At 38.5% G+C, this 65379-nt stretch overlaps 1 protein-coding gene across 1 annotated transcript; it reads right to left on the bottom strand.

Annotated features, from left to right (window-relative positions):
• Positions 1-9719: 9719 nt before the first annotated feature.
• Positions 9720-47194, bottom strand: LOC123774704 (doublesex and mab-3 related transcription factor 3, truncated). The gene is made up of 4 exons (XM_069311018.1): positions 46864-47194; positions 46348-46355; positions 21082-21217; positions 9720-10895 (listed from the first exon to the last, which is right to left on the bottom strand). The coding sequence occupies exons 1-4, from the start codon at positions 47063-47065 to the stop codon at positions 9874-9876; spliced, it is 1368 nt and encodes a 455-aa protein (XP_069167119.1). The 5' UTR covers positions 47066-47194; the 3' UTR covers positions 9720-9873.
• Between the last annotated feature and the right edge of the window lie 18185 nt (positions 47195-65379).

Here is a 65379-nt window from a genome sequence, read left to right as displayed (position 1 = left end):
AACAGTATAGGAAAGGAATGGAGGCTTTCAACTGCAATCTATACTCAGGAAACGAACATAGAAATGTGCCTTAATGCTAATAGTGACTTCTCAGACAGGTACAAGTGAAATGTTGTCAACGCCTACGTCAACCGAGCTCTAATTCACAGCTCTGGTTGGAAGCATGTCGATGAGGAACTCTGTAGAGTAAGGCAGGTCCTAGTCAATAATGTCTTCTCTAACGGTTATGTTGAAGACGTTATTAAAAGAAAGGTAACACATCATGCAAATTCTGAAGAATCAACCAACACAACACCTGTACCTCCTATTAGATTGTTTTACAGGAACTTCTTTTCCACGGCATATAAAACGGAGGAAAGAGTTCTGAAAGATATTAGTGATAGGAACGTTATCCCCACACACCAATCAGAAGATACAGTTAACAATTTACTACAAAAACAGGAAGACCGCCAACCTACTCACGAAGAACTCTCTAAACACCAAACAGATCGCCTTAAAAGAGACCAACGTCGTTTATGCCTTCACATTCCCACTTGGGGATTGTAAGCCCCAAGGATCTCAATATGTAGGCAAGAAAACAACGTCTCTTTCTCTAGGCGATTAACAGTGCACAAGCAACAGGGCTCCATCAAGGAGCATATAATCTCCTCACACAATCCAGACCATCACCAGACTGAAAGGAAAGAGTGATAACGTTCTCTTGGACATTAAATACGCTTTGTGATATAATCTAGTGGGGAGTGGGGAGATTGAAACAGTTGTTAAACTCGATTTCAAGAGGACGCTATAGGGAACTTATATTTTTTTTCATGGGTATAATTGGATAGACTTTTGCTAGGCAAGGAAGTAAATGAGATGTATGCCATATTTTGCAAAATATACGATGAAGGCACACAAACATTCATACCAAAACGGAGATGCAAACATAGGAAACGGGGTTGGTTCAACAGAAAATGCGAGAGGGCCAGAGATCAAAAGACACAAGCATGGAATCATTATAGGAAGAGGCAGCAGGAAACATACCAGCGATACAAAGTTGCGAGAAACAACTACACGTCAGAAAGGAGAGAGGCAGAGAGGAACTTTGAGAACGGTATAGCAAACAAATGTAAATCAGATCCAGGCCTTCTCTATAAATTCATTAAATGCAAGCTGCAGGTAAAGGATACTATTCAGAGGTTGAAAATGGGGGGACAGATACACGGACAATGAAAAGGATATGTGTGACACATTAAACGAAAAGTTCCAAAGTGTGTTTGTACAAAATGAGATGTTCAGGGAACCAGACATAATAAGAATTCCAGAGAACAACATAGAGCACATAGAGATGTCTAGAGACGAAGTGAAACAAATGCTCTTGGAGCTAAGTAAGAACACAGCAGTTGGCCCAGATGGAGTTTCACCATGGGTTCTGAGAGAATGTGCACCTGAGCTCAGCATACCACTTCAGCTGATTTTTCAGACTATCCCTGTGTACAGGAGTCGTAGCAGATGTGTAGAAAAAGGCTAACATAGTTCCAATCTACAAAAGTGGTAGCAGGGATGACCCCCTCAATTATAGACCTGTATCAATGACAAGTGTAATAGTCAAAATATTGGGAAAAATAATTAAAACTAAATGGGTAGAACACCTGGAGAGAAACGATATAATATCAGACAGACAGTATGGTTTTCGATCTGGAAGATCCTGTGTATCGAATTTACTCAGTTTCTATGATCGAGCCACTGAGATTTTACAGGAAAGGGATGGTTGAGTTGACTGCATCTATCTGGACCTAAAAAAGGCTTTCCACAGAGGCCACGTCTGTGGTAGAAAAATAATAATAAAAAAAGTTCCACATAAGACGTTGTTCTGGAAACGAACACATTGGAGGGGTGACAGGTAAGCTGCTTAACATGGATGAAAATTTTTCTGACTGATAGAAAAATGAGGGCAGTAATAAGAGGAAGTGTATCAGACTGGAGAAATGTTGTTACATGTTGTTATTTATAACCATATGTGTTACATATGGTTATTTCAAAGTTCCTTCATCAAATTCAGCAGTTTCCTGTTATCTAATCAGTCTGTAACTTGTAAGTATATTTCAGAAACAGTGCTTGTTACATCTTGGACTGGACGAATTAATCCCCAAAACGATTCTAAATTAAAGACTTTTAGAGCCTAGGCAAATGGTGTTGGGTGGTATTTTCGACCCTCAAATTGTTATATGATGTTTAAAAGTTATAGTAGATTTGTAAACTAGGATTTCTTTATGTTTAAAATCTTATTAGGTGTCTGCTTGAAAGTCTTTTGTCTTCAAATAAATTTATTATGCCGTTATGTTTCCCATAATATTTCCCAAGTGCAAATTACTGATCTACAGTAATACTGCTTTTAAGCTTCTCATGGGTATTTTTGTATTACAGACTAAAACAATAATAACAAGTATAGGTTAGATTAGATAAGGTTAGTTATGTTAGGCAAAGCATAAGCGCAATATTACCGACATTTTCATCGCTTACTAGTTTTACTATATATTGGGGTCAACATTTTTAATAATTATTATATTATTTGCAATACTAAAAAACCCAAGACACTATAGTTTTTTCTGCTTAAATTATGACTAATAACTATGCAGAGCTTAAATGCGTTTTTATGCTATCTTCATTGTGTGAACTGGTGAGATCTATGAGCATAGATTTTTATCTACGATAATTCATTATTTGTAAATCTAAAATTCCTCACATTAATCGTTAATGGCGCTTCATTTCAATATACGATTAATGGTTTTAATACACTCCGGTTTTCAATCTGAATCATTTAATATTCAATAAAAGATAAAAAAATAAGAACCATTTTTAAATTTATTAATATATCAACTAAATTTACGAAATTACAAAGACTACTCAGTCACCATTATTTTAGTTTAAACCTGGATTTAACTACCCGTAGACTGTTCCAGATTATGAAGTATTCTAAAATCTGGGTAGCTGCACTAATGCAGATGTACCTCATAACTTAATAAAAAAAAAAAAAAAAAAAAATCTAAAGGCAGATGTACCTTATGTATTAATAAAAAATAATAAAACTAAAATCTAAAAGATGAAGTTGAATTAGACCTAGGTATCCCCATCTCTGTTGTCAAAACTGTAGTGTTTCAAACACTCAGGTCTGATAGGAGAGAAATTACTGACCCCCAACGACATGAAAACATCAATATAAAAAACTATGAGTTGTTCCAGATCTGAAACCTATATATATTATGGGCAGCACAAAACGTCCACCAGATTGTAATTACCTAAGTGTAGTTACAGGATGAGAGCTACGCTCGTGGTGTCCCGTCTTCCCAGCACTTTTTGTCATATAACGCTTTGAAATTACTGACGGTTTTGGCCTCCACCATCTTCTCACGTAACTACTGTGCGACACAATGGTTGCTAAGATCAGGTTGGGTTATCGTTACCTGTGGCAGGTGGCTACAGGTGACGGATCTCCCAATCCTGAGCACTCCAGGTGCAAACTCTGTGAGCAGGAACTGCGGCTTGATCTTACACACTACATCACCGAATGCCCAGTTATTAGACCATTCAAACCCGTTGGCATGAGGTACCTGGAGCTTTGCAATTACTTTATTCACTCGCGCGTTCTTGAGGATATTCTCATAATGCACTCAAAATTTGCTAGTGCAGGCTACTGAACAAGTGGACCTGTATTACTAACTATCCTGCGAGATGGGGATTCTCAGTATCATTGCTACCTTATTCACTCTTGGCTTCATGATATCCTCATATTGCACCCAAAGTTTGTCAGTGCAGACTACTTATCACATGCCTCTGTATGACTAACCATCGTGTGTGATGAGGATTTTTAGCATCATGTAGCTAGTTTTTTGGACACACTGTACTTTCCTGCATATAGTCTAGGGTAGCTGCACAAATTCAGATGTACCTAAATGTATTAATAAAAAAAAATGCGTACACCCTTTATATACTCTAGAGTAGCTGCATAAATGTAGATATACAGTACCTAAATGTGTTAATACAAAACTGCGTAGATGCTGATGCATATAAGTATGTTATGTTGGTTGTTAACTTTATGTGAGCTTAAAACTCTCCCATCAATGTTTCTACGTTCGCCAGTAACTTGGTTTCGTTTTTTCTTGCCTATTGTTCAGCATTAGGTTTAGATATGTTAGGCTAGGTTCACTTAGGATAGTTTAAGATAAATTTAGTGTAGTAAACTATAATTACGTTGGGAAATTCAATTTACAATTATATTCAGAACCGGGTTTCGAATACACAGGCTGCGTTATGTTGTGTGACCATGCCTCAGAGGTATCATCTGTCTTATGATATATCTTCCCATAGGCCTGCACAGTAATATAAGATGAATTACAATCGATCATGCTGTGACTTAGCCAGTGTTTCATATTTTATCATATTTTAAACTAACACAATATTGGCCATATTAAGTTTATGTTATGTTCTAATTATAACAGCATTCCCTTCATAATGCTGTCTTAAAAAGTTGAATTGTTTTGCCGGATATTGTAGGTATCTATTGATATAAAAAGTCGTCACGTTAACTTGAGAAGCCTAGTAAGGAGCAAAAATAGCTAAACTGAAATCTCTTCACTGCCTGTTTTGCTAATGTTCGCGTCGATCCAATAGAATCACAAAACAAAAAAATACGAAGCCGAAAATGCCAAGACATTATTTCAATTCAAAATCCGGCGGCTGGTACTTTTGACAAACTGCCGGCTTCATATCCCCGTCGAGGCCACTAGAGAGATTGTGACCCTTAGGTAAATTAAGATAAATATTAGTCCTTTAGACTGGACAATTAATCAAGCTTATTTCCTTTAGGCTATAGCATGAAATATTGTGAACTTCAAATTTGGATTTACTTGTATTTTACATTTTAATCAACGCATTTCATCTTATTTAATTTTATACATAACCTCATTGAGGCAGTTATGAACCTTATTCACCCAGTTGTCAACTTCATACAACCATTTGAACCTAATGCATCCAGTTAACAACCTCATATGACCAGTTATAAACCAACATACATGCAGATGTCAACCTCACTCTACCAGGTATCAGCTGCATAACCAGTATATACCTCATACGTCCAGTTTAGTTATTAACCTTGATAAATTGGTGCATAAGGTATAAAATTTACCAACCTATTTACTAACCTCATACAACCAGCTATGAAACTCATGCACACATTTATCAACCTCATAAAACTAGTTATGAAACTTACTCATTTGTCAACCTCATACAACCAGCTATGAAACTTATGCACCCAGTTATCAACCTCATACAATCAGTTATGAAACAAAGGCATCTTGCATATGTTTGGTATTGAAACTCTTGAAGAAGTAACTCATATTTTATTGTTGATCTCTGTCACATTGCCCATCTTTGATACACACAATTGTGCTGGAAATAGGACCTTATATTTATTAAATCACATATACCGAAAAACAGTAAATTATGAATTGCAGTATTCTTAAATCTACACACCTAAGGTTGTCTGTTAATATCATGTAACTTAAAATGAATACCCTGTATAGAATTAATAATGGTTCACTTACTACAGAAAATTAAATATAATCATAATAATTTTTAATTAAATTGAATAAATATTTTCTTGCTCACCACTTTATATACTCATTAGATATGTCATTACCGACTAACAATTCATCCCGTGCAAACGCCAAGCTCATCAACCCGGCGGCCGTCCCCATACACGGCTGTTAATATTAGTCATCGTGTAATAAAAAATATTAAACAATTTAATATTATTATATATGATTCTCGAGCGTCTTGATAAGCATGTTAATGCTAAATTTGGAGGAATTTTATACTTTGGCAACTGCAAAAATCAGGAAAAGTCAAATTGACTAAATAAACTGTCTTTATTTTTGCCCGTTATGAGTTCAAGTGTATTCAGCACCTACAACTTTAGGCGCTAAAGCTATATATATTGGACAAATGCAGAGTTAAAAAAATCGATTCTAATTTTGCAATAATATTAACAAGTAGTTTTATAAAAATAACAAAACCATACATGATTTGTGAAATTACCGCTTATGATATATATTAACACTAGCTAGCATTTCTGTGTGGAACATCACACTATACCAATACTTCTTTTATTGCATTGTGAAGTAAATATAATAAAATATAAATAACAAATCAACTATCACTTAAGTGTTACTCAAGGGGATTCTAAAGATAGACCAGAGTCTTAACCTATAAGAAAAAGCAGCTATAGTAACATCATCTGGTGGCCACCTTGATTTTATTTTTAATTAATTTATTATAATATTATTTTCGAATTTCGAAGAATCGATGACGGAGTTCAGGAATATTAACCTAACTTCAGGCAACAATTTGTTTCAGTTGTAAAGAAACAAAAATTATTATTTACAAGATGTTTCTGAGAGTGACCCATAGTTTTTATTTTCCGTTTAACAGGTCGAATGCTAGTTTGATATCTGCTCCTGTGATCGAGTCTTCACATTTGCAATTCTCTCAAAAATTATTTCTGTTTTTATAAATTAAACAAAATCAATAATGTACTTGTATATTCGTAATAAATACAAAGTACTTAAACTGATAATTTGACGGCTGTGATGTTTTCCAGAGCCAAGAATTCATTTTCTTACATTTGAGTACATCACATATAATCTTTTATTTACGATTAATTGACAAATTGAAAGTAAAACATTTTAAGCAGATGGATGGAGTTTCACATAGGTGATATACAAGAGAAATCAACCCATCAAACTATCCTAGTCTAAGGTGCGACCATCTTCAAGGGCTCATACATATATTTTTCCATCCTATATAACTAGAAAGGTATTTTTCTCATATTTAAATTGATATTATAATACAATAGTTTGGTGTATAATTATATATACGGCAAATTAGGTTACGTGCTTTGATTCTTTTGTAAATTATCTGTATTTACAATAATTGTGTGAAATATTTAAAAGAAATGCACTTGGAACTAAAAAGTAAGTGAATCACTATCTAGAAAAGTTTTAACGTAATCAATTGCAAGAAGTTTGTAAAGTGTTTTTCATTCTTAAATAATGGAGCTGCTGCTGGATTAAAACAAGTGGTCAATGTTTTGAAGATGGGCTAAGATAGATTCTGTGTCGATTCAAAACAGGGAATAAAAGCAGGTTAATAATCTTCGATCATTAAGCAATCAAGATCATTTAGGAAGTTTGATACAAAATAATAAAATATAATAGTTATCGTCTCGTAAAGTTATTACTAAATATACTGTACGGATCTATTTTTTTTATTAACAAAATCTAAAATAATGATCTTGATAACATCAAAGATTTGAACACTACTTATTAGAAAGTTCCTTCATGAACAGGTGATAACTATTCGCCGCAGATGACAATATGTAACACTGAGGTGCAACTTTTAGAATGGTGTTGAGCTTAAAGCCTATCAACCGTGGGATAAGGTCACCACAAGAGCTTACTGACCAACCAGCAAGTGTTCTTTATTTCTGAACATAGTTCAGAACTATCAGTTTATATACACTGAGAGGATGGATACACCTCTCGGCATATATATATATATATATATATATATATATATATATATATATATATATATATATATATATATATATATATATATATATATATATATATATATATATATATATATATATATGTCGTACCCAGTAGCCAGAACGCACTTCTCGGCCTACTATGCAAGGCCCGATTTGACTTATAGGTCGAGTGATTTTCTTTATTTTCAATAAATTGTTTATAGTTAGTTTATTTGAATTATTATTACTATATTATATTAAGAACATAAATTACTGACTAAGTTGAGTTTGTTTAGGTTAGGTAGGGTTGGTTAGGTTCGGTCATATATCTACGTTAGTTAAAACTCAAATATAAATAAATTAACTCATACCAAATGAAATGGATAGCTTTATCATTTCATACGAAAAAAATATAAATTCAGGAAAACTTGGCTTATTAGGCAAATCGGACCTTGCATAATAGGCCGAGTTCTGCGTTCTGGCTACTAGGTACAATATATATATATATATATATATATATATATATATATATATATATATATATATATATATATATATATATATATATTTATATATATATATATATATATATATATATATATATATATATATTTATATATATATATATATATATATATATATATATATATATATTTATATATATATATATATATATATATATATATATATATATATATATATATATATATATATATATATCCATGTGAGTAGTGTTGGACGCTGACAAGCGCCTTACAGTGCATTTGCAGTTTATTATTATACAATAAATGGAACATTACTGGTGGTATGTGTGTGTTGTGACGGTGTGTGTAGCAACAGCGTGCTGCCAGATAAGTTTTGCTTTCTTTACTTTGATCTACAAATATTGTGAGGTGAGACATGCTTAAGATGTGGTTCACAAAGTTTCATATGATTATCAATACAATAAATAATTGATGTACGTAACAATAACATATAAAGAAGTAGCATTACATATTATTTTGGCCTGTGAGATATGCATTTTCCAATGTTTTTATTGTTCATGCTTTTTCTAGAATACGGTGTGCATCAAAATATTTGGTTCAATCGTGACCATTTTGTGAAAATATATTGGAAACGTCTAATCAAAACATTATCAGACATCATTTCTAACGGGATTTTTTTTGTATATATATATTGATAATTTAGCTAAAGCGAACATATAACAAAATGAGACTATTTGCTAAGAAACTTAAAATCGAAGTGGATTTTTCAGTGATGTTGAACAATTGTTACGTCATCCACCAACACTATTACGTCGCTGATGGCATACGAGGCGCCGGCACCACTTGTTTACTGGTATTTGGGGCGACAGTACCACTTGTTCTCTGGCGCTATTGGTATGTGAGGCGTTGAGACCTCTTGTTTTCTGATGCAGGTGGTGTGTTGGGCGTCAATATCACTTGTTTATTGTCGTTGGTGGTGTGTGAGGCGTCAACACCACCTGTTTATTGGTGCTGGTGGTGTGTGAGGCGTCAGTACAACTGGGTATCTACAGCTGGTGGTGAGTGAGGCGCCAGTACCACTTGTTTGCTGTTGCTGGTGGAGGGTGAGGCACCAGCATAACTTGTTTATTTGCGTTGGTGGTGTGAGGGGTGAGTACAACTTGTTTGCCGCTGCTGGTGGTGTGTGAGTCCCCACCACCACTTTTTTATTATTTGCACTGATAGTGTATTATAATACGCCATGATGACTTGTTTACCATGGGCTGGTGCATACCGCCCATGGCAGACGACTATGGTTATAATTTTATATCATACAAAATTATACCATATGCTCCTGTACCCTTTAAAATGTAAAAACTTCTGCTTATTACTGGGAGATTATTTATTATTTTGGTCTGTACTGATTTCTGATGAATTCCTCGGTGTTGTTATTCGATTGGAAGGATAAATAGTTCCACGCCTTTATATCCCTGAGGCAGGAGTGTCCACAGCCTCGCCTCCACAACACAACAGCTACCCACAAAAGACATTTTCATTTGTATAGTTTGTTGCTTTTACATACAATTTTAAAGGATTCTTTATTGATGGCCCCACTTTTTCATTGGCATATATATATATACATATATATATATATATATATATATATATATATATATATATATATATATATATATATATATATATATATATATAAAATGGTTAAAGTATACTTACAATATAAATAAATATTCATATTAAGGTGTTACTCTGCCAAAGTTTAAGGTATTTTATATTACGTAACCAGTAATAAATACGAGTGTTACAGCGAGCAGCATTGCCTCAGGCGCTGTCCTCGGCGGCAGGAGAGCGCAGCCGGAGGTCAGGCCGCAAGTCCAGGTTGAGGCGGAGGTCGGGACGTCCTAGCAGGTCATGTCGGAGTGGGTACTCCGACAGGTGGTCCCTGGCGCGTGTGAGTTCGTTATCACGCAGATCAGCGGGGTCTGGGGAAGAGTCGTGGTGGTAGTGGCGGTGAAGTGGCAGAGGGGGTAGTACCGGTAGTAGTGGAGGCAGAAGGTGCGGGTAGGAGAGGGGTAGAAGCGGAGGGGCGAAGCGAGAGTCCCCATACAAGGGAACGCGGGGCAGGCCCCCACCAAAATATGAGCTTTGGTGAGCGGGTGGCGGCACTCCACTGCTGGTTAAGGGCGTAAAGGCGGACTTGGCGCTCCCAAGACTCGGTTTGGGCGGCGAGAGGGGACGGGGAGGGTGTTCTGAAGGGCGGGGCACGGTGATGCCGGCAGTTGGGCGGCGCAACGCTTCACCAACAGAGAGAAAGTGCTCGATGGCTCGCAAGAGATCCCCTCCGCATCCTGTTAACACCAGCTCTAGCACTCCGCGACGTTCACTAGGGAAGATCCTCATTAATATATCTATACCATCCAGGGTACCTGGATCCTCCTTCCGCGACTCCACCGGACTCTGGCACACCATGGTTGTATCCCTGCTTGGCTGCGCCTCGCCGGGACCTTCATTGGCACTCTGGCTCTCCGCGGTCGCAGGTCGAACCTCTCCTTGGGACACTGTCGGAGGGGGTGAGACCTGCTGAGACTCACTGCTGGACTGTGAAGATCCGCTGTGTGAGGTGATGAGAGGAGAGGTGTGTGTTGACATGTGGGGCGAGGTGTGGGCTGACATGTGAGGAGATGAGTGGGAAGACACATGTGGCGGAGTGTGAGCAGGATCATCGTCGATAGGTGTGACCCCGGAAGTGGAGGTAGGAGACATGGCAGGTGAAGTGACCACTGTGCCAGGGGATGCCACGCTCACCTCACTCCTCGATTCGTCTTCATGACCAATCTCACCATCTGCGGAGGAAATAGTGTCAAAAATGAACCGCAACCAAGTGGAAACTTTAATATGTAAACACTGCTGATAAATATAAACAATTACCTATCGATTAAAAGGTTCCGAAAAATCAACATACATTATATGCTTTGAAAATTCACCTGTCACTAGAGATCATGAAGAAACACAGTAAAACCAACCCACCCACACACACACACACACACACACACACACACACAGTTGAGAGGCGGGACCAAAGAGCCAGAGCTCAACCCCCGCAAACACAACTAGGTGAGTACACACACACACACACACACACACATATCATGGAACCCCCCACCTAAAGAAACACATTAGTAAACTGGAAAGGGTTCAGAAATTTGCAACGAGGCTCGTCCCAGAGTTGCGAGGGATGGGATATGAAGAACGACTGAAGGAACTGAACCTGACTACACTAGAAAAAAAAGAAGGGAGCGCGGAGATATGATAGCAACATATAAAATACTTAGGAGGATTGACCGAGTGGAAATAGACGAAATGTTCACACGGAATACCAAGAAAACAAAGGAACATGGGTGGGACCTGGAAACTCGGATTAGTCATAGAAATGTTAGAAACTTTTCTTTTAGCGTGAGAGTAGTGGGAAAATGGTATGAACTAAAGGAGCACGTTGTGGAAACAAACACCATTCATAGGTTTAAAACTAGGTATGATAGGAAAGTAAGACTGGAGTCATGATTCTAAGCAACCGGCGGCTAGAAAGACGGGATCTAAGCTCTTATCCTGTAACTACACTTAGGTAATTATTCTCTCTCTCTCTCTTTACAACACTGATGACTTAACCAGCACATGCCTTCAAATATATTCCTTAACCTTAGATTGACTATAAGCAACCTGAAAACAATAAAACAGACTTTCAACCAAACTTCATAAACCCCAGATAATACTTAACAAGCATATATCGTAACACATGATCCCTCATGTGTTGCATTATATGGATAACGTCTCCGATCTCTCCCTATCTTCTCCATCACATGAATGACTCCTCTACGTTCCATTAATAAGCACCTACAGCCGAAACATTATTTGCAAATAGTCTACTCTCATCTTGGTGTATTTCTACATCAGATGTTACTACCATTCAGTGAGTGCACCTCCTGTTGATGTAGATTTGACTATATGTAAACTCCGTCAGCGAAACTATTAATATAAGAACATAAGAACGAAAGAAACTACAGAACGTCTACTGGTCGGCTGTTCGGTCAAGCGAATTGTATCGTCAGTTCGGCCATTTGGTTAAATGAGTTGTGTTTGACGGGCGTACCTTGTTAATGCTGTTCACTACCGGGTATTTATTATCCAGGTTTTTTATGTATTAAAACATCCAGTTTGTAAACAAAAAATCGTGTTCCATTAATTTGATGTATTTAACACCATTAATAAGGGACCTCCTAATTAATATTCAACACCTTCATAAGGGACGTTTATAATTCTTGGGATTGACTTTATCTTTCTTCTCTACATACGTTCAAGTGAATTATATCCATTTTATAGTACGGTGACCAAATCTAAACTGCGTAATTAAAATAGTTGTTTGGTTATAAGCTTTAGACTTTGGTTGCATTCATTTTAGAGTAAGTACGATAATAACAATAAGAAATTGGTTTTTGAATGACGTGGACAATGAGAAGAAAATTCACATATTTTAATGGATATTATATTACAGTATTTTTTAATTATCTTAGTATTTTTCCGATATCTAGATATTCGCTTGAGCGGTTATCTCATCTCTCACGAATTAATATTGTATCGTATTTATTAAGTGGAATGATTTTTTCTTCATTAATGGAAAATAATAATAATAGTAATAATATTATTATTATTATTATTATTATTATAAATTGATATAAATCTAGTTTAGTATACACTCCCTATATAGGATATATCTCCATATCACAACCACATGCACTTAACATTCTCTAAAATAAACAAGCCTTTTATAAGCGTTGGCGTGTGCTTTGTTCCATTCAGCAGTCTTGTGGATATGTGTAAACTCTTCTGTTTGTGCCCACAACTCTCGTCTTGACTTAACAATTCACACTGTATCATCTGCATATCCTAATATTCCAGCTTTTGTTGCCATCCGCTACTTTTACTTAACTACGGTTCGAGCACTGACAGATTTCTCTCACAAGCAAACTTATTATACCGAAAAGCCCTCTCACGCTGACAGTATTTCACCCGCTTGACATTCACATTAAAATAATAAAGAAGCGTGTTGACTGCGGAGCCTCGCGCAGGCCCTTGCCGGAGTCGTCAGCATGTCTCTGGATCCACCTGCTTTTACACAAGCTTTTGGTGGCCTCAATAAATCCTTCAGCTAGACGTGGGTCATTGATCCAGTCAACGTGTTTAATGTTTAATGGTGTTGACCAGACCACACACTAGAAAATGAAGGGACAACGACGTTTCGGTCCGTCCTGGGCCATTCCCAATCGACTTGAGAATTGTCCAGGACGGACCGAAACGTCGTCGTCCCTTCATTTTCTAATGTGTGGTCTGATCAACATATTTCAGCCACGTTATTGTGACTCATCATCTGCAATGTTTAATGGTCCTCCCCGCAGCCCTCTTTTTATATACGAAGTAATGTACGTCACACGCAACAAGTTTTCCGCATGTTATGTGACTAATGCTCAGAAGAGAATTAGATATTAATTTTAAAACTTGATTACAATATATAATTCACTTATTTCCACTCCTCCTCATTAGAGGAGAATTTATCTTTGCTGACATAACAAATTCTTTACACAATAATATTTCGTATTTATTTCTTCATACTTTACTTTTCTTGAAGTCGTATCAAGTATAAAACAACCCATCAGCCTGTTCAGATAGTACTTTTTATAACTATGTAGACCATAATACATACATAATGGTAATGGACAATTAGAATTTGGTACTGTTCACTTTATAGTCCGAAAAAATAAAGCTAAAAACTAAACTTAAATATTCCTAGGCCTAGTATAGCACATATATGTACTATATACATCAGATAGCGGGTATTAGGCCTAGGAAGGTTAGGTTTGGTTTTCTTTGCAACTTCAGTACAAAAACGTTTCCGGTTTGTCCAAATTCAATAGTACCGATGTCTACTTTCTAAATGCCTTTTACGTCAATATATGTACGATGATCATCATAGTTACTATAAGTACTACCTAAACAGGAGGATGGGCTGGCATAAAAACAAGGTTGTGTCACATTATTGTCTGGCTTACTGCACCTTACATGATAAACACTCCTCTGCTGAGCTGATAAAATGAACGCCCTCATACATTCGTTATATTAGTTAACAAGAATTTGTTTGCCTGATTTAAATTTTATTGATTCATTTAAGGGAAAAAATGTATCATTGTAAGTCTTCAAGTATCAAGTTTAAATATTTAGGTGAATAAGCTTTAGAGTAATAGAATGTAGTTACAGGATGAGAGCTACGCTCGTGGTGTCTCGTCGTTCCTTTGTCATATGACGCTTTGAAGCTATTGACGGTTTTGGCCTCCACCAACTTCTCACTTAACTTGTTCCAACCATCTCTTTCTTTATCAGAATTCATTTAAAGATTTTCCACATAATGTGTAGGTTGTATGTGTGGTCTATTATTTTCTATTCCACATTTTAAAACGTGGCATTTATTCACATTAAATAATATTTGCACCATACACTTATTTTGTACATGTCTTCTTGGAGGGCATGACCAATCGTCTAAGATTCTTATCTTCCATAATAGCTTGGTATATCAGCAAACATGTTCATATAATTTTAGATTCTTTCATGTAGATCATTTACATAGATAATAAGCATTGCTAGTGCTAAAACTGAACCCTGTGGTGCTTGCGGGGATTGAGCTTCGGCTCTTTGGTCCTGCCTCTCAACTGTCAATCAACTGGTGTACAGATTCCTGAGCCTACTGGGCTCTATCATATCTACATTTGAAACTGTGTATGGAGTCTGCCTCCACCACATCACTGCCTAATGCATTCCATCTGCTAACTACTCTGACACTGAAAAAAAAATTCTAACGTCCCTGTGGCTTATTTGGGTACTCAGTTTCCACCTGTGTCCCCTTGTTCGAGTACCCCCTGTGTTAATAAATTTATCTTTGTCTACTCTATCGATTCCTCTTATAATTTTGTAGGTAGTAATCATGTCTCCCCGAGCTCTCCTGTCTTCAAAGCGACGTTAGGTGCATTTTATGCAGCCTTTCCTTGTAACTCATGCCTCTTATTTCTGGGACGAGCCTAGTGCATACCTCTGAACTTTTTCCAGCTTAGTCCTGTGCTTGACAAGATACGGGCTCCATTATGGGGCCGCATACTCCAGAATTGGTGTGTGTGTGTGTAATTACCTAAGTGTAGTTACAGGATGAGAGAGAGCTACGCTCGTGGTGTCCCGTCTTCCCAGCACTCTTTGTCATATAACGCTTTTAAACTACTGACGGTCTTGGCCTCCACCACCTTCTCACCTAACTTGTTCCAACCGTCTACCACTCTGTTTGCGGAAGTGAATTTTCTTATATTTCTTCGGCATCTGTGTTTAGCTAGTTTAAATCTATGACCTCTTGTTCTTAAAGTTCCAGGTCTCAGGAAATCTTTCCTATCGATTTTATCAATTCCTGTTACTATTTTGTATGTAGTGATCATATCACCTCTTTTTCTTGGTGTGTGTGTGTGTGTGTGTGTGTGTGTGTGTGTGTGTGTGTGTGTGTGTGTGTGTGTGTGTGTGTGTGTGTGTGTGTGTGTGTGTGTGTGTGTGTGTGTGAGAGATACAAAAAAATGACACCGGGCACATATGAGTAAACAATAGACTGTATGAATATACGGTAGTGTGAAGTAGTAAGAAGTTACACATCGTATTTAGATATGCTCGACGTATGGTTTAATAGAACAATACGGTGGAGATGTGCTGGGGTGACGGCGCAGGCGCGCTTACATGTGGGTGTTTGGCGTGCGGACCCTCAGGTTGCGTGAGTATGGTGTGCGTGCGAAACTAAGTGAGGGGGACCACCATGGTAGGCGCCCAGCCAGCTGATCGGTGTAAACTCCGGCCGGACCATCTCGGGGCAACAAGACCCAGCTGCCGTACACAAACACCCTCCCGCCTCCCGTCTGGCTCACCTTACACTACCTCCTGAAGGCGTTTTTACCCGTCAACTTAGTAGGATTTCCTTCCCTAGACGAGTGTGGGGTTAGGCTTGTGTTACCCCCACAGGCCTCCATTAGCGGCTGGCGAAGTGTAAGTGGCGAACACTTAAGAAAAACATCCTCGCGCTACAGTAACTACCACGGAGACAAGAGAAGGAGGATGGATGGGGAAGAAAGTAGAGGAAGAATAATAAGGAGGACGAAAGGGAAGTGAGCGAAAAATACTGTATAAGAAATATAGAAGAAGCAAGTAACAGTTTAAGAAAGCAGGCTGCAGGAGGCTTGTATGTCACTTTTCTTTTGTGTGTAGTAGTAGAAGGTAATTAGTCGCAAATACAAAACAGACTTTCATGTGTAGCCACCACTGGGCGTGCCAGTCAGATTAAATATGGGTTTAATAACGGTGATATTGGATACAAAAACTTGTGTATTATCAAATTGCCCTTTAAATATTGTAATAACGTAAATAAATCTTAACTATCTCGTAACTATTAATACACACGCAAGGCTCGTGTAGTGCAACTCCCATAAGAGATCTTCACTCATTCTCAACATTATACCCAATCGAGTGAATGAGTAATGAGGCTCATCTTTATTCACTCTCACTTACGTATGAATAAGCACTCTCCTTTTTTCACTGTGCATTATAAGTAATAGTAATTTAAGTAGTTGTTGTAGTAGCAGATTTCGCCGACCCCAAGACAGCTTTCCTTTGTTTTATATCTTATAACACGGCCGACATACCTAGCTGGACCTCGACAACTCCATGACTGAAGCATTTTAGTCTTCCACTAATGCCTTCCATCCTGCTCCTGTACGATGTTCTCACCAGCTGCCAGCCATGGCATGTCTGTATGCTGCTTTCACCAGCTGCCTGCCATGGCATGTTTGCCTGCTGCTTTCACCAGCTGCCAGCCATGGCATGTTTGCCTGCTGCTTACACCAGCTGCCAACTGTTCTTTGTAACTTTACCATCTTCGGAGTCTTATCCCTGATCTTCCTCATATTGTTCGACTTAAGCATGTCATATCGTTTTTGTGTATCATACCAGCGTTGTTGAGCTATTTAACATTATTCATATTGAGTTATTTAGCGCTATTTACCGTCGTCAGCTCGCGCACTGGACATATGGCGACCTTGGAAGACACGCTTCACATCTAATGTGAACAAATATTTAACAACAATCGACTTAAGAATGGTCCAGGACGGACCGAAACGTCGTCGTCCCGTCACTTTCTAGTGTAAAAAAAAAGTGGGTGGTTTGGTCAAAATATTTAACAAGTATTCTTTCATGTTCACCGGTTAATTCTTACACTTAAATGCGTAAAAAATCAATCGAGATTTTAAAATCTCCGACTGTTCCACCTCTTGCTATTTTACCCCATGCATAAACCCTCCTTTTTTATACCCATATATCATAAACTTTCAAGCAACGATCTTGCATATTTCTCAGGTCACACTGAACTTTATATTACACTTTCAGAAACTTGATATTCGTTGTGTTCTCGACAACTTTATCTTAACCATTCAGCTAAGCTAATTCTTCGAGTAGGGTAACATTTCACCATCTATTTACAGCAGGCTAGTAATACAGCATCATCATACTGTAGGCTAGCACTACAGTATCTGCATTCAGTATGCTAATACTACATCATCTATATACAAAAGCCCAGTACTGCAGCATCTATATACAATAGTTGTATAGTGGGTATTGTATGTATGCAGACGAATTCCTACATCCACCAACACTCACACAGACACACTAAACTATTCATCATTCTTCTACCAGGCTGTAATATTTAATTCCTCAGATCGAGGTCTGTTTCCACCCCTGCTTACATTCTTATCATGCTGTATAGTGCCTTATGTCCCAGTAACACCCCAGCTTATATTGTCAACACCCCAGCTCTCCCTGTCAACACCCCAGCTCTTCCTGTCAACACCCTAGCTCTCCCTGTCAACACCCCAGCTCTCCCCGTCAACACCCCAGCTCTCCGTCAACACCCCATCTCTCCCCTCTCCCCGACACCCCAGCTCTGCCCGTTCCCCCCTCCCGGTGATACAAACAGAGTCAGCGGGCGCACAACGGGAAGGTGTCACTTAGCCGTATTATTGGCCGAGACGCTCCCTCACCCTCCGAGACGACCCGTGTTGCTGGGAGCTTACCCCACAACAAGGTCGCAGTGGTGTGACCTTACCGTGTAATATTTCCTCAGTAGGCTCGGCTTATATAGTAGCAAGACATGCCTCACAAACCCTTTTGAGTTCTATGACAGGTAGCCCGAGATCACACAGGAAAGAGTGAGGTGGACAGACTATTATTCAACTGCTAGAAAGCCTTTACCATTTTTCCCCTCACGAGAGACTACTGAATATAGTAGAAAAACAAGCTGGCATAAACAACGGAATGCTAAAATAAATCGGAGAATAAACAACAAACAAAATAGACAAAATAACAGTTTAATAGGTAAAATGGACATACAGTATTTATCATGCGTCAAAAAAGGATCAGTTCTATAAACCTTCTTGCTAAAAGTTTATGTAAATGATCTACGCAAAAACATTTAATCCCTCTTGTCGATGTTTAAGGATGTTGAATGGAAACCTCAAGACGAATCTAGAATATCTATAGGGCCTGTCTTTCAAATATCAATTAGATTTCAGCCCCCTAATGTGCAAGGTAAAAGATGAATATACAGTTGAGAGGCACCTTCAACTACAGACTTGGGAGTTGACATAGAGCCAATCCCATAACCAGAGACACACATAAATTAAATAACTGCAGTAGCAAATGCAAGCTTTCAGGAACTTTGATAAAATATTTTTCAAAATATACTGTATAGTACATCACTCACATGATACAAGTACTAGATTATAGTACTAGCTTTGATTATCTTTACCAGATAATCAAAAGAAAATTTACAAAATTCAAGAAATGTGCAACAGACTACAAGGACAGACTCAGTGAAATGCGCCTTATGGTGCTTGCGTGTAAAATGCTGGAAAAAGTAATCAAGTTGAGAACAGTAGAACATTTATAGAGAATACACTGTACTTTGTAGTGGAATGTCAGCATGAATGTAGTGGAAAAGTCATACCTAGCCAACTTGATTGAGGTCTATGGCAAGGTTAACAAAATACGACGGAAAAAACAGATTGGGTAAACTGAACATGTTAAAAAGCATTTGATACTGTTTATTAAAAGCTGGTGTACAAGAAAGTATTTGGGAATAGGCATAATCTTAACACTAACACCAGAGGCACGCATTTACAGCATAATATCTGTAGCATTTTGGAAGTCGACAAACATCAGAACACCTTAATCAAACTAAATCATTACTCCTTAAAGACATTCTTTACAACCCCATGTAGGATCGATACTAGAATACGCAGTACCGGCCTGAAATCCGCACCTCGTAAAACTCAAAACCAATATTTAAAATTTACAGATGTCTGTAATAGGGTTAGTGCCAGAGTTGAGAGGGTTAAAATACGAGGATAGGTCAAGGGAATTAAATTTCACAAGAAAGTGGAGTGGATACGATCACAACACAGAAGATACTGTGGGAAAATACAAAAGGTGGACTTTCACAGCCACTTTAAACAGAGAAAAAGTAATAGGTGGAAGCTACAAATGAAAATCAATCGAAGGAAGAAATGTTCAGTAAGAAATGTACTGATAGTCAACAAGTGGAATGCACTGAAAAAAGGAAGTTGTGGAAGTCACCTCCATTCACAACTTTAAGGTCAGATTTAACATCGAATTGAACGTTAGAAAAGGTTAAATTAAATCGGCACCAATACAAGAATGTTAGCAGGCGGGGCATAAAGAGCTAGATCTCACTTCCCTGCAGCCCTGTGTCAGGTAAGCACTACCATCAACGCTCTAAAACGCACTGCCTCGCCCAGTCTGGCAAGTCTGCTGACAAGGCACATCTGGGGCAAGGTGACAGAGGAAACATGTCTTGTGCGTCAACATCTTTAAGTAGCTTATTTGTGATGGAGTTGAGGGCGGTCTGGGTGACACTTAGAGCTAAGAGTCGACCTCAACGACGCAGACGCGAAGCGGGAATTGTTAGAGGCTTCTCTTGTAATTGTTTAATGTATAATACCAATCTCATTATCTCCATGGTTATGTTCATCACCGCCATTGTTAGGCATGCTCTTCATCTCCAGCGTTAGGTATACTCATCAGCATCATTAGGCATCCTCATCACCTCCATGCTCTTCAGCATGCATGCTCATCATTCATCTTCATCTTCAGCATTCATGCATGCTTAAGCATGCTCTTCATCTCCGGTGTTGGGCGTTTTCATTGCCAACAACCAGTGCCAACTATCATCTTCATTATCATTCTTAACACATGTCCCTTACTTAATCATCTATATTTACTTCATGATTCTTTATTATATACTTTTATTTTCAATATAAATATTGTGCCATCACCAGTAACATCAATTTCATCATTATCAAAGCAAATTAGAACCCGAAACGTAAGCTGTTTCGGTGTTTCTTTTCTGCATCTTTATTATCTTATTTATCTGTTCATATAACAGAAGATAATGGAGCTGCAGAAGGCTTATTTATCTGGTGGTTTCCCGTGTACTCCTCCTGATTGGTCTGAGTTTTCTTTTCCTTCTTTTTTTTATTTTCGTGGTTTCTATGTCGACTTTCTAAAGTATTTTACATTGAAACCATGTTTTGACGCGAGTCATATTTTGTAGGAAAGTCAACTTTTCCCCATATGTATTACGGAATCACATTTTTGTGTTCCATTCATCTCACAACAAACATTGGAAAATTTACTGTGTTAAAGAACAGGTGACGTTTAGACAGATATTGTAATCTTAGAACTAATAATAACAAATTACATTCGTGGTTAAGTTTACCGAGCAAGCGCAGAGAGCTGTGGAACAAGCAATTCATTTGGCCATGTATTTGTTGCATGAGTTACCTTAGCTGCAGAGCAGGTGCTTGGGGGGGGGATATAAATAATTAGGTTTACCTTTGACCAGTGGTTCAGTGACTGGGAGTCCGAAGATGGGTCCCTGTGGAAGGAAGGGGCAGGTGGTGCCCGTGGCCGCCACTCTGAATGTCATAGCGATGGCGTCTTCCGCTGCCTGTTGCCTCTTCAGCGCCACCTGTACGAGAACAACAATACCATTATTTATCCACTATATAGAGAATTGTAACGTAGAATCGGGCAGAGTTTGGATACCATAAGCATACATAAGCAAGACCGAGAAGTCAAATATAGAAAAGGAATACAGACGCTTAAACATTTGTGAGAAGAGTGACAAGAAAATGAAACAGCCGCAAATTTCCAACTATGGAAACTGAATCTACATAAAAAAAATCGGAAGAAAACAGAAACTAAAGCGCTTATATAAAACGGAAAAATTAGCAATTCAAGTAAATCAAAAACATTGTATATGCAAATCCAAAAATCATAGGCGTTAACAAATTTAGCTAAACCCTGAAAACACCCAGTAAGAATTCATGTTTAACTATTCGACAGGGACTGTAAAGCAGACGATGCTGTATGATTTTCATGAGCTCTTCATTACTACTAATCATAAGTCTGATACCAACAGAAATCTTTGAGATTTAGGCAAAGCTAGTACCGGGTTGCCCGTGCACTCGGCTGAGGTCTGACTCCTGGAACTATACTTATAGAGCAATGCAGGCTACAACACATCTGGATACTGAATGTAATATGGAGGAGCTTACACAGGCGAGATCCCTGAAGCTCTAAAAACTGCGGAGGTAACAACGATAAGTAACTACAGAGGAAAAAGATATTTTAAGAAAATGAGCACATCTGCAGCTATTTAACACTACAGCACAATCGATCAGAAATAAGCTTAATTCAGTGAGCCAGACCTACTTGCGAAATCAATATAAGAAAAATACTAATTGTGGCAATCTTCCATCGTTCTGACCTCACCTCTCACTTTATCCTTTTATAAGCACCTAGGTACCCCGTGATTCTATTAGATTTAAAATTGTATTTGATAAAAATAAAATACCTTTCATTCATATTATTTTAAAGGAATTATATCCTCAAGAAGGTTCCATCAGAAGCTGGGATTTGTGGGCATTTATCAGCCGTACAACAGTGGCAACAACCTCCCCTTTGGAATAGTCACTGGTGGTTATCTTGAGGTTATCTTGAGATGATTTCGGGACTTTTAGTGTTCCCGCGGCCCGGTCCTTGACCAGGCCTCCACCCCCAGGTACCTATTTACTGCTAGGTAACAGGGGCATCAGGGTGAAAGAAACTCTGCCACCAAAGGACCACGCGTCCAGTGTTCTGTTCTCCCTCAAAATTTGTGAATTTGAGGGAGCCGGTGGCTCAAAATTTGGGCCACTGGTTACCCAAAATTTATATTTATATTTAGATTTAGTACCCGAATTGCCAGATGATTTATACAGATCATCACAGTTGTGGCTGGAATGAACAAATGTACAGCCAACAACTTATTGTGTACAATTAAGAGTGATGCGACTACTAGCGGCGACCTGGGGCCAAATTCACGAAGCAGTTACGCAAGTATTTACGAACGTGTACATCTTTCCTCAATCTTTGACGCATTTGGTTACATTTATCAAACTGTTTACAAGCATGAAAACGTTCCAATTAACTATTGTTATTGTTATAAACAGCCTCCTGGTGCTTCGGAGCTCATTAACTGTTTAATAATTGTAAACAAAGCCGCTAAAGATTGAGAAAAGATGTACAGGTTCGTAAGTGCTGGCGTAACTACTTCGTGAATTTAGCCCCTGGTCTCTTTATTATTGTAGTCTCCTACACTGACAGCTGGGTGGACAGCGCTTCGGATTCGTAGTCCTGAGATTCCGGGTTCGATCCCCCGGTGGATGCGGAGACAAATGGGCAAAATGTTTCTTTCACACTGATGCCCCTTGTTACCAAGCAGTAAATAGGTACCTGGGAGTTAGACAGCTGCTACGGGCTGCTTCCTGGGGGGGGGGTGTAACAAAAAGGAGGCCTGGTCGAGGACCGGGCCGCGGGAACGCTAAGCCCCGAAATCATCTCAAGATAGGGCCTACACAAAATTATAATGCAGCCCAGTCGTACTGCCGCTTGTTATAAAGACGAAGAGCAAACAAATAATTTGTCGGTGACACATTTGAATTCGGAAGGTAAGATAACTATCAGGAGAAAATGCTAAGCCATTACGACTATATAGCACTAAGAAGAGATGAGGATTACGATTTGGGATGGGACGGGGGGAAGGGAATGGTGTTCAATGCCTTTTATTATTATTATTATTATTATTATTATTTTCTACCACAGACGTGGCCACACATTTACAATGCTAACTAGCGTATATACACTTTCTTCTGTCCTCCATGGACAGGGTGAAAGATTTGTCGAACATACAGTTCAGAGATTTATTGAACAACCACAGAAGGTGATCGTAGTGCTTTTACAATGTTAGGCTAAGCTACATACGTAAATATATAGATACATAGGTTTATTAATGCATTAATGTGAATTTATTCAATGCCTTGGACGGTCGGGGTTTTTAAATGCACGTTAATCATATTACATATAAAAGAAATTACCTTGAACACTGTTTACGTAAGACAGACGTAAATGTATGTATTTATGTATGTAGGTTACATTACCTTTTTAAAAAGCACTACAATCATCTTCTGTTGTTGACTGTTCAAATAAATCACTGAACTATATGTATAACAGATCTCGTACCCTGTCCATGGAGGATACAAGAAAATGTATATATGCTAATTAGCATTGTAAATGTATGGCCACGTCTGTGGTGAAAACAAATACAAAAGACTTCAGAGTTTATTGCGGTGTCGGGAAGAGCTCATCGATCCCGGGCGCCGCGCCAGCCATCTTGTGGGTTGCTGCTGCCTCTACCCATCCCTTCTAACCAATTTTTTTTTATATTACTTCTAAGCTGCATCACTTATGAACCCATCCCTGCCCTTGTGTTGCAGTGCACAATAGAAAGTTGTTTTTACATATCCATACATTAAAACATTGATTGTAACCATAATATATATGTGCTTCAGTTTACACCTTAAATCTATTGTCTTATGTATGACCCTCTGTCCTACGTGACAGTGAATACCAGCATTATCCTCACTTTAATAAGGCATAATTGAAATCCTCAGATTAGGCAAAATTGTAATTAATTTTGTCAATAAAGATGTTAATAATAATAATTCTAACCAATACTTTACATAGCGCTTATTTCCATTATGCATCAGCACCGGTTCCTTTATGACGCACCAAATTACCTTATGCTTCATACGTTTTTCTACTAATAGATTATTTTTTATGGACTACATACCTCAGCAAAGGCAGGAAGACAAACTATAACTCTTGATTTGAATGGATATTTATAAATTAGTGGTTACAATATTAACAAGGTCCTGTCAGTACACAATATATGCTACATATATATATATATAATATGATATATACTGTACGTAGCATATATTCTGCTCCTTACAGCTTCCTATCATGCATACAATTATCATACATTCCTACATACATAAGAATTTGCATCCCTCTTAGATAGTATTTATTCTCTTGTTGCAAGTAGCCTGCTTCATGCAGAGGCACTGAGCAAACCTGTATGTGCTTGCTTGCTTACCCACCTCTTCCTTCAGTTTATTCACCTTGATCACAGTTCGTACTCTGTTCAGATGTCAACAGGTCATACTGTAGCAGCCTGTAAGTCTTACATAAGTATTTGATATATATATACAGTACAACTAGTAAGCAACTGGCTAAGCTCAACAGAAACAGATTTAGCTGCACTAAAACTACCTACTAATACACTGAAAAACATAGAAGAGATAATTTTATGTGACTCAAAGCCAGCCCAACACATACTTGAAAACTCAATTTACAAATTAGATAGAATCTCATATTACAACTATACTTAATATAATAGATGCACAGTGCAAGGGAAACCTTTACATGTCGTGCTGTCCTCAACATCCATTTTTATTACTGGAGTTAAATGCAGACAATAATTATATAATTAATTTCAATTTGTCAAAAGTTCCTTGCATGATTCATTGGTGTGCATCCTCCTCAAAATTGTTTAAGGCATCAGTACTGTGACAGCAATGAGTCTATCCTCTATAAATCAGTTACAAACATCAGGAAAGGCTAGGCCCTCATACTGACAACTGTGGGACCCTCACCGAGAATTTTTCCTTAAGCACTCACTTATCGACTGTAATACCTTGACTATCTCTCTCTCTCTCTCTGCTTGTGTCTCCAACATGTACACTGTGTCATGTAAAGTACCGCATCAAAGATTTTCAAACAGTCCGACTATGTTCAGTGTGCCCCATCCTTCACTGTCCTGTCTGAATTATGCCGCTCTGTCATACAATTTTATCAGATTTCTGAGGAAAGATTTGCAGTTCCCGAACCCATGCTCGTTTTTTGTGTTGATTTTGCGAGTGCTCTGGATAAGTTATTATGTTTATGTGTACTTAAGGTTCACGTGAGACTTGATCTGATATCGACTACTAATTCTGACTCTTTATTATCCTAATCAGTTTGGCATAATCAGCAAAAAATGACATGAATGAATCTACTTTCTCAGATCGTTTATATAAGACCCCACTTACATAACCTATCGAAGTTGATGATCATTAGGCCCATGAAACGTCAGTATTGCAATATAGAGTGTAGTGTCTTCAGTAAGAGAACAGGTCGGACTCAGTCTTCTCCTTATATGATTGCAGCCTTTCTTAACTAGTTTTTGGCCTTCGCTGCTTTCCATTTACGAACTTTTGTGTACTCACCTATTTGTGCCTGCAGGATCGAGCTACTAACTCTTGGACCCCGCCTTTCTAACCGTCGGTTGTCAAATATACTGACTCCCGACTCATTTTCCCCTATCATATCTACTACATATATTTATCTTAACACACATCCCCAGGATGGAGCCCGTAGCACCGGTCTAAATCCCAGCTACCTGTTTACTTATTTTTTTATTTTATTATTATTTTCTACTACAGACGTGGCCACACGACCTGTTTACTGCTAGGTCAACAGGCGTATCAGCTGAGAGAAACTCCCTATTTGTTTCTACCACGGCCGGGAATCGAATTCGAGCCCTTGGGACTACTACCCCCCGCCCCCCTGAGCGCTGTCTATTCGTCTACCAGGCTGTGTACGTGCGAACGTATGTACTCACCTATTTGTGCTTGAGGGAGTTGAGCTTTGTCTCTTTGGTCCCGCCTCTCAACTGTCAATCAACTGGTGTACAGATTCCCGAGCCTACTGGACTCTATCATATCTACATTTGAAACTGTGTATGGAGTCAGCCTCCACCACAGTTTCACCACCACCTCCACATCACTTCCTAATGCATTCCATTTACTAACTACTCTGACACTGAAAAAATTCTTTCTAATGTCTCTGTGGCTCATTTGGGTACTAAGTTTCCACCTGTGTCCCCGTGTTCGTGTTCCACCCGTGCTGAAAAGTTTGTCTTTGTCCACCCTGTCAATTCCCCTGAAAATTTTGTAGGTGGTTATCATATCTCCTCTTACTCTTCTGCTTTCCAGGGACGTGAGGTTCAGCTCCTTCAGCCTTTCCTCGTAGCTCATACCTCTCAGTTCTGGGACAAGTCTGGTGGCATACCGCTCAATCTACTCGAACTTTGTCTTGTGTTTAACTAGATATGGACTCCAGGCAGGAGCTGCATATTCCAGGATTGATCTGACATAAGTGGTATACAGGGTTCCTGAACGATTCCTTACACAAGTTTCTAAAGGCAGTTCATATGTTGGCCAACCTAGCACGATTGTGTGTGTGTGTGTGTGTGTGTGTGTGTGTGTGTGTGTGTGTGTGTGTGTGTGTGTGTGTGTGTGTGTGTGTGTGTGTGTGTGTTTGTCTCACAGATATTAGTTGCTTTTAGAACATTAAATATCTACAATAACATAAATTAATATACTTTTCAGTATAAAAAATATATAATTGTTGCATATAAAAGCTCCAACAAGACATAGGTCACTTTGGTTGGTGCATGGTCCATTTCGATCAATGTTGACATTGGGTAATCGTGAAACACAATATTACTGATAGTGTCTCCACTATACCTACGCCTTTGATGTGATCTAATTGATGCATAAATGATCGATACAATCAAAGTATTTGGGTTTTTGCGTCAGCATCACGAAGAGGAGGACTGGGTACGATAATCTTTGTCCGGTAGTATTGGCAAAGTCTGGATATCGTCCGCGTTTAGTATTTTAATAATAAATCAGTTTCCGTTTAATAATGAATAATGACAAACCCAATATAATGAAGTTACGTCCTGTGGATCATAAATTCATGAAAAGGCAAATGAAACTGGAGTAATTGTGGCGTACCAGAATTATAGCAACAAAACCCGCAGCCTAGCCATGATGCAAAGCAAATACGGGCTCTCGACTAGTACAGCAGTCTGCCACACTACACAAGTCTATAAAGAAAGAACACTTATTATGCGCACTTACACAACACCACTTCTGGGGTATTTTTCATATATATAACTAATTATTAAATCCTATCACATATCCAACACATTCTCCAAAAATGATAGAAGCTATAGCCTCTCTGACTGGAATGTGTACCTGAGAAAGTTATCGTTTTGTACAAATGGAAATCTAAAGGGCAGATAAAAATAAAACAAACTTAACCTAATCTGTGCTAGGGCCTAAATAAGTAATTTTAGACTTAACATATACAATCTTAGGCCTAATTTAGTACATATATGTATTGTACCAAGGGGCCTGACAGCTGAGTGGACAGCGCTTCAGATTCGTAGTCCTGAGGTCCCTGGTTCGATCCCCGGTGGGGGCGGAAACAAATGGGCAGAGTTTCTTTCACCCTTTTGCACATTCTTTCACCCTGATGCCCCTGTTACCTAACAGTAAATAGGTACCAGGGAGTTAGACAGCTGCTACGGACTGCTTCCTGGGGATGTGTAACAAAAAGGAGGCCTGGTCGAGGACCGGGCAGCGGGGACGCTAAGCCCCGAAATCATCTCAAGATAACCTCAAGATACTATGCTTAGGAAGAGAATACTTAAAGAAGTTTAGGTATTTCCTTCTTTCTATTATTCTCTATGAAATTAATAGTACACAACGTAGATTTTTTTTACTGCAATAGTCTACATTTTGTACTTCAGTCTATAGTAAATTAATTGTCATAATTTTGTACGACAGCTTGAACATATGAGCCATAACTAGGAGACGGCAAAATATATGTGAATAAGTTTTCTTGTAATTGATTTGGTGCTAGATTTGAAATCAGTAAATTACACAACATTTTATCACCCCAAATATTTCGCAAGGGAATGTTGCCAATAAAAAACACGACAGTAAGCTTAATCTCAGTAATGCAAATCTTAATTACAATTATCAAGTAAAATATAAGAAAGTAAATATAACGCATTTCGTTAAGCAAAATTTGTATGATGTACAGTATCATGTACAATATTAGACGAGTCAGCGCCGGGAACCCACTACACTAAGCTAATCAGGTCCACTTCACCCTCCCCCCCCACTAGTATGTTAAATAAGGCAGTCACCGTCGCTTCCCTCAAAGTCTGGACACACTGCACTGCTACCCTTAATATCACCACCGCCATAAGCCAGCCAGAATACCTACTACATTGCAACTGATCATATCAATAATTTCTCACATATGAATCACAATAGAATGTCAGAGAAGACCGTCGTTTTAAACGCCTCGGTGTTCACAGTCACCAATGTTAGTGGTATTTACACCATGACTGTGCCAATAGTGAAAACTGGTAGCATTATCCAGTAGCAGCAACCTGATACCCTTAGCCCCACCGCCAGTAAGGTATCTATTACCGGTGGTATTCTTCCTCCCCTCTCTCTCTCTCTCTCTCTCTGGGGTCTGCGCTCTCTTCAGTTATAAATTAGCAGCTATTCGCCACGAAATTTAGTCATCCTCTTCCTACGTGGGACGCAGCGTAGTATTTATCACATCCCCTTCAGTGCTTCATTTATCATATCCCATTGACTGCTCCATTTATCACATCCCCTTTGCTGTGCTATTTGTCATATTCCTTCACTGCTCTATTTATCACATCCCCTTCACTGCTCCATTTATCACATCCCCATCACCGCTCCATTTATTACATCCCCTTCACTGCTCCATTTATCACATCCCTTCACTGCGCTATTTGTCACATCCCTTCACTGCGCTATTTGTCACATCCCTTCACTGCGCCAATTATCACATCACTTATCAGCGCCATTTATCACATCACCTTATCAGACGAGTCAAGCTCGTAGCCATGCTGTCTTGTAGTAAAAACATCCCATTAATTTTTCTTGCGTAAAATAATAATAATAATAATAATAATAATAATAATAATAATAATAATAATAATAATAATAATGCAAAAAGAAATTCCATTAACGTGATGTAACAATGAAAAAATAAGTTGGAGCCATGAGTACCCAGAGTTCAGATTCGAATCCTCCTCATAGATTCAACTGATTTTCTTAATAATAATAATAATAATAATAATAATAATAATAATAATAATAATAATAGTAATAATAATAATAATAGAAGAGGTAGAAGTCAATCAGTTTAAATTCCTAAGATGTGCGATTAATAAAATTTGATATTTGAAATCGAAATAGAGTGAACCATTCAGTTAACGGAATTTGCTGGCACAATGAAAGCCCTAATTACATAAAACAAAGATCTATAGTAAAGTGGGAAGCAAAAGCGTTATTTGGAACTTGCAAAGCGATCGACATTACCACTAAAGAAGGTCAGAAGACGGGCTGATCCTCTTCAGTATTAAAATGCAAGACTGCGGGTAGAACTTAACAATACAATTCATAACTACCATATCAAAAGCACGACCCTGCTACAGATTGAAAAATGTAAAGGACCTCAGAGAAATGATTCACCAGGTGTTGAAATTTGTTCAGCTAGTAGGAGCTGCCTGAGAAAAAGAGTCAACCAAACCTTAATATACAAAAGAATCTCAAACTTCAAGGAAAATAGAGATTGTTCGCTTGTACAACTCCCTATTGTGCCCTCGTGTGGATTACTGTCTGAAAACCTCACCTTCTGAATAGCAACTGATTTGGAAAAGGTTCATCGAGAGCAACAAAAATCATCTCGGATCTAAGTTAGTTCTCATACCAGGAAAGATTGAGGGCCTCAGGGATAACAACACTACAAAAAGAACATGACAGGAGATCACATTGAACCTTAAAATACCGAACAAGCTGAAAAGTTCTAATGAAGCTCGTAAAAGAGGAAACAATTTGCAGGCGATGAGTCACAATAACGTGGCTGAAGTATGTTGACCAGACCACACACTAGAAGTTGAAGGGACGACGACGTTTCGGTCCGTCCTGGACCATTCTCAAGTCTCAATAGACTTGAGAATGGTCCAGGACGGACCGAAACGTCGTCGTCCCTTCAACTTCTAGTGTGTGGTCTGGTCAACAGGCAACAATTTCATGTTCAACATTCGTAATTACCTATTGGGTAATAAATCTATGATACTACCTTCCCGCCGATATCGTAAATGCCAAGACTCGTTCAAAATACAACTGACAAAAGCCTTTGGAATAATAGGGTACCTTAAAAATTACGCCGGCTTCATGTCCCCGTTGGGCCAATATATATGAGCAGAAAGTTGCTTGAAGGAGTGCTTTACCGACCCCTTTGCATAATTCAGATGAGGGTGTGACATGGACGCGCCAAATCAAGAGCTAGAACTATACAAATTAATAGTTTAATAATATAATTATGAATGAAAATGATACGGAGATCCGTGAGGTTCAAAAAACTAAAAGTTTAAAGATTTATGAGAGCGTAAATAGATGGTTTGGATATGTTGAACGTATATTATAATAGACTGGCGGAGAGATTGTATAAAAGTGACTATGATGGTAGGAGAAGGTGAGGAACATCGGGAAGAGGGCGAGTGTGTGAGGACGCGAGGAGTGAGTGTGGGCAACTCACGGGGTATAGAATGCAAGACTCTGTGGAAGCCGTTTATAAGGAGTGAATATATTTGTACATACTTTATACGACAATTTACGAAGATCATTGTACATCTAGTCTTATGAAGCGGTGAGTTGCTGCTGTGGATGACTGCTGGAGTGTGGAGGTGCTTATTTTAAAGATTACAAGAAGGGTGTCAGAATATTATCATTCAAGAACGGATAGGGTCACACTGAAGTACTCAATATTTAGCAACAGCTGCGTAACCTCCCGGACACCATTAAACTTTCAGTTTCACTCTTTGTATACAAGTCTCTAAACAACCTAATATACTCGTCAATCACAACTAAGAGGAAAGAAAATGATCAGCTGGAACTAGGATTCAGATCGAACATGACACACCCACTGGTCTCTTCCACAGCTGAAACTGTCCGTCTCCTTCAGGGATTGTCACGTGGGACGAACCGCTTCTCATCTTTTGAAATACACCAACATTTTCGTTGGTCATACTCACACTCAAACTATTTTATATGTTTTATTAATAATAATACTGTACTCAACTGATAATAATACCTGACCCAAATTATAATAGTTTACCTAACTAATAATAGTCCCTTACCCAACATAAAAATACCTGACCCAACTGATAATAATTCTGTACAGTACTTGACCTAATCGACGATAATAATAATACTCGACTCAAATGACAACGCTATACTGAAGTAAGGTTGCCATCTGTTGTATCTAGGAGGGGGGGAGGGGGTGAGAGTGAGGTTAAGAGGGGGGAAGGTGAAGGTGAAGAGAGAAGTGCCGTCACCCCAACAGACAGCTACATTACCACTGACGTATGCACCACTTAAATATAAATATATATTGGTGGCAAAAACTGACACCTAGCAGATGGCGAAATGTGTACACACAATGGGGAAGAGTGAAAATAGACCTCCTCAAGAATATAGATTTAATGATGAATTTTTCAAGAAAATATGAAATGTAAAAGGCTCATGAGTTGGTTATAAATGTCAAATTATCACCAGAAACGTTTATATATGATATACTGTATTGAGAAAATCATGTGCATTATTTGGCAAATATTAAGATTACTGTATGTTTAAAATATAAATTGAAAATTGCTTTAAAAAAATAGGGAGAAATTGAGAAAATAGGAGATTTAGGAGGTCTCACATCCAAGGAACATATCAGTGATTTTAAGAGTATAGGCAAGTACGAGATATAAGATGCATCCACAATGCATAGTGGATGCATTGCTGTTCTGGTTAACGAACACCTGAAGGTAAGAGAATTAATAATAATTAATAATTCATTGTGTCGGGGGACAGGCAGCCAGTTTATACATAAAATATACATTAGGCTTATATCGAAGTCACCCCCAAGGTCGAATTACTGACCCCCGCCCAGGATGCAACCCCACAATAAGCTGACTAACTCCTGGGTACCTATTTACTGCAAAGTGGACAGGGTCATGACGTGATAGGAAATGCGCCCAACCATTTCTGTGCCGCCCAGGACTCGAACCTGGAATTCGCGACTGTGAGTCGAAAACGAACCAGACTGTACTACCGGGACCTGATAATCAATAACCCACAAGAGATTGACATAATGGCTCTGGAGATTTATAGTGAAGATCATAAACTGATAATTATAAATGCTTTCAGTCCACCAGCAAGCAACACGTAGACAACAAAGGAGGAGCTGGACAACAAACGAGAGGGACTCAATGATCATGAGAGAGATTGCAGTAAGGGTACATAAAGACAAATCACGACTGCTGGTACTTTGTGACTTCAATTTGAAATCAATGGACTGGGAAGCCTATGAAGTAAGAATAGAAGACCTCTGAACTGGCAGATTCGTAAACTTCATCCTGGAGACATTTATGTTCTAGTAAGTTAAACAAGCCACGAGAATGAGGGAATGGGATGTTCCATCGATGCTGCATTTGATATTCACCAGGAAAGAAGAGATATTTGACACTCAGTTCCTTCCTCCCTTGGATAAGACCGACCATGCCCTTTTGTAAATAAAATATGCAATGCATTATAATCAAGAAGAGAACGAGGAGAAAACAGTTGAAAACTTGTTTTCAGGAGAGGAAACTATGGGGAACTTAACAAGCTCTTTAATGAATTTGATTGGAAAGCCTTGTTGTTGACTGGAAAGCCTTGTTGACATGAAAGTAAATGAGATGTATGCCAAGTTTTCGAGATATATGATGGTCACAAAGAGATTTATTACGAAAACAGAGATGCAGAACTAGAAAATAAGATTGGTTCAACAGGCATTGTGAGAGACCCAGAGAACAAAAAAAAATTGTAATCAATATGGGAAGAGACCAAACCTTCCAACATACCAGCAATTCAAAGAAGGAAGAAACAAATACACAGGAGTGAGAAGAGAAGTAGAAAGAAATTTGAGAAAGCGATTGCAGATAAAGGTAAAACGGAACCAGCCCTATTTTTTAAATTCATTAAAAGCCAGTTGTAGGTAAAGGATAAAATGGGGAATAGATTCACGGAGAATGAAAGGGAAATGTTTGAAACATTAAAGAAACAGTTCCAGAGTGTGCCTGTGCAAAATTAAGTTTTCAGACCACCAGACACAATACGAATTTCAGAGAATAACATAGAGTATATATAGGTGTCTCAAGTCTAAGTGGAAAAAAATGCTCAAGGATCTAAGTAGGAACAAAGCAGTCAGTTGGCCCAGATGGAGTTTCACCTTTGGTTTTGAGAGAATGCGCATCTCCCACTTCAATTAATTTTGTCATCTTTGTGTACAGGAGACTTAGCAGATATATAGAAAAAGGCTAACATAGTTCTAATCTACAAAAATGGTAGCAGGGAAGACCCTCTAAATTATAAACCTGTGTCGTTGACAAGCATAGTAGTCAAAAGTTAGAAAAAATATTTAAAACCAAATGGGCAGAACACCTGGAGAGAAATGACATAATATCAGATAGAGAGTATTGTTTTCGATCAGGAAGCTCCTGTGTAACAGATCTACTTCATTTCCATGATATAGCCACAGAGATTTTACAGGAAATAGGTGGTTGGGTTGACTGCATCTGCATACTATCAGAACCTGAAAAAGGCTTTCGACAGAGTCCCACATAAGTAGTTGTTCTGTAAATTGGAACATGCTGAAGGAGTGATAGAGAGGCTTCAACCATAGATGAAAAAATGTACTGGCCTCATTTAGGAAAATGAGGCCAGTAATCAGAGGCAATGTATCAGACTGTAGAAATGTCATTAGTGGAGTACCACAGGGGTTCGGTACTTACACCAGTAATGTTTATTGTCTACATAAACAATTTTGTATTCCTACATAGAAGGAATACAAAATTATATGAACATGTTTAGTGATGATGCTAGGAAACTAGGAAAGATAAGAAACTTAGAAAATTGTCATGCCCTTCAAGCAGACCTGGACAAAATGTGTATGAAGCAAAACCTGGCAAATGGAATTTAACGTGAATAAATGTCACGTTAAGGAATGTGAAATAGGAGATAATAGGCTACTCACAACCTACAAATTATGTTAAAAAACTTTCAAGAACTAATAAAGAAAGAGATATAGGGGTGATTCTAAAAAGAAAACTGTCCCCTGAGAACCATATTTATTTATTTATTTATTTATTTATATATATACAAGAAGGTACATTGGGATTGTGAGGATACATAGTATAGTAATTACAATCTTGTAAAGCCACTAGTACGCGCAGCGTTTCGGGCAGAAACTTTGAACATAAATATAAAGAACATTGTGCGAGGAGCCTATGATATGCTTTACAATTTCATAATTGCTTTTAAATACATGGATGGTAAAATATTAAAGCAATTGTTAATGACCTCTGTGTAACCAAAGTTGAAATACGCAGCTGTTGTATGGTACCCATATCTCAAGAAGCACATCAACAAGCTGAAAAGGTGCAAAGACATGCAACACAATGGCTTCCGGAACTAAAAGACAAGAGCTTCGAAGAGAGCTTAGAGACGTTAAATATACGAAAGCTAGAAAATAGAAGAAACAAGAGGCAATATGATCCCTACCTACGAAATAGCAACGGGAATCATTATAAAGAAGAATTCTTGAAACCTGGAACTTCAAGATATAAGTTAATTAAACAAGGCTGCCGAAAAAACAATACAAAGTTCACTTTTGTGAACAGAGTGGTAGGCGGTTGGAACAAGTTAAGTGAGAAAGTGATGGAGGCCAAAACCGTTAGTAGTTTCAAAGCTTTATATGACAAAGAGTACTGGGAAGACGGGACACCACTTAACGTTGCTCTCATTATGTAGCTCACTTAGGTAATTACACACACACCATTATTATTGACATGGGTAAGAGAGTACCTAACATACAGGAGTTAGTCACAGTGAAGAACGAGAAATCGGACTGACACAGTAAAACATGAGGAGTACCTGAAGGATCGGTGCTGGGACTGTACAATTTCTCAGTTATGCTTATGACCACACCACAGGAATTGAATCCTATACGTCGATGTTTGCAAATGATACATAATTAATAAGAAGAGTCGAAACAGAGGAGGATTGTAAGATTCTCCAAGATGACTTGGACAAGCTGCAGAGATGGTCCGAGAAAGGGTTTTTGGATACCAACCATTTCAACCTTACATCAGCAAGTGTAAGGTTGTGAAAAGGGGAACGAGTGACAGATCAAAAGAACAGTACACATTGAAGGGAAAGTACCTCCCAGTTATTAGAGAAAAAGACCTAGGAGTTGATTTAACACCAAGCCTAACTCCGGAGGCACACGCATAACTAGGATAACATCAAAAGCATACAAATGTCAGAAAATCTTGCAGGAACCTAAATAAGAAGGCGTTTAGATCACTATATATAGGGCTTCTGTATGAGATAATATATATGAGATAATTTCTGCAGTATGCAGCTCAATCGCGAAGCCCTTATAAAAAAACACACACATAGCGGGAAACTTGAAAAGGTTTGGAGGTTTGCATCGAAGTTCGATTCAGAATTGCGAGGTATGGGGTATTAGGAAAGACTAAAAGAGCTAGACCAAACATTGCTTGAAAATGAAAGCGAGAGAAGAGGAGAGGGGAGGGGAGGGGAGGGGAGGGGAGGGGAGAGAAGAGAAGAGAAGAGAAGAGAAGAGAAGAGAAGAGAAGAGAAGAGAAGAGAAGAGAAGAGAAGAGAAGAGAAGAGGAGAGGAGAGGAGAGAAGATGAGAGAAGATGAGAGGAGAGAAGATGAGAGAAGATGAGAGGAGAGATGATGAGAGGAGAGAAGATGAGAGGAGAGAAGAGAGAAGAGAGAGAGACTACAGACCAGTGTCACTGCTTTCCAGTACTGGTAAAATTCTCGAAACATTAATCTCCCAGCAAATCATGTAATTGTTGACCATCCTTGGCTACCATGTGATTAAACACACATATCCGCACATCAAGACACACACGAACAAATTTAAACGCTAAATGATCAGCACCACAGTTGAAGAGCAGGACAAAATACGGAATGTTTGTGACTTCATCCGCCTTGAGCGTCTTTAATTCAAGAAGTACACTGTGAAACGATCATTTCCTCTCATTTTGGTTGGAAAGCATCACTCGTGCAAAACTGTGTACGAATTTGTACATTTTAATTTTGCAATAGGTCAGAAAGTCATGCAGAAGCAAAGTACAGTGCTATCATCACACAAGTAAATCAGCTTCTAAATCAAAACAAGGCACATTAGCTTCCACACAAGTAAAAATATAAACACATTTTTCATAAATATAAAATTCAATTCGAGCCTGAGAGAGAAGCGCCCTGTACTGACATGAATGCACCAGTATAGATGGCCTGCAGGAGAGAAGGTGCAGCTGGACCTACAGGACATCCCCACGGCTCTTACCGCTAATAGGAGCTTCCTCTTAACACATTTTCTTTCTGAATTAGGCCCTCGGCAGGCAACAATTTGCATTCTCACGGGGTGAGAGCCGGGATGAAGAGGATTACGAGTAAGCCTGTTCACATCACAGCCTCAGCGAACTAACATGAAATACAAAATCCCCAATTTGGGTGGGTTTTGGTGAACCAGATGAGTTGGCGACAAGCCGTTGGTAATAATGTGCTAGGAAAACTAACTTAAACTGAGTTTTAAACTACGGCCTTCTGAATTTCAATATGAACTAAGGACTGCTAGTTTGCCAGCTGAACGCGACAACCATTCCACTGACAGTATGCTGTTTCATATGTTTCTCTTGATGATCATATACATATCTTAGCCTACTAAACCCGGCATCAACACCTGTTCCAGTTTGCCAGTTACTACTGCTCTAGTTTTCTGCTACTTAATACCGCTATGCTCCAGATACCTGCATAATATTGATGAGGACATGTTTGCTACTAACTACATTTATGCTCCTGTTTACTCATAAGTTAAATTCGATTAATTACAATTTCAGAATTAAAAATAACTGAGCTGTTTCAATAGTATTATCTGTAACAATCAAAATCACTATACACAGCCTAAGTGAGACCAGTCTTAGAGCATGCCGCCCCGACCTTCCCACCATATTAAAAAGCATATAAAGAAACTTGAAGCGTACAGAGGTTTGCAAGAAGTTGCTTCCCAGAATTACGAGGAATAAAGTATGAAGAAAGATTGAAAGAGATGGACCACACGTAGCTGAAAAAAGGAGAGAGAGGGAGAGAGGGAGAGAGGGAGAGTGAGTGAGTGAGTGAGTGAGTGAGTGAGTGAGTGAGTGAGTGAGTGAGTGAGTGAGTGAGTGAGTGAGTGAGTGAGTGAGAGAGAGAGAGAGAGAGAGAGAGAGAGAGAGAGAGAGAGAGAGAGAGAGAGAGAGAGAGAGAGAGAGAGAGAGAGAGAGAGACAGACAGACAGACAGACAGACAGACAGACAGACAGACAGACAGACAGACAGACAGACAGACAGACAGACAGACAGACAGACAGACAGAGACAGACAGACAGACAGACAGACAGACAGACAGACAGACAGACAGACAGACAGACAGACAGACAGACAGACAGACAGACAGACAGACAGACAGACTGACTTAAGGGGAAATTGACAAAATGGAAACAAGAAATGTTCACAATGAACACCAATTGAACAAGCGGGCATAGATGGAAGCTTAAAAAATGATGCGCTCAAGAGATGTTAGAATATTTGTAGGGTATCAATAGTTGGAAAATGAACTGAACTAAACGAGCAGGTTATAGAAGTCAACATCATAATTTAAAAACTAGATTTAATAGCAAAATAGATAAACAAATCATTACATTTGACAACCAACAGCTTCAATGGCGAGGTCCAAGAGCTAGCAACTCGATTCTTCAGTCACAAATAGATGAATACACAAAGAGGATATAAACCAAGATATATATGAGCGCCTTTCGACGCTGACACTACCATGTTGAAAACACAAAGTAATGTCGAGACGCTATAAATGCAACAACATTTATTTATTAATTTGTTTTTACTCCTGTATATTTTTTGTTTCGAAGGTGCCATTAGTTAAAGTGTTGACATATCTGTATACAGTTTTAACGTGTGTTAATGACGAAAATATCTTATGAAACACTGAGAAATAACGATAAAATTGGTTAAAATTAATAAATAGGAAACAGACTATAATTATTGTCTATATTTTCTGAATTCAGAAGCGTTTTAATGTATTATCTTCAAATAAACATACACAAATCGGTCAAATAAGAATCGAGAAACACCAAGTGTAAACTTGTTCACAAAAAGCTCAGTTTTGTACTATTGAAAATATTATGATCACAAGTAAAGTGATAAAGTAACCATATGTGTAATTCGTCCTAATTAAGCAGTTCTAGGCTGAGGTCTAATTTAGTATATATGATAGACCTAGGGAAAGTTAAGTTTGGTTGTTACTTTTTTCTCAGGCCCTCAAGAAAGCTAAAAGAATACAATATGGACTTTTTTGTGTGTGTGCAACGGTCCATATTATGTATTTCTAACCCATAATAATAATAATAGGCATTATCATTTTGGATGACAGGTTGGATAAAGCATATGCAGCGAAAACGCAAGGCATTAAATAATAGACAAATATAATTAAATACTTGAGCAATACGAATAATTCAGATATATAGGTAACCTACAATATAAAAAGAAAGTATGGATAGAGTCGAATCTTTACCGTTACCAGACGCGGGTATCAGGCAACTAGAGGTGAAAGCAAGGCAAACTTTGCCGTCGCCTCAGAACAAAGACATACGCAAGGTAGCAGCAAAGCTGGTTATATCCTGAAGGCGGCGATGACTTGGTCTTATGCTCAACGATAGCTTAAGAAACCACAACAGAGATATAACATAATAATAGCAGGGGCTATAGCAGGCTATAGATTATAGCCTATAGCAGGGGCTGGCGAATCTTTTTCGAGCGCGTGTGCCCAATTTGGCAATAATCTTCTAAAAATTATATCGTGTGTCCATTAGAATTTTGAGCCTCAGATTATAATTTATTATTAAATTCGCATTTTATCATTTTGTATGGATAATTAAACAAAATACTTGAAAGCATTCTTAAAGACGTCTATTCAGGGACCCAATAACACTTCTGAATTGTTTTCAATAGTACAGTTAAGGAATTATATGTTATAATAACTAGTAAATCCCAAGAAATAAAGTTAATGAATTAGTAAGACCAATAATGATGAACGATAATAATTATTTTTTTATGGGTGGGGTTTTAGAGAATCGAGGGATGGCACTGCATGATGCGTGCCAGCATAATTTGCATGTTGTATGCAAATTTTGCCATTTGCATGCTGTAAATTTTATCCCTGGACATGCGTGCTCCCCTGGCCTATACCTTGTTCATTTATTTAGCAAATGATTGATTTAGCAATAATGTGAAGCGTAGCCCAGTCTTATCACCTTAATTATGGTCTGCTAAGTAAAATTTAGCTTTGTGTAAATAATACCTCCGTAACTTAACCTAGTATTCTAACTGATCTTGTGTGATCTGAATACTTTCGTGACGTAAACAACTTACATAAAATCAGTCAATAAACCGGACTGCTTACTGAGATTTTAATCTGACGTAGACCTAGACGTAGACAAATGTTATGTACACTACTTTCAAATATATTGTGCTAGGAGGGGTATCCGGCGTTGCCCGGGTTTGTCTGCCCTCTCTCTCTTGTCTATATATATCTATCTCTCACTCTTTAGCTTTCTAAAGAAATATATTTATTTAGCTTTATTTTATTTAACTTTCAATTATATTTAGCTTTCTATTTTATTTAGCTTTCCATCTATACCTCTCTCTGATTTAGGTAACTCTCTATCTAGCTACATCTCTGTTTATCTATCTCTCTGTGTAGCTATCTTTATCTCCCTCCCTTCGCTCTCTCCTCTTTGTTTCCCTCCTCAAGAAGCATTGAAACAAATGTATGGGTCTCAGATGCTTTGATTTCCTTTATCTTCTCGTCCTCTTCCACTTTTCTTTTCCACGCTAATCACACGAAAGTTGAAAGTTACTCACTTGATTCCACGAATGACTCCATGAAAATGACCTCTGCGTGTTTATAATTCCTAACATTTCTTAAAGAATTAAACTTAGGTCTACTCCGACCAGCCTATGTGATATGGTCCGTACCCCAAACCATTTCCCCTGTAAATTTTGGTGAAGTTATATATTATTCAAATATTATTTATAATACACCAGCATTAACTAACCCTAAAAATAAACCTGAAGCAGTGCATACAACTTGAAATTTATTCAATATAGTTTTGTGTTGTTAGCCATTTATTTCAAAACGTTAGAAATGTCAAGTGACTTTTTTTTTATTGTCAGCCAGTTGCCAAAACGAGTGCCATAATAATGCGTATTTTAGATGATACGACGGCCAAAATTATTTATTTTCATGCAAATGAAACATATATCTAGACGTCAAACGTGGCGCTTCATCTTTTGTTGTTTATTCTTTGCTGAGGAAATGGAAGAGAAACTGAGTGTAGTGTATGCATTTTGTAGACATTTTTATCATACACAGTTAAGTCACGTGTCCTCTTTGTTGGAGAGTCTGGATGCATGGCATAGTCTGGTGCAGTAAATTTGTTTTTCTCTAGATGTGTGGCACTGTCTTTCAACTTAACATAAGACCTTGAAAGGGAATCCCAAATGCGTGACCCTCTGCAGACATGCAAATATTTAAACTAATTTAGCTGAAACATCTTTCATGTGTCTAGTAATGAACAAAGTCTCATAAATTTATACTACAAATATATTATTCGATAAATTATATATAAATTTTGGTATTGTATAGCCATATGATAGAACATTGAGGACTTCATGATATAATATAGCCATCATTTGAGTTTTGTATAGAGCAATAATAGTGTCAACGTCGTCCAAGAATAAAATAGGGTTAAGAATTTTATGAATGTGAATTACGTTATTTTTATATATCCTGACAAACTTTCTGTGTAACCATCTGCATATACGTATGCATCTGGGATTAACTTTAGGATGTTGTCAGAGTAAATATTTCATGCAAGTTGTCCGGGCTACACTTGATTTGATGACATGTTTGTGGGACATATAATTCTTGATGACAACATGAAAAATTGAGTTACTTAAGTAGTTTTGAAGAAAGCTATTGTTAGTTGTAGGCATCAGGGTTATCAAATATGTGTTGATTTTTATAGTAAATAATTTGTTATTAGCTTTGCCGTATTATTATACTAGTTTAAATGACATACATATTTTATAATTTATTCTAGCGTTAATCAGTTCATTATTATCCATGAAGAATAATTAGCTTATGTATTGCTTTTAAATAACTTTCCCTTAAGTATATGACAATACCTATTTACCGAGGCATATATATATTACCTCGACCCTTCATTTGCTGCATTTGGTTATATATTTCAATATTTCAGTAATGTTTTCAAAATATACGAAAATTAAGACTAAGTAATTATTGACAACACTGGAAAGGTATTTTCATCAGAAAGGTTTCGATTTTATTAGGCTTGGGGGAGCAATATTTGCAGATTCGCCTCATTAGCTTACAGCTTAGCTCGTAATTATGAACGTTTCAAACGTTACTAAACAGATGTACTAAATTGCCTGAACCTACCTAACCCAAGACTCACGAATACAAAATAGACATTAAGTCAATTTTGCGAGCAGCTAGGATTTTTAGTACATCAGCCTTAGGGAATTAGGGAAGTTGTACTTCTAAAGATGTACTATTCGAGAGGACGGGATGAACAGTTGACATTGGAAAGAGGCTACAACGTCAACACCTGGCTCCCAACCTCCCCAGAATATATATGTATAAAAGCTTTTTATCCTCAGGTCCACTATCCACTTGCCGACCTAACAACCCGTGATACGAACCCTCGCGCCTTAGTTATGCTCTTTGTTTCTGGGGCGTGCTCGAGGCCTTTTGTGTGAGGGATAAACATAAGATCCGCTAAACTCGCTCTGGCACACTCGCCTTATAAATTATTAAAACCACGTGCTTCACTAGTGTCTATTTCTCTACTAACGAGAATTCTTTACTTTCTTAATTACTAGTATATATATTTTCATTAGTTAATATTAAGCCAAATGTTATAATTATTATTTTTTATATTTAATAAATGGTATTATTTTTTTTATCTTTCGTTCAATTATTAATAGTAATTGATTAATTAATATCGAATTGTAGTTATTATTGAATATTATATTTAGGTTATTAAATATTGTTATTATCGTTATTTTTATCGTTACTATGCACGTTATGGACTATCAAACCAATATATTTAGAAAAAACATTCTAACAAAATTTCCCATATTTTATACTTATGTACATTTTGTAAATTAAGTTCTTATTTTTCATATTATTGTAGAGAATAACTGTTGTAATACAATAACTTTTATTAGTTTATAGCACTAGTTTTGCAGTCCATGGAAATAACTGTCGTACCTTAATTAACCTGACTAACTAAACCGTCTCAGAGTTCACACTCTGTATTCGTCCTGAAACAGACGTGGAAAAACGTAAATACGTATATAAAGTGTTCAGTCTGAATTCAGCGCCATGTCGTGCCTTAACCTATCAACGGTATAAGTTAAGTAATAATTGTAATTAAGAAGCAATAAGATGCTTATCTTAACATACTAAGAAGGTTAGGTGAGGTCGGTGTTTTCTATGAAGCTTTTCAAGGAAAACTAAAATATTCACAATCCATTAGTATGTCATATATGCACTTATTAAATAAGCCAATACTGACTTTAAGCAAGTGCGAGAACGGTTGGTCGTGCACACAGACCAAAAGACGGGACCAAAGAGCCAATGCTCAACCCCTGCAAGCACACCTAGGTGAGTATTGATAATAATAATTATTTCGTCCCGCGAAAATGTTGCCGACTGCTAGTTTCACGCATTGTAAACCTAACTGCAACTTATTTATTTACCCGTTTTATTGACATTTTTTTAACATCTTAAATAGTGTGGTTATTAATGGACAGACGTTATATATATATATATATATATATATATAATATATATATATATATATATACACACACACACACACACACACACACACACACACACACACACACACATATGTCGTACCTAGTAGCCAGAACGCACTTCTCAGCCTACTCTGCAAGGTTCGATTTGCCTAAAAGGCCGAGTGATTTTCGTTATTTTCAAAAAAAAAATCCAATTGGTTTATTTGAAATATTAGTATTATATTATATTAAGAACATAAATTATTGACTTAGTTATATTAGTTTAGGTTAAGTTAAGATAGGTTAGGTTAGATTAGGTTAGGTTAGGTTAGGTTAGGTTAGGTTAGATAGGGTTGGTTAGGTTAGGTTAGGTAGGGTTGGTTAGGTTCGATCATTTATCTACATTAGTTTTAACTCAAACTAAAAAATATTGACTCATACATAGTGAAATGGATAGCTTTATCATTTCATAAGACAAAAATTAGAAAAAATATATAAATTCAGGAAAACTTGGCTTAGTAGGCAAATCGGGCCTTGCATAGTAGGGCAAGTATTGCGTTCTGGCTACTAGGTACAACATATATATATATATATATATATATATATATATATATATATATATATATATATATATATATATATATATATGTCGTACCTAATAGCCAGAACGCACTTCTCAGCCTACTATTCAAGGCCCGATTTGCCTAATAAGCCAAGTTTTCATGAATTAATGTTTTTTCGTCTACCTAACCTACCTAACCTAACCTAACCTAGCTTTTTTTGGCAACCTAACCTAACCTTACCTATAAATATAGGTTAGGTTAGGTTAGGTAGGGTTGGTTAGGTTCGGTCATATATCTACGTTAATTTTAACTCCAATAAAAAAAATTGACCTCATACATAGAGAAATGGGTGGCTTTATCATTTCATAAGAAAAAAATTATAGTAAATATATTAATTCAGGAAAACTTGGCTTATTAGGCAAATCGGGCCTTGAATAGTAGGCTGAGAAGTGAGTTCTGGCTACTAGGTACGACATATATATATATATATATATATATATATATATATATATATATATATATATATATATATATATATATATATATATATATATATATATATATATATATATATATATATGTGTGTGTGTGTGTGTGGTGTGTGTGTTATTACTTATACAACTTTGTACAGACATCGCTTCATAACCGTTATGCAATTCTGGCTTGACTTGGCTAAGTAATGCCAAGTGTGAGATACACTTTGGCTGATATACAGTATATGAAATACGTTTACGGTTGTTGGTTTAACAGTGAAAACTTGCACCAGTCAACACTTTAAGAAGTGAATATAGTTGAAACCATTATACCATGCACTGCAGTAAGATATGTGCAGGCGAAGGAAAAAAAACTCATTGTTTTATCCTCTTGTTTCTTGTTTCCTCGACGCCGTTAATATTTTGGTCACAGGTGCAGCTTTGTTTTATAACGTTTCTCATTATACATTTTTCTCTGCCTGTTTGAGTTGTTAAACAGACACATGTGCCAGGGAAATGTTAGTTCAAAACATGCAGGCGATTTACCGTGACACATCCTGTCAGGCTGCTTTTGTTTCTGTTTTCACGCCTTTACTCCGTCTGCACTGACTGACGTACAGTCCCTCAGCTGGGACTTCCAGCCACTACTGTCATACCATGCTTCCAACCTTTACTCCTCTCTAATATGTGTCGTTTTCAACCCATCATATATGAAATGCATAATATGTGAAACATTTGGAATGTATATATATGAGATATAAACTATATGAAATTCATAATATGTAATATTTTTAATATATAACTTAAAATATATTTATTTCTGTTTAAGTGATATGGTTTTACGACTATAAATAATAATGTCGATTTTTTTATGTTGCGGTGTGTATCAAATTCCAGTCTCTGCCATTAGCTCTTCTAAACTTAAAATACCATGGTAGAAAGCTTTTCCCATTTCTAAACAACGAACATTAACTGTAATAATTCCTCTTGTCGCTGTTAAAGCATTACATCATACAGGGAATGAATGCCATCGCTCAAAGATGACGCTCCAAATACTAATTTAAAGTTTAATATTATGGCTGGTTAAGCTTAAAAGAAAAGTGAATTAATTAAGAGAATGGGACAATATATTCTATATTGAAAGTAAATTATAAAATCAAGTTTATTTTTGTTGGCTGCGGAACATGAAAGTTTACATAAGGCCGCGTTTAATGGTAAGTTTTATTGTTGGTACAGAGACAAATATATAACTACTTGACTGACAAAATATGTCTGTTTACAAAAAATAATGAGAAACTTATTGCTCAATAAACTAATTATTCCGTTTGTATTCCACAATATACATATAAGAGAGAGGAGACAATGCTTACTGCAGGAGGTAAGTAATTGTCAGGAGAAAGCGCTAAGCCAGTAATACTATGTTTTTAATGCTGTTTTAGGAATTTCAAACGCTTCATCTTTTAAGGAGATGCATGCCCATTAAGTACAACATAACTAGCCTATAATATGAAATAGTGCTAATGTGATAACAACTTATTGCAATAACATTCCGAAGATACCTTACGTGACTTGAATATTTATATAAGTCTAGTGCGGACGAAATGATCGGTCAGTATATGACGCGAATCTGGTCGGTCATGACCTCTAATACTTACCAAGGTAGCCATGACCTTCAACTTTGACCTGGTTAACCCATGATCTGTAATGATGATATGATCAATGGTGACCTGTAGTACTACTGACCTGTGCTTACATGACACGTAACACTGACCTGGCTAGTTGTTACCATAAACGATGGCTTGGACAGCCATGGGAAGACACACTTGGGCATCCTTGGCATATAATCGAGCTTAACCTATATGATCTGTAACGCTGACCTGTAGCCTGTAACCGTGACCCGGGCATCTATGATTTGTAACACTGATCTAGTCAACTACGACCTTGTAATAATGACATGGATGACTATGTCCTGGACAATTAAAACCTTTAACACTGTCCTTAGGCACCATGAACATTATCACATGTAGGTAACCATGGCTAATAACACTGACCAAGGCGGTCATGACCAGTAATATTGTCCTATGCAGCTGTAACAAGTAACACTGACCTGGACGACCATGACCAATAACACTGACCTGGACGGCCATGACCAATAACACTGACCTGGGCGGCCATGACCAATAACACTGACCTGGGCGGCCATGACCAATAACACTGACCTGGGCGGCCATGACCAATAACACTGACCTGGGCAGCCATGACACGCTGGCGTTCGGCGATGAGGTTACAGCGAGCGCAGGTGCAATCCTTGAACTTGCAGTGTCGCTTGTGGCCCTTGAGCCAGCTGATCATGCCGTGGTTGCGGCAGCGGGCGCACTTGGGCTTGCGGGCGCCCTTCTCTGTGGTGGGGTAGCCCAGGCCCCCGCCACCGCCCACGCCATTCATCCCCTCCAGCGTCAACACCACGCCCGCACACACCCACTCAAGCAGGGCGGTGTCGAGTGAGACCTGAAGGAGGGTGCAGTCTGGGCTGTGAGGGAGCGCACAGGCGGGGCTGGGAAGGCTAAGGAAGGGTAGGTAGGGTGCACAGGCTAGACTGTGAGGTCGGGCCGAAGCTGAGGTGCCGGAACAACGTTGTCCCAAGGGATGGTCAACACTGACGCTCGCACAATGATGATCACTTCTCCACTGGCGACTCGCTACTGCGTTCACTTTCTGAAGAGTCACAAGAAGCTTTCTCTTGAACCCGATGCTTTCTTTGTCCTTGACTTGGGATAATACCAGCCTCTTAGCACTGTTGTTCAAACACTTATCATAGGAGACACCTCCTTAAGATTTTTCACTGAGACGTCATCGCTAGTACAATCACTTAAGTCCAAGTTGGAGCACCTGTGATCGAGCCTTGAGCGTGGCGAGGGACCGCGTGACAAATGAAAGGGTGTCGCGTGGACCAATTTGTGGTTAGTGTGGCAGTCGGAAGCTTTCATCGCCTAATAAATCATCCCGCCCACCCACAAGTTACTTCAGTCCTCGCCTTGTCACAATAATGGCTTCTTCAGATAGTTCTTGTGGGTGAGAGGCTCTTCAAAAGGCTTCTTGATAAAACATTTTAAGCTCTTTGTAACGGTATAATAGAGCAAATGTATAGCTTACATATACCCTTCTTTTTCTAAGGGAGGCAGAACCAGGGCGTCCAATAGTAGCAACTCCTGTGCTTATCTTCCTCCTGATTGGCTCGGTTTCTCATGAGTGCGAGGAACTCGTGTGGTGATTGGTGGAGAGTTTCCGCTGCCCGGGTGGCAATCAGGGGAAAGAAGAAAGATGTGGAGAGATACTTTGTGTTTCGTTCGCCATACGATGAGCAAGATATCAGTCGCCTCAACAGTTGTTTATGTTTTATAGTAATAAATATGAGAGTATCTTAAAGAATGGAAATTTTAATTTACAAATATAAGAGCTAGATATAGATACGTAATATCAACTGGAAACTAGACCCCTAACAAATCTTCCTGCTGAGCGAAGTTCAGCGAAAGTGAGCGCAACTCAGCAGAAAACATTTTTGTATATGTACGTCAGTGAGCTGATGCTGTGTAAACATTTCTCATCATGTGCGGCCGCTAGCAAAACACACAGCCATCACACGAACAAATGAAAAGTCAAAACCAATAAACTGTGTCGACAGGTCTCGTGTAGATCATCCAAACTCATGGATTTGTATGAGTTGCGGTATAAACTGTTCATGTGGGGCTGACGGGGGTGAGAGAGCCTCTTTGTGCCAGGTGGTGGTGACTGCCGCTGCTCGCTGCCCTCCTAACTCACTCGGCAACTTGTAAACACAAAAAATACGGTGACACGTTTGTTTACACATAGAGCGGAAGTTCACGACATTCTTAGTTTGAATGAGCATGCAACCGAAGGAGAACGTTCATATTTGCCCTGGATGTGCAATGTCTTACAGGATAATAATATTCCAGTTTCGTATATCTTATTGATTAAACCATATAATAGTTCTATAAATCTTATGTAAGAAACATTGTATTGTACGGCTCTACTCGTTGTGGCCGAAATATAAATAAACAAATGATAGAGGGGGTGATATATTTAGACAATCAATCAATCATGGTCAAGACCCAAATAAACAGAAAGGATCACAAGTGGGTTGGGGTAAGGCGGGTATTGTTACGACCCCGCCACACGCTTCTCACCGCCTGATGCGACTCTATAGTATGCTTTTCTGGCTCCACTTCGTACAAGTTAATTATAGTTCACAGGGTTTTGTCCTCAATCATCTCCGGGGTGTGTGAGAAATAGGTGAGCGGGAGGTTGTTTTATGAATGGGAGGAGGGAGAAAAAGGGTGGTGTGTGTATGGATAGTAGCGACGGCAGCGCAGCTTAGTAAAATGAATGAAGAAATGCTCTGTTTAAAACAAGTACTCTCAGGATATTGGATGACTCAGCCTGCATACTAATGAATCGCGCTGGTTACGTTGAAGACATACTCGTCCCAAATTAAATGATACAGAAATGTAGATACCATGTGAAAGAGTGTACTGCACAGGCGCGCTTTTATACATGTGCAAATGGATACAAGCAAGGTAAAGGGTGTCACTTGTTGAAGTAATTCGCCAAGCAAACATAACAAAACGAGGGAGTTTCAGTGCAAGAGAGGTGAGTGTTAACATGGGTTGTGAAGAACACTAATGCTCAGTATGCTTAATCCATAAGAAACATTATCACTGGTTGAAGGTGAGCAGGAGTTACTCGTGACTTACGTCTTTTCTTTCTCTTTGTTAACTTAGTGAGACTGGGGAAATACCAGACAAAGACAACAGGATTCCCTCAGAGGGGAGATGCCAATGGCAATGGCATGGCATTGAGGGCGTTCCAATATCTCACATCTCTTATTCAAAATGGTCTGATCTGTTTGTTCATTTTACATATGACCAAACGTTAGTTAGTTTAGCCATTTATTATGCACCCCATGCCCATCCTGTGGGTGGTGGTGGAAAGGGTCATAAAGGCAGATAATGGATTCAGGAACTGAACATACATGCACTTCTTCACTATTTAATAATGTAACCACATAATAATTTTTTGTTTTGCATTGGCCTTCGTACTGGCCTAGCATTTCATGGGTCTAAAGTTCGATTCCCGTTGATGAGACTGATGTTTCAAATTCGGTTTAATTTTGTATTTATAATGTAGCCTAATATAACCTATATTATATTCATAATATAATATTATTATTATATATATGAATATAATATAAAAATATGAATATAATATTATAATATTATATTCATAATATAAACCTCGCCGGTTTGTCCAAACATCCAAATGGCTCACAAATACCTAATCAAGTGTGGGAGATGTACGGTCCTGTCGCATTCGGTCTGGGCAATGAATATAGACCAATTAATGTGTTTACTTGTAAATACTGATGATCTTTGGACACAGTGGGCAAACTTGCCTTTGTTGGGAACCCAGTCCACAACTGAAACATCTAATACAATTTCTACAAACTCTGAAGGTGAGGGTATTGTTACTCATAATTACCGATTACAGACGTGTTGGTAATTATATGTAAAAATAGCAATAATTTCACTGTATATAGGAAGGATTATTATACAGATGGTGGCCTCTTATAGTTTATGCCTTGACAAGGTGAAGAGGATCATTGCTGCGGGGCTCTTCTGAAGGTATTACATATACGCAGAATCCAGTATTTCCAGTGTTAGAAACATCAGTCATTTCATGAAATATTAAAAAATAATTTTTAGACAGGTCCTTGACAAGTCTCTAAATATTCCAGTGGAAGATTTATATAAAAAATATCATTCACTATGAACAGGTCAGTCCGAAACTGACCACAGTAATAATTAATTTTGATGCTAATGAGTCAGTTTATGTCTTCCAAATAAAATGCGCAGTAGAGGGTTGGAGCGTTTATATAATGCTTGGTAAATTGTATGTATAAGGCAAACAGTAGAGATTTGAAAGCTAGAATAGTCGAATATCAAATGTGTATTAGATATGGACAAGAAAGCTCGACCTTTTTCACACATATAAGTGAATAGGGCAATTTCGTAGACTAGCAGAATTCTATGATTGTTTACCATACAAAATATAGCTTTAAAAGCAAAATAATAGACCATATACAGGGATGTCCCATAGGTCTGGAACCCATGTACCAGTTGGAACCCATTGCTTCTGACGCCATTCCCCGTGTATGTGTGCAAACTGGATATCATGTTTTCATTGTTTTTTCAGTCATAATCGTGGATACACTGAAGAAATTCTGATAATAAAATAATATAAAAACAACATAATTTCGTACAATGGTTTCAGACTTATTGGACAGTTTCAGAATTTTGGGAAAAGCTTGTCAATAAATAACACTTTACATTTGAGCATATTTCTGTCAATGAATACTTAACCTGACACCTGACTAGTAAAGTGACACTAGGATTTTCGTGAGAGTAGACAACATAGAGGACACAGCAAACCTCCAACCAGATGTAAATCAGGTCTTTCAATGGGCTACAGAAAATAATATGGTATTTAATAAAGATAAGTTCCAGCTCCTTTGCTACGGAAAAAGTTAAAATATAAAAACAGAAACCATGTACAAAACGCAGTCAAATCATAACATAGAACGAAAAAGAAATGTAAAGGATTCGGGTGTACTCATATCGGAAGACCTTACCTTTAAAGAACACAATAAATTAGCCGTCACAACTGCAAGAAACATGACAGGTTGGATAACAAGAACTTTTCAAACTAGAAATACTGTACCAATGTTGATACTCTTCAAGTCGCTGGTGCTCTCTAGAGTGGAATACTGTTGCACAATGACAGCCCCTTTCAAACTGGTGAAATTGCTGACCTGGAGAGCGTGCAGAGATCCTTTACGGCTAGAATCCACTCAGTAAAACATCTAAACTATCGGGAACGACTAAAATGCCTAAATCTGTATTCTCTTGAGCTCAGACGGAAGAGAGACGTAATAATTTGCACGTAGAAAATACTAAGAGGGGCTAGTCCCAAAGGAAATAACACCAAATGAGACCATAAGACATGGCAGGATGTGCAGACTACCCCCGTAGAAAAGCAGAGGTGCAATAGGTACTCTGAGAGAGAACTCTATCAACATCAGAGGCCCGAGACTATTCAACACGCTTCCACTACACATAAGGGGCATAACTGGCCGACCCCTCGCAGTGTTCAAGAGAGAACTATCAATATCAGAGCCTCGAGACTGTTCAACACGCTTTCACTACACATAAGGGGCATAACTGGCCGACCTCTTGCAGTGTTCAAGAGAGAACTTGATAAACACCTCCAAAGGATACCTGATCAACCAGGCTGTGATTCATACGTCAGGCTGCGAGCAGCCGCGTTCGACAGCCTGGTTGACCAATCCAGGAGGCCTGGTCGAGGACCGGGCCGCGGGGACGCTAAGTCCCGGAATAATCGCAACCCTGGAATAAAAACGTTGTTAGCGACTATACATTATGCAAGCCATTGGCCCAGGCTTACCACTGGATGTTGGTCTGACAGACAAACGCACATTCTATCTTATATATATATATATATATATATATATATATATATATATATATATATATATATATATATATATATATATATATATATATATATATATATATATATATACTAATTTATTTCACTGTACTAAAATACCTGGCAAAGGACTATGAGCATCCATCACATTCAATATGTGACCATCTTGTCTGACGTTTATAATAACAAAAATGTGAAGCCACAAAGTGATGTAAAATCACTTTGGTCACTTGTCACTCATTTGATTCATTAAATCACATTTTTTTTACACGAAGTTGACATCCATTAAAAGGCAGTGAGAATAGCGAAGGCTGTCAGTGACACTTGTGTCAACACGGTCCGCTCAAGTGTGTGGAGATCAAAGGCTCCTTGACCACAATAACTATGGGACCAAACAAGCAGGTGCTGTATTAGTCCATATCACCGCGCATGTAAACATTTGACGGTGTTTTTACAGATATTAATTTTAGCACACAAGTCGCTTCAACGAGTCGTGGTACACGTGTTCTTATGTTACGTGGCTGAGATTGTTTGCGCTCTAGCGTGCATAGTTCGAGCTTGGCTTCGTTGTGATTGTTGGCGCGCTTGTGTGACACAATTAAGGCTGGCCTTGCTTTGACTGTTGGCGCTCTTGCGTGGCACAGTTCAGGCTAGACTAGTCTATGATTGTTGGCGCTCTTGCGTGGCACAGTTCAGGTTAGGCTTTGCCTTGATTGTAGGCGCTTTTGCGTGTCACAAGGCTGGCATTGCTTTGATTGTTGGCGCTCTTGCGTGTTACACTTAAAGCTGGCTTTGCTTTGATTGTAGGCGCTCTTGCGTGTTACACTTAAAGCTGGCTTTGCTTTGATTGTAGGCGCTCTTTCGTGGCACAGTTCAGACTAGACTAGGCTATGATTGTTGGCATTGTAGTGTCTCACAGTTTAGGCTATGCTTGGCTGTGATTGTTGGTGCTGTAACGTCTCACAATTCAGGCTATACTTATCTGTGATTGTTGGCGCTGTAACCTGACACAATTTAGGCTGGACTTGGCAATGATTGTTGACAATGTAGCGTAGCACTGTTTAGGCTAGTCTTGTCTATAGTTAATAAACAAATAACCCAACCCACACGTGAAATGCAGCCCGTCCTCATAAATAAAGGTCAAATGGTCATTAATTCATTCGCCAAACCACTTGTTTATAATGAAATGAATGAAGAATACATCTTCATCACACACACAGAGATCACACTAACGTGATGCATCAAATGGATTTGTTCATTTAATACATCTTCAGTTCCAATCGCATCTCTGAAATGCTTCACCCACGTACTGCAAATAAAATTTGAGTACACATTACCCAAAAATTGATGAATGCGTTATTGGGGTCGATCGACCACCTAACGTATGTAGCTTAGCCTAGCATTTTAAAAGCACTACAATCACCTTCTGTGGTTGATTGTTCAATAAATCCCTGAACTATATGTTTGACAAATCTCTCACCCTGTCCATGGAGGACAGAAGAAAATGTATATATGGTGGTTAGCATTGTAAATGTGTGGCCACGTATGTGGAAGAAAAATAATAATAATAATAAAAACACCTGGACGAGCTTAGTCTGAGGCAACGATTATTTATTATGAGGCTATTTATTATTTATTCACATGGTTTAGCCATGTATAGATATTTTCATGCATAAAGGGGAAAGTGGCTGCTGGTTTAACGAACAATGGACAATCATGAGAAAAGGCTGACCATTGCAGCCTGCCTTTAGAAGTGATATTTAAATCAAACATATTTTGTCTTTGATTGTAATGATGCTTACTATATTAATATTTAAAATTTAATTATCTTAATTGAATTCAACAGTAATTTAAGCAAGAACATATATAGTTTTAATAGAAAACAATCAAGGAAATTACAAAACTTAAATGAAATTAACGAGAATTAATTTAATTACAATGAATTAAATGAAAGTCAGAGACTTTTAATTAGGTCATGGTACAGTATATTGACCAGTCGACAAAGTCAAGTATTTTTAATTTATATTTATTAAAAGATCTTAATTTTAATGTTTGCATTGTAATATTTAAATTTTTATTTTGACGATGGTGTTAGAAATCACAATAATATGTTGATAACCAATGATCATTCTTCCAACATAAATCAGTAGTTAAACTAGAGATTTATTCTTGAATTAGCGAAGACATTTATCTATGCCTAACACGAGATATATACATAAATAGGTGTACCTCAGAAAGCAGGTTAGCCTCGGAAGGGATAAGCATATATATATATATATATATATATATATATATATATATATATATATATATATATATATATATATATATATATAACTGAAAACTCACACCCCAGAAGTGACTCGAACTCATTCAGGCTTGTTCGCATATATATATATATATATATATATATATATATATATATATATATATATATATATATATATATATATATATATGTATATATATATATATATATATATATATATATATATATATATATATATATATATATATATATATATATATATATACAGTAATACAGTTCGAAAAGTCTTCGTTATGAATCAATATTAATCTTATCGCAACAGAGGGCATGCATATGTACGTGCTTAGTTAGGAATTGAGGAAGGGGCGGCTGGTGGCGTCAGAGACATGATCGGTCATAGTCTGCGGTGATTGCATAGCCTGCCAAAATGGAATAAAGACAACTTGGTATGTGTCTACAGTTGCGTCTTAAGTGGACTGGTGAAGAGAGCGAGTGATCTCACCAAGCACTAGTGAGAACAATAGCGGGACAAAGGCACAAGGAGTCTTGAATGGCCCTGACAGGGGATGTGTGAGAGGCATTTGCAAAAGGTTCTGTTTTAATAAAAGGCTGGCTATTTCAGAGGACACTGATTAATGATCTGCATTTGCTGCACGTAATAAAAAAATATAAGAAACAATTATGTTATCCGGCAATTTGTTCCATAAATGGACAACCCTGTTTGCAAACAAGTATTTACTCAGGTCTTTCCTGAATCTAAACTGATCCAAATTATATCCATTGTTTCGTGTGTTATGTTGTTATATTTAAAACCTTATTATGCGCTTTGTTAAACATTTTCATCTATTTATATACTGTCATATTGGTTCATCTATTTATATACTGTCATACCGGTTCATTTAATTATATACGGTCATAGCGTTTCATCTATTTATATAATTCAGTAATGTCACCCTTTTTACTCCGTCTTTGTAGGGAATATAAATTTAACTTACCGTATTTAATGTCTCTTTGCAAGGCAAGTTTCTAATTCCCGGGATTAACTTTGACATTCGCCTCTACACACTTTCTTATGAATTCACTTCCATTCGATAGTACAGAAACTGAACTGCATAATCTATATGGGACTTTACCAGGGTAGTGCTAAGGTGAAGAATAATTAAAAAGTCTTAGTGCTAACACTTCTAGAAATAACTAACTTCTGGAAATAAATAAAATGGGTTATAAGTGTTGTAGGTGTGTGTAACACATCCCTAGGTATGATGGCTAGTGTTGTGGGTGTGTAACATCCCTGGGGAGGGTGGTGAGTGTTGTGGGTGTGGGTAACACATCATGTGGAAGAGTGGTGCCTCTCTCCGTGTATCCTCAGTTTGGACGCTGATGTGTCACCTGCCTAGTGTCCCATAAGGTTCCCACCAGGTACATGTTATCCCCCAACCCCTGACCTCCCAGCCCCCCCCCCCCTCACCCTCCCCACTTCCTTCTCTCCTTCCCCACTCACCCCCCCCCCCTCCCCCGCTCCCCTTCACCCTCTCCCGTATGACCCAATTTTAAATTACAATTTGGTACCATTGAATTTGGACAAACCGGAAAAGGTTTTGTATTTATGTTGTTAATAAAACCAAACCTTACATAACATAGCTATCCTAGGTCTAATACACGCTATCTGAAACCTGATATAGTATATATAAGTGCTATACTAGGCGTAGGAATATTTAAGTTTGTTTTTTAGCTTTATTTTTTCCGGATTCTATAAAGTGAAAAGTACCAAATTATATTATCTAATTGTCCATTACGTCAGTGTATGTCCACATAATTACAAAAAAGTACTCTCTAAACAGGAGGATAGTTTACAAAGCCATCATAGCACCTATAGTGTCATTATCAGACTCAGAAACTTAATCCGTAACAACCTATTGAAATCATTACAATGCTGGCTGCAGTAAACAGGTGTATAGGAGGCTAAATCAGACTTACATTTTAGGCATAAAGTGTGTGGCATTTAGCTAACAATTTGAAAGGTGATGTATTGTAATGATAAAGTAAAGCTTAACATTAGAGCGATAAGACATAGTGGCACAATTTACATAACAAAATTGAGATGAATTGTGTTATCCTTTCCTGTAGACCTGCTACCCTATTATATATATCATTCTTAAGTTGTATTTCCTAACAATTAAGTTTATAGTTCTGGGACAGTAGGAATGGCCAGTGATAAATGAGTGTGTAAAAAAAAATAGAGTTGATTGAGTTTACTAGATGGGTGATTCCTTTCAGACAAAATGATGTAATTCGTTTATGAATTATTTCCTCGTGTGGGTGCGGACATCAGGCCAGGTAGAGATTGCAATGAAAACGAGGATGGGCACCCAAGATACGTTTAGAACACTTACTCCATTCACAGTAAAGATTACCAAGGTCAGCATTTCGTAGTTCACATTCATACACGCTTGGGCATTGACGCTTGAATAACTTTACTTTCGACCAGGTATCAAGATGACCAAATTCACTCATAATGACACTTGTTTTGACCTTCAAGTCTCTAATAGCATCAGAAAAATTAATAAGTGGGCCCTTTGAAGATATAATATGCCCCAAAATACTTTTCAGAATACTTTACTGGAATCTGACTAGTAATTTTAGATTTGGATCTCGATAGAGTCCTGAGAGTTAAAGCAACCACAGCACATTTGGCATTATTGAACGTTAGGTCGTATTTTGCATAGCCTCTTTGGTCCGTGCAAGGAGAACTAGATCATCACCATAACAGACAACCTTAGTACCTGTACTAAGCCCTATGCGACAGCCAGCTCTGCTGGCTTTTGACAATGGATCAAGATAGATAGCAAACAAAATAGCACTAAGAACAGTAACAACCGGCGTTACGTCCAACATCTACGGCATCGTCATCTGCACCGCGTCAACCACAACAACAATGGCAACAGCAACAGCTTCACACGGAGCAGCAGCAGCAAGAAGGCATGTGAGAGCGTCACCTGGTGGAGTGTGACCAGACAAACGACATTAGCGTCCTGAGGAGGGCCAGGGGCCACCTCGACTGTCAACACATGACGTCACCGCCGCTACACCTGGCCCACTACACCTCTGCACATCTGTAGCAGCGTTAGTCTAGCCTCTAGGAACTCTGGCGGGTAGGTGCAATTGTTAAATTACTAGGTAGACTTTGAGGATAGGTAGGGTGAAAGAAACTCTGCCCATTGTTTCCCGAGCGCCGGCGAGAAACAATGGGCAGAGTTTCTTTCACCCTATGCTCCTGTTACCTAGCACTAAAATAGGTACCTGGGTGTTAGTCAGCTGTCATGGGCTGCTTCCTGGGGGTGGAGCCCTGGTCGATGACCGGGCCGCGGGGACACTAAAAGCCCCGAAATCATCTCAAGATAACCTCAAGAGGGTAGATGGGTGGGGTTTTAAGGAGACTAATTGGGTGGAAAGGTAGATGGTAAGTGAGTCCTTATAGGTCACGGTGGTGAGTGGGCACTTAAGGTCTTGGTGACGAGTTGGTTCTTAGGCCTTGGTGATGAGTGGGTCCTGAAGTCTTGGAAATGAGTGGATGCGTGGGTGTGTATGACCTATAATGATGAGTAGGTCCTTTGGTGAATGGGGGTCTTAGGTCTTTTAGTGAGTGGGTCCTTAGGTGTTGTTGGTGAATTGGCAGTCATGAAAATAATTAATTATGTAATGAAATAGATGGGAAGAGAATGAGAGGCCTTGGAATACTAGTCGACGGAAGGTGACCGCGTCAGCAGACAGGGAAACAGAAAATGGGGCCCAGTGACATGACAACCTGTGGCAGGGAAGACATTGCCGATCCAATCAATATTATCACAGTGACATCGCAGCACGGAAAACTCCCCGGAGTCACTCCTTTTACACGATTGTACCCGTAATTTACCGACGTGCGCATAGTGAATTTCTAGAGTTATTGACATTCGTGCCCATGTGAGACAAGTGTGAGTTTGTAGTTGTTGCTCTTTTTTATGTACTCGACTAGGCTGCTTCATTCGTTTGAGTCCAAAATCTAATCATTAGCATTCAGATACTGTAATTCTCTTGTATTTGTCCACTACAAAAGTTTGACTTTTCTTGACGGCGTATTCGTAGGTGAGTGTCCTGGCAGAAGCGCTGCACAGGACACATACCACAAACAGATTTGCAACATTTACACAATTTTTAACACATATCAGCAAGTTATGTAGGGGGTCACACTACACAACGTCTGCAGTATGAGGCACATATACACCGTCAACAGTATGAGACACATACATCGTCGACAGTATGAGGCAGATATAAAACGTCAACAGTATAGGGCACAACTATACTGTCGACAGTATGAGGCACATATACAACATAGACAGTATGAGGCCCATTTACACCGTCGACAGTATGAGGCGCATATTCAACATAGACAGTATGAGGCACATAGACACCGTCGGCAGTATGAGGCGCATATACAACACAGACAATATGAGGCGCATATACAAAGTCTGCACTAAGAGACACGTATACACCGTCGACAGTATGAGGCACAAATACAACACTACTGCATGATGAACATATATAATAGCATCAAGAATTGAACTGAAGTAGTTTTTAAACTGAGCCATTTTTAGTAGTAATAGAGTATAATAAACAAAATTGTTATGTGGAAGTTTATATATTTTTAATTGAGGACGCGGGCAGCAAATGGAAATATGCACGCTAATGTTCTTTTAGCTAATCAATACCTTAAGAAATTTTGTTACCGATTTTCTCATTGATACATCATGTTAGGGTGATTATTTATTCAAAGCAAGTTGCAATTGCTGTAAGCTTAGACTGTGTCCCAAACCTGCAATAGGCAAGTCTTGGGTACTTAGAATTTGGGGAATATGTCATTTTGAATTAAAGATTTGTGCATTTTCTGAACATTTATGATATCGAAACGTTTTCAAATCGGGCAAATCGAAACTTTTTTTAACAGCAACATAAATATAAGGCTTTTAACAGCTACATAAATATAAGGCTTTTAACAGCTACATAAATATAAGGCTTTTAACAGCTACATAAATATAAGGCTTTTAACAGCTACATAAATATAAGGCTTTTAACAGCTACATAAATATAAGACCTAACCTAACCTATTCTAGCAATCCTAGGCCTAATTACACGCAATTTTATCCCTAATGTAATAAATGTTTGTGCTATACTAGGCCTAGGAATATTTAGGTTTGGTTTTTAGATTTTTTCCTGACTTTCAAGTTAATAGTACAAAAAGTGGTTTACTGGTGGTCTATCACTGCATATTGATACTTTTGACCAAATAGTTACTATAAATACTATCCTTTAAGGAGCATGGGTTGAGTACACTCACATAGTATATAGCTGGTCACTTGCTGATACTACCTACATCAGTAGGTAGTATCAGCAGGGCGCCTAACAGCTGGGTGGACATCGCTTCGGATTCGTAGTCCTGAGGTTCCGGGTTCGATCCCAGGTGGAGGCGGAAACAAATAGGCAAATTGTTTCTTTCACTCTGATGCCCCTGTAACCACGCAGTAAATAGGTACCTGGGAGTTAGACAGCTGCTACGGGCTGCTTCCTGGGGATGTGTACCAAAAAGGAGGCCTAGTCGAGGACCGGGCCGCTGCGACTCTAAGCCCCGAAGTTATCTCAAGATAACCTCAAGGTAGGTAGTTTAAACTTCCAGAGATACTTTTAGACTAGTAATTTGTGACAAGAACATTAATTTTAATTTGAAGGCGATCGATATAATCTTGAATTATCTTCTTGGTTGGGAAGAAAGATGTTTGGAAAAGGGTGATCTATTGTGATTGAAAGTGGTGCTGTTGTCTCTTGGTCAAAGTTGAAATTGTGTTTATTTTGAGTTTAGTTGCCGCCCAGTTGGGTGGGTGTGGAGAAAGATTAGTAACTGTAATGACTCATCACAGATGTAAACAGCCTTGTACAGACTGTTGTGGGCCTGTTCTTAAATCATTTGGTATAAAAAGACTTTGGATGTGTATATGTATTTGTGTATGTATTTTTATATACGTGTGTGTGTGTGTGTGTGTGTGTGTGTGTGTGTGTGTGTGTGTGTGTGTGTGTGTGTGTGTGTGTGTGTGTGTGTGTGTGTGTGTGTGTGTGTGTGTGTGTGTGTGTGTGTGTGTGTTTAAATCACGAAAATTAACACGTGATGAACAATGTGACAGTGTCAGACCACGAAGGAAGGATTGAAAACAGGAATTTCCTTAAGTACTTTCATATTTAATATTGTAACATATTTTCAAAAGTATCAACCTTCTGAAGATGTATTATTAAATACGAAAGTACTCAAGGAAATTCCTGTTTTCGATCCTTCCTTCGTGGTTGTGAAGATACAAAATGTAATTTTGGGCATTAGTGTGATTGACACGATTAATAATGCGAGAGGAGATTGAGTTATTCTTGCATATTAATTAAGAAAGATCTTCATTGCTCATTTGTGTTTTTCAAGGTTCCTTGTTTCCCCTTTCCCAAACTGTCTGGTTGCACCCCCCCCCCCCACTCCCTCGCGTCATCCTGACTGCTGTCTTCCCTCTTCCCTACTCTCCACTTTCCCCTCCCCTCCCCCCTACTTCCTCCTTCCCTTTTTTCAACCCCTCTCCCCCCCCCCATCCCACCCCTTACATCGTCCTCTCTCCTCCCCCTCCCGCACCGTCATTATCACGACGGACCCCATGCATCAGGAGGTCCTTGGAGGTGTCAACTGGGCCAGATGACTTGCCTGCTCCGCCCTCCTCACTCACTCTTACCCTCTAACACTCATGGACACGCTGCGTGCGCTTTTTGTCTTCCTAAGTGCTGGATTTTTTGTGTGCGTGTGTGAGTGCGTGCGTGTTTTTTGAGTGCGTGCTTTTGTGAGCGAGTGCAAGCATTCTTGTGTGCGTGACTGCGTGTTTTTTGTGATGAATGAATGAGTGCTGTTTACTCACCTAGTTGTGCTTGCGGGGGGGGGGTGTTGAACTACGGCTCTTTGGTCCCGCCTCTCCACTGTTAAACGATGTTCCTGTGTGTGTGTGTGTGTGTACTGTATAAATTAAAAAACACGCTCTCTCGCCTGTATATTGTGTTCCAATGACGCCTTTTGGATCAACTAATTATCTGGAAATTCACAAGGTGTGGAAAAAGTATGTGCATCTTTTAAATGAATAAAGAGGTGGAGGACATTGTTGGACTGTGGCAATATGTGAGGGCCCTGGAGTGAGCGTAATGCGAGACTAATGAGGGTTGTGAAGATACACGAGTCAATATACCAGGCCGATCACCCTGTGTGTGTGTGTGTGTGTGTCGTCGCCCCGGGGCTAGCCTCACGCTGCCCACGCCGGCGTCATGGCGGTACCTACTCCTCTCTGTTGGCAGAGCACGTTTTATGGCCCCACTCGCTTCAACACCTCGCCGCCACACACCACTTTCGTTTCCTGGTGTGGCCACAGGTCTTTGCTGTCTCTTGTTTGATCCGGTGTGACTGATGCCGGTCTTGTGTGGTCTGGTATGATTGCAGGATCCCTTTTGTTCTGCTGCAGTTTTCTGTTTCGGACTAATGGATTTGTTTCTAGTATGATTACATGTTCTTTTATGCATGACAACAAAGAGCAATTTGCTATTATTACGGCACTAAGATTTAAAACAATGGAGCAGTGATATTCAGTGGTTTAGCAGCCTTTAGAAAAACAGTCGATTCAATTTGGTGTTCGATTGAAACATTAACGAGCAAAGGAAGGTGATAAAGCTTCTGGATCCCTTTCCATTTGAAAATTTGTATAAATGAAAAGATTTGGCCAGTTGGTAGCAGAAGGTGTAAAAGTTATATTGAACAATTCATCATAAGATTTGTCAACAAATTAGAGTTATCGTCGTCAGGAAATAGTATTATTGCAAACGAACAGATGGGTAAGTGAATTTACATCCTTTAGTATTGGGCAATGTTCAGAACTATAATGTATTTGCTAGTTGGTCATGTTCAACGAAAATGCGCATTATCCGGACCAATATGTTGTAGCTTATTTCTGACCCTCTGGACTAAGGTAAGCTAAACTCTGCTAGTACTCTCTGAACTTTGGAATACTCGATGACATACTTAGCCTGTATCCACATTTTACCGCGTAATTTATGTAATGAAACTAGGCTAAAGAAAGTTGTACAAATGGGAAATACATCTTGAGTTATGATGGGGGGCTGTCCGTCTTTCTAAAACGATGTATATGTGTTTGGTAGGTAAGCTTAGTTTGCTCTCATTTGTGAGGTGGCTAGTGAGTGTCTGAAAGAGTTGTTCACAAACATTTCAGTATATATGGGTGTAAACAGATAAATACCTTTATCGCTCGTCCAGCTAACCTTTGGCATCAAGACAAAATTCTATCAAACCAGTCAAATAAGCAATGCTTCTTGAAAGACTGCACTCGATTTTATGAATGTAGAAGTCAGTTTAAGAGCATCCACACTTGATTGTTTCAGTTAGAACGACTTTTTATTTTGTCAGAAACTCATTAAAATTCATACAAATTTGCGCACGCAATATAATGTAAGCTTATGGATTACAAAAAATATCAGTATCTTAAGACAGTTAAGTTATCTTGATGCTAGATACTTCTACCAGTCTTGGTAGAAGTGCCAGGATGAGAGACCCAGCGGGATTTCTTCTAGTTGGTTCACTAAACACAATAAGCACAATAACTTCTACCTTCGGGATTAAATATTACATTAAATAAAATGAAAGGCACACTGCAACAGACACATACAAGGAAGGTCATTTACTACAAATTTACTTCACTCGTATATCTAGCTAATTTACAAATCTAGCCAATTTGTAAATCTTTCTTAATTATTTGCTTCAGTGCGGCTACTTGGCTTTTGTTCCCCTCATTGCAGTTCAAAATTTCAGACCTTTCTTTCAGTGGTACCAGATACATATATAAAATCAAACTTAAAATGTAAACAATGAAGTCTATTCAAATGCAAACGAAACTATTAATGTTTTGTCATTTAAAATTACATAAACATTTATAGTCTAGTTGACGTTTGTATGGTCTTTTGTTAATTTTAAATTTCATTAAATTTCATCTTTATTTTTTGTGGCCTATAATTAATCTAAATAGCCATTAAAGACTTTGGGTTCAGTTCTCCAAGTTATATGCACTGCTGCGTTATTTACGCAACATTATTTAATGCGTTATTTACGCAGCATTATTTAGTGCGTTATTCACACACTGCTGCGTCCTTGATTCAACGCGCATTATACTGTCAACGAAACCAGCATATATGTTCATGTAATCCTGTAAAACTGCAAACATTTAGTATTTGGTCTAAATTCAAGGGAAATATGATGTGTGTGATGCGATGTATTGGACGAGAGAGAGAGTTGCAGCGACGGCTTCCCGCCTCCACCACCCGCGCACCAAGACGCCAGACAACGGAGGGAAACTGGATATGGCGGGAATTGCGTCACAGTTTGCTTAGCGTCAACGGAGCCAAATGGATTATGGTGACGGACCCTCCCGCATGTATATTATCCACGCTGATGACCGAGGGACGCGTCCTGCTACCTTCCCCCTTCAGTTCCACAGCCCGCGAGCGGTACACGACCGGCTGCTAGGCTATAGGCCCGCCCCTCACCTCCATTATGTCCAGATTGTAATTTAGTATTGTTATATTTTTTTAAGTGAATCAAAGTATGAAAAGTTAAGGGCTGGCAATATATATTCAACAACTCTTACGTCTACATTTGTTTTGATTAATGCATAATTAGATGAATAGTCCGAATACCGCCTGTAAGTCGACTACAAGCTTTCCAGAAGTGTCGCTCAACCTCTCAAACATGGGAGACGTTTCCTTCACCTGCCCCAGGAGCGGTGATGTTTTTCAGGGCCTAACAGCTGAGTGGACACCGCTTCGGAATCGTAGTCCTGAGGCTCCAGGGTTCGATCCCCGATGGAGGCGGAAACAAATGGGCAGAGTTTCTTTCACCCTGATGCCCTGTTACCTAGCAGTAAATAGGTACCTGGTAGTTAGACAGCTGCTACGGGCTGCTTCCTAGGGGGTGTGTAACAAAAAGGAGACCTGGTCGAGGACAGGGCCGCGGGGACGCTAAATCCCCGATATCATCTCAAGATAACCTCAAGATCTCAAGATAACCCCATGATTGGTGATATCCTCCTCACCTCCATCAAGACTGGTGACTTTCCTCTCACCTGTCTACCACAAGCCGTGTGTGTAGAAACTGAATATATGTATGAATGCACTGCTTTTTTTTTTAGCTATATCTTGATGCTAATGTTTGTGCTATTAGCTCGGTTAGTGTCAGCAGCTCTCATGGTATCAAGTCGTGCCTACCTATGGGTGTCAAGTAGCAGTGTCGTTGCCACAGTCTTCTCGCTGATAAGAGACATCCATCTCCTGGTGTCTGGCGATGTTCTCAGACATATCTTGGTGTCTGGTGATGTTACCAGTCATCCCCTGATGTTTGGTTATGTCAGCAGCCATCTACTGGTATCTGGAGATATCAACAGTCATCTGGTGTGTGGCGATGTCAGCAGTATATCATGGTATCTGCAGATATCAGCAGCCATCTACTAGTATCTGGAGATGTCAGCAGCCATCTCCTGGTGACTGGTGATGTCAGCAGCCATCTACTGGTATCTGGAGATATCAACAGTCATCTGGTGTGTGGCGATGTCAGCAGTATATCATGGTATCTGCAGATATCAGCAGCCATCTACTAGTATCTGGAGATATCAGCAGCCACCTCCTCGTATCTGAAGATGTCAGCAGCCATCTCCTGGTGTCTGGAGATGTCAGCAGCTATTTCTTGAGGTCTGTAGATGTCAACAGCTGTCTCTTGGTGTCTGATGATGTCAGCAGGCATCTTCTG

This window comes from Procambarus clarkii, chromosome 68 (assembly GCF_040958095.1).
Source record: "Procambarus clarkii isolate CNS0578487 chromosome 68, FALCON_Pclarkii_2.0, whole genome shotgun sequence".
Taxonomy (NCBI): Eukaryota; Metazoa; Arthropoda; class Malacostraca; order Decapoda; family Cambaridae; genus Procambarus; species Procambarus clarkii.
This window is presented reverse-complemented; position numbering and strand designations above follow the sequence as displayed.

What these genes read in the sequence shown, in the direction of transcription:
- LOC123774704 (XM_069311018.1), bottom strand. Translation starts at nt 47,065, where the DNA reads ATGAATGGCGTGGGCGGTGGCGGGGGCCTGGGCTACCCCACCACAGAG. An exon ending in CACTGAACCACTGGTCAAAG is followed by an intron (nt 10,896 to 21,081) that starts GTAAACCTAATT and finishes TTTCCTCCGCAG; the next exon opens with ATGGTGAGATTGGTCATGAA.